A 72089-nucleotide genomic window follows, 5' to 3' on the forward strand; every position below is an offset into this window, starting at 1 on the left:
GATTGTGACCCGCTAGCTATATGGAGCTAGAAACCAACAATATACAAATATGAAATCAAAGTGATAGAGGGTGGAACGTGACCCACTAGCTATAGGTGAGCTAGGAACCAACATTATAAAAAAATGAAATGGAGGAAGGCTTCAAGTCTGACAAGAAACCGATAGAGTTCTAATCCAATAACTAAAATGAAAGCAACCTTTCAAAGAGTATAATATGAAAAAAGTTCTTAGTACAAATGCCATGGAGGTGTCTATTTATAGTGTTGATAGGCACCATATGAAGAGTTTTTACAATTAAAATAAAACAATCACCTAAATGCAATTGAATCCAATTAAATGACTTGTCATTCTTCTTATCCTTTGATAGCTGACCATGTAGATTGAAAATGGATGAATTAAACTTTAATTTGAGATAACACTAGACTTAAATTCGTCCAAAAAGGAGGGGTGACTCTTGGGCTGCCTTGCTTTGCTTGCAAATGGAAGAAAAGAGAATAAATGAAGTCATAGGATGAATGTGGACATCCTACATGTCCAAATCAGCTTGTCTCTTCAAATTCCTTGCTGATTTTATCACTTAATTTGGTGGTTAAATTAAATAAAATCAGCCTTAATTGCTTGTTCCCTTGTAGAATATAATTTTATCACTTAATTTTGAACTCGACATATCAATTTTGTTTTGTTTTATTTTGGTCAGTTAATCTTTAAAATTCTAAAATTTAATTTCCCTTATGTTTTATATATGCAACTTACTTAGTGTTTTATTTTGTTTTAGTCCGTAGTTTACATTTCAGTGGCTATGTTTGTACTTGTTACATCGAGGTCTTTTATAAGTATACCTTATGTATGTATATATACGTGCACATACGTTCCATTATAAATATACGTTATAATATTTAAATAATATATATGTATAATAAGTGTATTTTATTCCTTTTTTATTATGTGCATGTGTTAATATATATATTATGTTTGCTTTGATATTGATATTCTTATATTAAATATAATGTAATACTTTCCTATAATTTATTACGTAAAATTAGCTATGTCATTAGAATTTGGTTTCATATATTTAATATTTTATTATCCATAATTTTCGTTGATTTTTCTTTCATTTGTCCTTTTACTTTTATCTATCTTGATTTTCAACATTGAATTTTCAATTTGTTTTTATTTATTCAATTTTAATATATAATTTTATGCTTGTTAATTTAGTCTTGGAATAAATATCTCAATTTCATATGAAAACCATTAGATTCAATTTTCTATTAGTTTACGTCTTTAATTTTATAATTAAGATAATTCTTAATTTGGTCCTCGCTTTTGCTCGAGGTTCCAATTTAATTATTAGAACGTTAAAATTAGTTTAAATTAAAATTAAAGCCCCCATTTTTTATTAGATTTCAAACTAGTTTTTAATTTAGGGAACAATTTGAGTTGACCCTTGCCTAAATGCTCGAGGGACCATCTTGATTATTCGATTTGATAATTGATTAAAATCAAATATGATTAATATTAGAGCCTACATTTTTAGGTTTATGCCTGTAGGTTCTTTAATTTTCATAATTCGACACTTTAAGCTAGAAAAAGCCTTAATTCACTCTTAACTTAATTAAGATAAATAAAATTTATTTGATTGCATTTTATTTTTAAACCTAAGGAAATGTTCATTTATTATGGAATTAATGGTATATCTCCCGCAATCATGCTCAGGGGGTGAATACAGTTGTTCCCAAAATAAGTCGACATCATTTTCAAAACCGCATCATGATTTTCTAAAACGAGGCAATATTCGGTTATCGAGCACAATATCTTATCTCCCACATTTATTCTAGGGGGCGAATGTTATCGGCTTTAATAAACGAATACCCTTTTCAACTCTTTGCATCCGTAAGGATTTTCAAATTAAATAAAGATCGAACTCAAAATTTATGATTTTAAATATGGGTAACCAACTAGGTACCAATTTTTGGGCGCTTTTGGGGGGTGTTAATCCTTCCACACGCGTAACTAACTTCCTAACCCAATTTCTGGATTCTTGCAGACCTTGAAACTTGGTATTTTTATAAAAATAAAATGTTTTATTAAAATCACCCGATTTTTATGGTGTCTCAATCGCACCTAAAATGATTGATGGTGACTCCTCACATTTCGAAAAATCTTTTCAAAGAGAAAACCCCCGAGTCGGTATCGGTCTTTTCCTGCCCGAGCAAAAAATGGTGTTGACAACTTGGTGACTCCACTGGGGACATTGTTTTAACAAATTGAGAGTCGAGCCAAGAGTTGGTTACCCTATATTTAGGATTTTGAGAAATTACAAGTTCGGTCTTGTTTTAATTTACAGTTCATTATGATTTTTCAAAAGAAAAAAGAGCTTTTCTCTCTGATTAATGCTTACACTTCTGTGAATTTATTTAAGACTGTTGCATATCATAGCTCTAAACCCAAGTTCCAACCCGGTTTACCTACGTAAGGAGAAACGTCACACCTCATGAGAAGCATTGGGCTTCCATGTGTGGGTATGATAAAGTATCTATGGAAAGCACTCTAAGTAGCCTATCCGAATATCAGATCTGATGTACGTTTTTAGTGTTGTGATCCCCTGAGCTGAACCCGATTTGCATGTCTGTAATGGGCCAGAATCAGGTGTCAACCTTAGCAGGTTATAAAAATTGCTCGGGAACCTTTGCTAGAACCCCAGCCTCATAGAGAGAATTTAGTAAACCTACCCCGCTTTATTTTTCAGTCTCAACTTTGAGTCATATTTAATTATTTTTTCTAATATTACATTTCTTTGACTAATTATTTCAACAAACTTGATTCCTTTTGTCTTGTTTCTACTAACATTGATTTCCTTTTGTTTGGTCTTGTTGCATTTTTGCATGAAGATGACATATCATTCAAAGGTATTGATCCCTTAAATAACTGATTATTTAGAAGGTTCTTAAAAAACAATCCCACAACAATATATTTCACTGGGATAAGATGAATTTCGGAGGTGCTCTACGTAGATCGAGTATTGTCAAGAGAGAGTTTACCTACTAAGGGGGCAAGTCAGACATCTACCTGCTGAGGTAACAAGTTGGATTTAAAAAGATTTGACACTGAAGCTAACAGTTGAAGATCACGAACCAACCTGAAAGATTTCTAGAAGTATGAGATGAAGATGATGTAGTACCCAGATGCTCACAAGAGCTGGACAACTTACAGATGGACCTGATATTCACTTCCCCAGTGTATTGAGTCATTGTCGGTTTTTCAAGAATTGTTCAAGGAATAATTACTTTTGGGATCAATTCCTTGTTGCATTTACATCTTGCATTTTGCACTCCCATTTTTGCATCTTTGCATTTCCATGTGCATCTTTGTATTTTTACATTAGTATATATACATTGTATATTACATGGTATACATTGCATCTCAATGTGTGTCAATCATGGATCCCGAGAGTAGCTCATGGATAATCTTGTGATAAAAGTTTTGAGGTAAGGAGAAGTCAGCCATTCGTACCTAAAAAAAGGATTGAGAGCTATGAATGTAATGTTAGCACCGTCTGAAGTTTGAGGCACATCATTGAGATATGTAAGGCACCGAAGAGCCAAGTCCAAAATTTAATTAACCCAAGATTATAAACCTTTAATAATGGGGCATCCTGGCACGAACCAAGAAAAATTCTTTCATCCACTGTGAAACTTTATTGCACTGGCTTTGTCCTGTTTGAACGTGTTTTTGTTATTTCTTTATTTTCTCAATAAATATTGTGTTTATTTAACTTATGGTTTTTTAGGTTATGAGCAATAAATCAAGTTTTAATCTTTTAATTCTTTGAATATCAAATAAATTAAAAGTTCTTTTGCTACTTCATTAATTATAGATCGTTGACAAGGGGCAAGATTAAACCTTTCGTGTTCCCTCCAAAGTAGAACACCCTCACTTGTTTCCTTACACGGCGTGTGCTCATTACCAAAAGACCGAACTTTGACATCACTTTCCTCTGAAACAATAAAGTCATTCCCTTATTCCATATGAGGCACCAACACTTGTACTTTTACCTTCCTAGACAGAAATAACCTTTCCATAACATTACCTTTTTCAGAATTATGACTTTAAAGTCACACATTTCCCTTCCTAGACACAGAACCAACAATCATTTCACAACCTCAATAAATCCTGGGACATAACGAGGACTTTTCCTACAAGAAAGACAAGATGAAGTGATGCAGATCAAGTTTTTGAGAATTCAAATAATTGGGGCATAGTAGGAGAAAATAGAAGATGAAATAAAAGGAATCATTGAAATAATTCTATCATGCATTGTTTTCATGTAAACAAGGTTAATCATGAATACCCGTCCCCCTGGGGATACCTCTTTTACAAAGACATGTATGAGATGATGAACGTCTTTGTTTCATTTATCCTTTCATATATATATATATATATATATCCCTTCTTGTCCCCTTTTGAGCCTATAGTATATTTTTCTACTGATTCAACCCTACTAAGGATCACCCTCCACACTGGGGGGCAAAGGTGAAGGACATTTGCTCGCATGAGTGAAGATCATCAATCCAAATTTTGCTACAAAAGCAAGTCATGATGAAATAAGGTGAGAAATAACAAGATACTGCGAGGTAGACGAAATATGAAGTACTCGAAGATCAAATCGTGTTAACGACATAGAGAGAGAAAAAAGATATAGAAAAAAGACTCAAAAAAGATAGGCAAAACAAAAAAAAAAGAAAAAGGAAAAGAAATAGAAATAGAAAAATATAAAAGAAAAAAAAGAAAAAGAAAAAGAAAAAGAAAAAGAAAAAGAGAAAAAAAATAAAAAATAGAGAAAAGAAAGAGAGAAGAAAGAAAATCAATCAAATACTTCAAGACAAGTTACTCAAATCAATTCACCCGAAGATCATGAAGCACCAAAGGAAAATAAAAAGAGAATAAAAGACACGCAAGCAGATTCAAATCGAGTAAGACAAAATTGAAGACATAAGAACGAATATATCCTTGGTTCAATAGCCCTTAAACACTTGTTTGGGCCTCTTTATCCCTTTTTTTGTAAACATGAGCCCTAGCATACGTTACGTGCCTGAAAAGTCCCTTTTAATCATACATGGGTTTCTAAGTGGAGAGACTATCTCCAGATTTCATTATACCCCTCAAGGTTAATTTTATTTGTAAAATTAGTTTTCTAAAATTTTTAATGCATGATAAGGAAAAATAATAAAATGAGGGTTCAAGACGTAAAATTTTAGATGACGTCTTAAAACCAAAGGAGAATTCAAGTTGAAAACCTGAAAAGGCAACTCGAATATGAAGATTCTCAACCACTTCACAGAAGGAAGATCTTATACATCTTTTGATAAAGCATTGTACAGTCCAAAGGCGCTCATGAGGGCTGAGAACCAGTAAACATTTCCATAGAAGAAACATGACGACAGCTTCATCAGATCAATGAACACCAAAATCAAGAACACAAGAAGCCAACCTGAAACATATTACCTCCCCAAATTAACTTGAAACACATTACCTTACCAAGTCAGCCTAAGCCTTTTATCAGCATTAGTCTTTACACTTTTCAAATGTATATAATTTTTTAAGGATTAAAAGAAAATTTAACTTATTTGATATTTAGTGAACTCTTTTTTTACAATTTGTTTTGATTGTGAGCCAGAAGAAAATGATGACACTTTTGAATTTTATTCAACATTTTTTAATATTTCCAAAAATAAAATAAAAGAGAAACATTTTCAAATAGGACAATCTCAAGTGAAAAAGGTCCGTGAAGCTGGTGAGGCTTATTCTGCCTCTATCGGAGAAAAAGAACAAATGATGCCAGAACAATAAAGCATTTCTTAAAAGAAAATAATCAGATATATCATAAGGAATAGAGGATAGAACTTCTAACACTTTATTGTGTCGTTGTCAGAAGCAGATGATTACCTTAGTTGAAGGTGGCACATATCCCAACTCATAGCAAAGATGAAAGACAATCATGTTAGAGGAATTGATCACTTCTTAAGTGTCTATCTGGTTATGGCATCACGAAGAGAATCCCTCAAGCTATTCGTTAACATTGTTGATTAGCAACACAAGAGTGAGGCTATTCGAAATTAAGATTTTGGCACGAAGAGAGCCATGAGTACCCACATTGGGGCATTACCAAAACCAGATGTCGTTAAGATAACAAGATTCGAATCAAAAAGACATGGTGAATGACCCCCGTCACTTGGAGTGCCAGGGTTGAAAGATGAACACAAAAAGATCTTACCTTGAGTTGAACCATTCATACTATAGTTAGCCAAGGACTCTTGAGAAACAATTTTAATTGAAAATCGAGTCAAAGACGTGTAAGGTGTCCAGTCGTCTACCTGATCAAAACAATAATTCATGAGAGGTTACGTTTCTTCCAGAATTATGTTGAAGAAGCAAGATAAAAGATATAAGATGGGAGAGACATGATTGCTCCAGATGATTAATTTGACCATGCTGATGTTGGTGGTAGACTCCATACAAGAGTGATCAAGTGAAGGAAGACCAAGATCTCCATTTCGAAGTCAAAAGAGGATCATTAATAAATATTTCTACACATAAGAAAGTCATTCATTACATTTAGATACATGTCTCATTCACATTTTATGCATCAAATCATATTTTACAGATTTTTCAAGAAAATAAGATAAGGAAAAAACATAACGTAAGCCTTGAATGAAGGGAGATATATTATGAGTGGTAAAACCTCAAGAATTGAGTAACCCAATCCAAGAAGAATCATTAGTTTGACATGGGGGGCATGTTACCCAAACAACATGATATTTTCAAAGCAATTTAAAAGAAGCTAATCCTAATTTTTAGGTTTCTTGATGTTTTCAAATGAGGTTTTAGAAACTAAGTCTAATTTTTTAGGGTTTCTTGATGATGATTTTCAATGAATTTTTTAAAAGGAAGCTATGCATAATTTAGGGGTTCCTTGACAACTAGGAAACTAAGCTTGATTTTCAAGGGTTTCTTGATGAGTAAGTCATTCGAGCCATTAGTAAGTCTTTCAAGCATGATGCTTAAATCCTTCAGGTTATCTATAAGTCTTTTGAGTAAGATCACAAGTCCTTCGGGCCATCCATAAGACCTTCAGACAGGATGTTTTCAATTAAGTTTTTAGAAACTAAGCATGATTTGCAACGGTTTCTTGATGATTATCTCCAACGAATTTTTAAAGGAATCTAAGCCTAATTTTTAGGGGTTCCTTGATGACAACTGAAAATGAAAGATTTTTAGAAACTAAGCCTGATTTTCAGGGGTTTCTTGATGTTTTAAATGTATTTTTGTAAGAAGCTATGCCTACTTTTAGGGTTTTCTTGATAATTGTAAATGAATATTTTTGAAGAAGCTAAATTTATCAAGGGAAAAATTACTGGGGCAAGTTGCGCCCATTCACATGTCAAGATTCGCAAGAATACACTTAGATGCAACGGATAAAGAAGACAATCAAACCAGGAAAAGAATGAAGATTTTTATAGTAATGAAGACTGCTTTTGCATCCATTTCAAACAGATCAAGAAAACCATCATTCATACATGAATTTGCATCTTTGCATCATACATTTTATCATTTCATACACATGATAAATTTTGATTTCCCTCTCATGTAGATGCCTATAAAGTCTAGTTTGAAAAACTATTTTGTCCTTCTTAGGATCATTTTTCTAGAGAATTGTTTGAGTCCTTCTTAGAACTGTTTTCTGGGATATCGCATGAGTTTTTCTTAAGATTTTTCCCTAGAAGCATTTTCAATAATGTCTTTCTTCAAACTTGACTTTTTTAGGTCACTTCAATGAGAATGAGTAGTGTTGTTTCCAGGATGGACCCAACAACGACAAAAAACTCAGCAAAAATAAAGGAGAAAATATTCATTAGACGATAGAATTTGCAATATTAAGGAATTCAAAGAGTCAACAAAGATTTCATTTCACGACTTCAGCAAAGAATCAATCCATATTTTTCACCATTGAAAGAAATTGATCTCAGAGAAATTCGAGGACCTTTGGGTCAATACCTTAAGGTACTTCAAACATAATTATTACTGACACATGATAATCATTTGCAAGTTTGAAAATATTAAAAGAGAAGATAAACCGATCAACATTTCCAATGGAGATTTCATAATGAGAAGAACTCATCCAACGAGGGAGAAGAAGTTCATAATGAAAAGAACTTGTTCAACCTTGGCTCAACATTTCCAGTGGAGAGTTCATAATGAGAATAACTCATCCAATGAGGGAGAAGAAGTTCATAATGAGAAGAACTTGTTCAACCTTGGCTCAACACTTCCTGTGAAGAGTTCATAATGAGAAGAACTCATCCGATGAGGGAGAAGAAATTCATAATAAGAAGGACGTGTTCAACCTTGCCTCAACATTTCCGATGGAGAGTTCATAATGAGAAGAACCCATCTGACGAGGGAGAAGAAGTTCATAATGAGAAGAACTTGTTCAACCTTAGCTTGATTCATCATATATGGAATTGAATAAGCAACACCTCACTCGAGGGATCAACATTTCCAATGGGAGAGTTCATAATGAGAATAACTCATCCAACGAGGGAGAAGAAGTTCAAAATGAGAATAACTTGTTCAACCTCAGTAGTTGCCTTTGTAGAAGAGCAAAGAGTTCATAATGAGAAGAACTTGAAGCTTGAAGTTTCATGGATGGGTTGAACTGATAAAAATTGGTGATTTATATCTTTGCTCTATTCTTGTTTCACAACAATGAGCAAAGAGGGACAGCTGTAAGGACCAAATTTTTTTACCCAAATTTAAAAAATAAAAAAATAAATAAAGGGACAAAATCCCTTAGTATTTGGGCCACTCAATACCCCGGTTGTTGTTCCTGCCCCACTCATTGTGCCACCAGCCTTGTGTTACACACACCACTACCATATCCTACTGACCCATAAACTTAGTAGCTTTTATTTTATTTTCATATCTATGTAATCCGGGTATATAAACCCAAAAACTATCATGTAAGAGGGGTCTCCCTCCATTTTTTCAAAAGCAATACCAAGTAAACATTTTGTTATTTTTCTAATCATTCCAGTTAACAAAAAACAAGAAAAAATAAAAATAAGAAAGGAAGAGGAGTATACCTTTCGGTCGGACCTTTCACCGGCATTAGAGACCTCCTATGGCTAATCCGAATGGCAGGGAGGAGTGTACCAATGAGGCGAGCAACATATCTTGAAACGGAGGCAGTCCAACGATGGACGACGGCAGTAGAAGCATCGAAAGTCGAAACACTCTTGGCCCTTTTCGTGAAGTTGGGGGTCAAATCTCACAAAACTAAGCCCCGATCCGACCTCACGGTGCCAAGGTGAGTAAACACTAAGACTTTTATGGTCATTGACCGTCAGAGACGGTGACTACCAGTGGCCGACGCGGCTGTCGGCGATGACACTCGTCGCTGATTTCTGGGAAAGTAAAGAGGGAGGAGAGAGTTTAAGTAATGAGAGAGAATTAAGAGAAAAATGAGGAAAATGAAAGAAAAAGGGGTTTATACATAATCCATACGACTTCATTTTGGGGCATCCAATAGTTTTTTTTTGTCCCGAAGGGTCTAATCCCTTTTGTAATCCTCCCAAATTCCTCTATCTTATACTTTGGTCACTGTCATGCGATCTTTTCAAATTTCATGTCCTTATCTTGCTATTTTCCATTTTTATTTATGAGTTAACATGTTTATTTGCTCTTAGGTCCCCAGACTTTGCCCATGTTTTTGCATTCTTGTCACCGTGCTTAAGGACAAATCACGATGGTGGCCCCCAAAGTTTGGCGTGTCTTGCATTATGGCCCTAATTTAAGGGTTAATTCCTTTTTAGTCCCCCTATATTTACCGTTTATTTATAGTTTGGTCACTAATCTTCTTCTTTGTTGTATTTATTTTGAATTTGGCATACTAATTTCATATATATATTTTTTAGTCACTTATCCGTATTTTATTTATCTTAATTGTGATATGTTTCTTCTGTTTGTTTACGCTTTAGTCACATGTTTACATTTTATTATGATGCTTCTGTTTATTTATATTTTAACCCATTTTATTTACATTTTGTTTATTTTAATTTTGATACATTGTTCCACTTATTTACAATATGATCACTTGTAATGTTTCTTTCATTATTTCAAATTAACTACTGATTTTTATTTTATTGCATATTAATCACATTTTATTTAATTTTATTTATTGTTATTATTTACAACCTTGTGGTGACTTGCCCCGGGGTACAATTCACATTATTTATGGTCTGGGTTAAATATTAAATATTAATGCTAACATTTTTATTTGCTCTTTTATTTTTGTTATTTAATTTTATGCACATTTAAATTATTTCCCTTTGCTTTTTATTTAAATTCAGTCATGTAATTTCATTACTTTAATTTACTATTTTTATTATCTATTTTTACCCTTCATTTTTCTAGTACTTTAATTTTAGTCCTTTTATATTTTAATTGTCTTTAATATTCGAATAATTTTAATTTAGTCCTTGATGGATCACCCTTTTTAGATTTAGTCCATAATCTTTTAATTATTCGATTCATATTTAGTCATTAAATTAAGAGAATTATTAATGTGGTCCTCGCTTTTCCTCGAGGTTCTAATTTAATTATTTGAATTGCAATATTGATTAAAATTAATTTAAGTTAATGTTAGAACCTCTACTTTAAGATAAATTTCACTCTAATCTTTTAATTTAGGGAATAATTCGAGTTGGCCCTCGCCTAAATGCTCGAGAGACCATATTGATTATTCGATCTAATAACAAATTAAAATTAAACAGGATTAACATTAGAGCCTACATTTTTAGGTTTATGCCTCTAGTTTCTTTAATTTTTATAATTTGACACTTTAAGCTAGAAAAAACCTTAATTTACCCTTAGTGTAATTAGGACGAATAAAATTGTGTTTGATCGCATTTTATTTTTAACTCTAAGGCACTGTTCACTTATTAAGGAATTAATCGCATATCTCCCGCAATCATGCTCCGGGGGTGACTTTTGGTGATTCCCGAAATAAGTCGACATCCTTTTCAAAGCCGCATCATGATTTTCTAAAAATGAGGAAATATTCGGTTATTAGGCACAATAGTTGATCTCCGGCATTTATGCTTGGGAGCGAATGTTATCGGTCTCAATAAACGAATACCCTTTTCAACTTTGCATCTTTAATGATTTTCAAATTAAATGAAGATCGTACTCAAATGTTTCGATTTTAAATATGGGATAACGAACTAGGTACCAATTTTTGGGCGCTTGTGGGGTGCTAATTCTTCCCCACACGTAATTAACTCCCGAACCCAATTTATGGATATTCGCAGACCTTGAAACTTGATATTTTTATAAAAATAAAATGTTTTATTAAAATCACCTCATTTTTTTGGTGTCCCAATCGCACCTAAAATGAATGGTGGCGACTCCTCACATTTCGAAAAATCTTTTCAAAGAGAAAACCCCCGAGTCGGTATCGGTCTTTTTTCGCCCGGGCGAAAAACGGTGTCGACACACTTGCTATTGTTCAAATAAGAATTTTTTCGGGAAAACATATTCGATAAGTCGAATTTAGGTATCGATATTCAAGGTGTTACAATCTAGGTTGCTAAGGACTAGCTATCCTTAAGGGGTCGTTTGGTTCACGACATAAGGGATTACCGGGGGAATGGAATCCTCATTCCACTGTTTGGTTGGTCAGTAATCCTATTCCTAGTAATCTTTTATTACCAACAGTGAATTTTTTGGGTATATTACCGGGAATGTTATTACCCTCTTCCCTTAGGTATTGTTGGATTACCGACATTTTGGACTAAAATACCCTTAATTTTTTTCAAATTATAGTTTTTTCAAAAATATCCTTAAACTAGTTTAGATTTTCAAAAAAAAATCTATAATTAAATTTTTATATGAAGTTTAGGGGTTAAAATAAAATTTTACCCTTTCATTAAACCTATTTATCTTTTCAATTTTGTAAAAAAAAATTATATAAATTTTATGAATTTAAATTTTTTTCAAGAAAATATATAAATTAATTATAGTAATATTATAGTAGAATTCAAATTGTTAAAAAAACAAATATATAATAAGGACAATTTGATAAAATATACATTCCAGTAATCTTTTATTCCTTTAACCAAACACGATAATCTTACATTCTTGCTAAACCAACCAAACACAAAATACAACATTCTCAGTAATTCTATTCCCCGGTAATCTTTTATTCCCCGGTAATCTTTTATTCTCATTGATAATCTTTTATTCTCACTGATAATCTTACATTCCGTGAACCAATCGCACCGAAAAGGTTTAGTCACCCATCTTTCTTGTTTCGAAGCCACCGTTTAGGTTACTAAAGGGAAACATCCTTACAAGGTTTGACGTTTCATCCGCGCATGCACACGTTCTTACTTGAGACGAGGTTTTGATTGTGGAAGTCGGTAATGATTCATTGCATTTATTAGTTACCAGTAATTCACCTCAACTGTTGATTATTGGTGGTTTACCATAACCACTGATATGGAGTGTAGGGTTGAACTGAGTTATGGGAAACTCGTGTTAATACCAAGTATAATGGATGAATTCGGTAGCTAGGACTTACTAGCCTACATTTGTATTACTATTATAATATTTGTTTAGAGTGGCGTCAATTTCTAGGAAGGTATTTTCATATTCAATGCAATTGAAATCAACAATTTCTGGTTAGGGAATGAAGATGATGACGAAAATGACGACGTGGTTGATCAACAAAATTGTGTGAAGGTTTTGAAATAAAAAGGAAATGGGACATTCACACAATTGGTCCTTAAACTTTTGAAGATTTATTAAATTAGTTTGTATTATAACTAAATTGATAGAATATATAAATTTTGAGGAATAAAAATGCTATTATACCATGTCACATCACCATTTCCTTTAAGTCAATGGTCGAACTTAATGGCAGGTGACCAAAACGGAACTAGAACATAATGTTAAGTATGATTTTCAAAAAAGATAAGTGAGTGACCAAAATGAAACAAAAGTGATAGTTAGGGTACTAAACATATAATTTACCCATTATGTTAGGGAAAAGTACGACATTAGAAGTATGCTTATGTGATTACATGATATAATGATATATAATCAATCCCTAATATGTTTGATTATGAAAGTCAAAATATGTTATATGATACGGTTAATTGTGAATTTCATGATAATTTTATGAGTACGCCATGAATATCCATTTCAACAATGTGAATTTGCCAATTAAGTAGATTCAACCATACATAATATCTATTTTTGTCTTTTCAACTATATAGTTACAAATTCAAAATATTGTATGTGCAAGTAAGACATTTTATGTTATTGAATTTGATATACAATTATAAAGATAATCACTAAAATATATGACCTTGTAAACTCATAGAAACTTCTTAGGTGTAGTAACATGTCATTGAGTCATGTGTACCTTTATTATCTCTCATCCACTCCGCACATATAAAGATACCATGCGTTTTGCATACATATTGTCATTATTTGGCTTTGCGCCTATACTAGCACAATGTTTTTCACTTAGGTATGTATCAGTTGTCCATTTAATTTACAGAGGTCTTACAACATCAATTATATGCTTTAAAAATTGAATTAACTAATTCAATAACTTATTTGTTAAATATAACTATTCATGCTTTACATGATATTTATGATATATATTAAATTTATACTCCTTATGATCTTATATAAGTTTTGATTACGATCCTTGATGCATTATATTGATTTAAATGCATTTCGATTAAATATTATATTGTTTATTTGTATGTTATGATGTAAAATACTATATTACTGTTTGTATTACACGAACCACTAAACTCGAAGCCCAACATGTAATTTGTTTTTGTAATCGTGTAAGAATCTTAGATAGAAGTCATAAAGTTCTTATCCACGTTAGACTAATAAGTCATAAACTTCTTTCGTCTCTTATAATGTGTATGTATATGATATTTTGTATAAATTTTATGCAATTTATTTATAAATTTCTATAAAAGCATGATCAAGTATATTGTATGTTATGATGGTAATTAGTAATGAGACTTTGAAATAGGTCATATCATTGTTTGATTAGTAGTCTCTTGTGATTCTAGTTTGACTAGAATGTGTATGATGTGTTTGAAGAAGTGATATGGAGTGCAATACATTATACATGTTTGAAAGGATATACACATGCTTGTGATAATAAATTTGAATTTAGGTAATGATTTATAAGCATGATGAATGTTTATGTTAAGACAATAGTATAAAAGAATCAAGAAAAAAAAATTATAAAACTTGTAAAAGATATAATTTGTATGAAATTATATTTAAAGGGTCCAATAATGATTTAGATAGTATTTATATCAAGCATATGGATAAGTATGTTGTGTTTAATAATTAAAACTTGTCCATAATAATTAAAATACGTATGTAGTGTGTTTTGGTTACATTTTGGTTTAAGACTGTATAATAGGAAAATATGACATACACTAGTTGCATAAATGCACAAAATTTGTAAGACATTCTTAATTTTCAATTGATGTTGAAGTTGTCGATTGGAGCATGTTTCTATGTTAAATTATATGTTTATGACATCCATGTAGATTGAATTCTATTTAGATATGATTTAGGCACGTTAGGACATAATCAATGCTGATAAAAATGCTTAAAAATTGTATTTTAGATGTAGGGTGTCTGTACCGTAAGGACGGATATTGATACCACGCAACTTAGTTCAATCCAAAATTTTCATTATCTTAAAATAGTATTGATACATGACTAAGATAATAATACCAAAACCAAATTATTGACTCTAAATAAGAGGTGTCAATATTTATTTTAATTTTTGAATATTAAGAAACATCAAAGTTCAAAACTGTATCGATACCTTGAGTTTGTATCGATACCTTTTCCATCAGTATCAATACACTTTCAAAAGTCTGAAATAATTAAAAAAAATGTTTAATGTTTATTATAATTGTACATATAAGCCTACATGTTATAATTATATGGAAATTAGTTCTAAATGATGTTGAAATGATATGTGAGTTTGATTATTAGTTTCAAAAGTGTTTTATTGTTGGAATGTAACCTCTCTTATTCTACTGAACTCCCAAATGAGGTAGGGATGTTATACATACAACACTTGTGTAACCAGGGGAGTATTTAGGGGTGGGCCTTACTAGGGGTGTAAACGAGCCGAGTCGAGCTCGAGTATTGCCGAGCTCGACTCGAACTCGAAAACTTTAAATGTAGGCTCGACTCGACTCGAAAACTCGCGAGCCTAACATTTTCAAGCTCGACTCGAACTCGAAAGATAATATTGAAACTCAACTCGAACTCGAAAAGGCTCGAACTCAAAAAAAATTCAGGAGCTCGATTGAAGCTCGAGACTCGAGCTCGATTGAAGCTCGATTTTGAGCTCGAATCAAGCTCGATTCGAGCTCGAACTCGATTCAAGCTCGAACTCAAACTCGAATTTGAGCTCAATTCAAACTCGAACTAGATTCAAGCTCGAACTCGAACTTGAATTTGAACCTACAAAAATCTTATATTACATTTAAAATATATAAATAATTTTTCCTTTAATCAACCATCACCAATACATTTTTTTATGATAATATAAACTCATTTCAGAAACTTTATAGGATGCATACAAGAGTAGTTATGGTTGTAGAACAGGTTCTAAACACATAAGATCAAACATGCCCCCACAGCAGGCACCCATTTACAATCCTCCCCAAAGCAAAACAACAACTTTTGCCATAAAAGTAACTCAAAATACAAAGGCAAATCTTCTTTAGAAAACACGAAATCCAGCAACAAAATATTCCAATCTACCTGTTCATGTACCACAAAACCCAAATTCCCAAAAAATAATAACAGTAACATGCCTAAGCTTCCATACATAGAACCTATAAAAAAGAGTAAAAGACAATAAATAATAATAAATTATTCTATAAAAAAGCATGAAATCATTACAAATATGAAGTAAAAAATACAAGATTAACAAATTCAAATATTAAACCTTTTAATTTGTCACAAATCCGTATTCAATGAGCCATAGCTTCTCTCATCTTTAACATGTCAATTTTACCATCATGTAAATCACTAACAAATCCAGATTGATTCGTATCGATGCTTGAATTAGACGGTAATAAATTAATTAATTGTTGTTGCTTAAAGAATATTGACTTCTTCAAGCAGTATCCCAATGTCGTTTCAAATGAGTAGTGCTCTTAGATTTCAAGACAGAAAGAGGATGTTTGAGATACTTACACCTTACTTTACTTTGTTCGTTTATGATTTCAGGTTCTAAGAAATCATCCCACACCTTTGATCTTCTTGGAAAGGATTTTCAACCTCAACTTCTTTTGTTGTGCACTTGTGCTGTCAACAGTAGGTTCAGAAGCTTCTATATTGCACTCTTCTTTGTTATGTTCATCATCAACATTCACAAAAAACTCTTCAACTCTTGAAACACCAATGGGTGTTGAAGAACTTTTTGGTTCACTAGACATATATGAAAATACAAGAGACAATATAAATAAAAAATTAAAGGAATATTTATTTAAAGTTAAACAAACTCACTAAAAGGGAAAGGTATTGTTCGGTCGTGGGAGCCGGGACACGAAAGTATAGTCAAAGTTCGCCAACACACAGACACAAGCATTTAGTCAAACAATGGGGACGAAATGCTTCGATTCCTCAGTTTTGAAGCACGGTAGACTGGGGTTTTCTAATGAACATTTGTATCTTCTTCTAGTTGATCTTAGAACGATTAGCATATTAACTATTGAAAATGAAAATTCGAAATTGCGATAAAAAAAACTAGACAGATCTTAATGAAAACAAAGGGAAAGGGGCAAACCTGAGGAACCGAGAAAGGCGGCAATCCAAAAAAAAATCTCTCTTTTGTCAGTTCCCAACACGACCATAAACAATGGCCCTAGCATGTTATTGGACAGCTCACATTTAGGTGAGCATGTGCTTGGACAGTTCCCAACACACTTGATGAAATGAAACTGGCTATATTATCTGAATTCTGGTCGTGAATTCAATAATAATAATAATAATAATAATAATAATAATAATAGAAAAAGACATGGCGTCCCCGACAAAGATTTTGGAAGTACGGGCAAAGACAGAAGCAAGTTCCATTTTGATTTTTTTATTAAAATAAATTCCCCAAAAATAATGTGTTTATGTAGCTTGTTAGAAGTAGCTCGGGATTTAAGGGTTTTTTTGCTTGTTTGCTTCCAAGTTCCAACGTTGGAATGCGGTTCGAGAGAATGTTTGTCATTGGGAATAATTACTTATATTAATCCGACAGAATATTTTGTTTTGTTTTTTTTATTAAATTTTAAATTTTAAAATCTTGTAGTTTTGGTTTAATTGTTATATTTTTTAAATTTGTAATGTGACACGGGAATTTATTTTATGTGATTGCAAATATGAAACTGAATATAGGTAGTAATCAGATTGTTTGAATCAAGTTTGAATAAAGTTATTTTGGATCTAAATTATATCCGATTCAATTGATGTCAAAACGAATTCATTTTTTTATTTAATTCAAGTTTATAGTAAGTATGTTTAGGTCTAATCAAATATTGAGTTACGTTAATATCAAATCGATAAATTTTCAGGTCGTGTCAATAACAAATCGACTAGTTTTTTATTATGGCTAAAATTTAGATCTTCATGTTAATTTGGTTTAAGATATGAGTCCAATCAAATATATATAATTATTAATATATATTATTGTAAAACAAGTCTCTTATTGTTTATTAATTTTATCATTTAGGTTTAATTTAAACTTTCAATTGTTCAATATTTCGAATTCAATCATTATTTAGGGTTTATGATTTAGTATTTAGGGTTTATAGTTTAGAGTTTATGGTTTAGTATTTATGGTTTATAATTTAAGATTTAGGGTTTAGTATTTATAGTTTATATTTTAGGGTTTAGGGTTTTAGGGTGTGATCTAACATGTGTTTAAATAGATTTTTATTTTTCTTTTAGTAATATACAATGTAATAATTGGACTTGAGCTGGTTAATTAAAATTTTTAAAATTTGAGGTTAGTTGTATTATAAATTTTTTAATATATTTTTAAAATGTTATAATTATCAATAATTTTTTTATAATGTAATTTTAAAAAATCTATAATTATAATATAACATTTTTTCGAGCTGCTCACGAGCTTTTTGAGTCGAATATCAGGTAGCTCGTTTCGGCTCGTTAAGAACTCAAGTCGAGCTCGAGCTCGAGTCGAGTCCATTCGATCTGAGTATTTATCGAGTCGATCTCGAGTAGCTCACGATCTGTCTCGTCTCATTTACAGCCCTAGGCCTACCTAGGCCATGACCCACCCCATAACCCAAAAATAAAAAACATATATATTTTTAAATAAAAATATATAAAAAATATGTTAAAAATTATAAGGTAAACTACACATTTAGTATTTAAACTATTATTTCTGTTTTGTTTTAGTAATTAAACTTTATTATTTTCAAAATTATATCTAACGTTTAGTTTAAGTTTCAATTTTGCACCTCGCCTTTAAAAATTTAACAGAACTGCTGATGTGATATTTTTATATTTTTCAATGTTGACGTGACATTAACTTATGGTTAGACATCAACATCACTGTTAAGTTTTTTAACAACAGGGTACCAAAATGAAATTTAAACTAAACATTAGGTATGATTTTAAAATGAAATGAAATTTCATATCAAAACGGAACAAAAGTAATAGTTTAGATATTAAATATACCGTTTATCCAAAATTATATTGCTCTAATTGATTTTTTAGATTCAATTTAAATATATATAGTTGTTATAATATTTTTAAATTAAAAAATTTATATACAAATTATGTTATATAAATTTTTTATTGAATTTATATTGGCTCGCCCAATACATTTTTTCTGTATTCGTCTCTGTGTGTAGCAATTAACTAGAATTATGCCTTCATGTTTCATCCTTATAGTTGAATCCATTGTAGTGTTTGGGCCTCTCGACATTGATTGTTTTACCTTTTATGATTTTAGGATCCATGGGATAAACTATTCTTAAATTATTGTAAATAATTTTTGTTAGATTCAAAAAAGCTTATAAAAATATTAAAATATATAATTTAGAATACTTCAAAAAAAATTAATTAAAAATAGCCTTATATTAGAAATAAGTACCTAGCGTATATCATTTTTTTTATCTAAGTACCTAAAATATCTTTCTTGTCAAAATAAGTACTAAAGTTATATTTTTTTATCAAAATAAGTACTTAAATATTTTTTGGCCAAAAAAAGATACCTAAAGTATTCAATTGTTTGGTCTAAATACCTAAAGTGTTCTTTAATAATATCACTTGTCAACTTTTTTAGAGCTTAGCAGAAAATGATTTAACACTTTAGGTACATATTTTATAAATCGTTTATAAATATAACAAATATTTAGCAACGCATGTCAAATACTTAATTGACAATTTAATTTTAAATTATAATATTATTATAATGATAAACAATAATCAATGATTAATTAATATATTAATTATGAGTTAAGTCCATAATACTGTTTAATTAATGATGTTATAAAATTTAGGGTAAAGTATAGTAATGGTCACTAAATTTTTCTAAAGTTTTTATTTAGGTCCCCCAACTTTTAAAACTTACAATACAGTCTCTCAACATTTAGTTCGTTTGAAATATGGTCCCCCGACGTAAACATTTACGTCGGGGACCATATTGCAAAAGGATTAAATGTTGAGGGATCATATTGTAAATGAACTAAATGTTGGTGGATTATATTACAAGTTTTAAAAGTTGAGGGACCTAAATAAAAGCTTTAGAAAAGTTCAGTGATCATTACTATACTTTACCCTAATTATTATTATAATATTATATCGGATCGGATTGAGTTAGATTTTTTTCACTATAAATCTAAATCCAAATTAGTCCAAATATGAATTTTTTAAATAAAAAAGATTCGACCAAATCGAGTTGAAACTTTCAAATTCAAGTGCATAGTGAACCACATCATTGCATTAAGGGGGTGTTTGTTTAGCCTATATATATGCTTAATGTTAAATAGAGTTTTTATATCAGCTACCCTTTTAATCTTCTCTTTTAGGTTCGTTCCTTGGATATTTCCCTCATCACCTCATAATTCCATGGATTCCAGTTCCATACCATCGCTTTCCGAGGCATGTCCGGAGACGATGGACTTTCTTTCGCGTGCATGGTGTGACTTTGCGGTTCAAGCTTTACGACCCGAGGTATACGATCGATCGATCGTCATCGTAGACAATCCGATCAAGAAGTTTGAGAACGATTCCTCGATGTCATTCACTGTGAGTATCGAACTGCTTCATATAAGATGTTCTACTTGCATATAATGTATTGACGTTCATCAGTCCAAAGGGAATTGAGTAATTGCTTTTGTAAATGACAGAGGATGGAGCACAAAGGTTGATGCTACCGATTTCAAGTCGTCTTTGCCATCGTGGAAATCGAATGATGTGAAGGTAACATCGATGATACTGTTCCATTAATGCTACCAAGTACCGACGTACCGGCCTTATTCGTCGAAGTCATAACTTGTTTTATGTGTTTTCATTTTATGTTCAGTCATGGATATAGATGCAACAAGCTATGCATCCAGAACTGAATTACAGCAGCTGTTTACGAAAGAAATGGGTAGGTTTCATGTGATTCACCTACTATCTTAACTGGTACTCGTAGAGAAATTAACGTTTACGACTTGTCATCGATGTGCTCAGATGCCGTGGAAGATAGTCCCCTTCAAGGGCATTTCAATCAAGAAATGGTTGAAGGAGATTAAAGCTAAGAGGAAGGAAGAAGATAGGCTACAAAGAGCTGAAGTGCACGCAGCGATGTCGGTGGCAGGGCTAGCAGCAGCGTTGGCCGCAATGGCGGCCGAAAATTCGAAAAGGAACGATTGTAACATGACCAAGGAGGCTGCAATAGCCTCTGCAGCTGCTCTGGTTGCTGCACAATGCGCCAAAGTGGCGGAAGCAATGGGGGCTAAGAAGGAGCAGCTCGGCAGTGTTATAGGTTCGGCCATGATTGGTACTGGTGCAAGTGAAATCTTAACACTAACAGCTTCAGCTAATATATGTAAGTATAAACGTAGATATCCGATTTCCGACCATCGTCTTTTCGCAATATAGTTCGAAAACGAGTAACTCTTTGAACATATTCTAATAATTGTTGCAGCATTAAAAGGAGCTGCTACACTTAAAGCAAGAACAGGGTGCAGGAACAGATTCAATGGTAGTGCCCCCATCCTTCCAATCCAGGACACCGATGATTTTCGGTTCAAGTTCGAGAAGTGCAGGAAGATGCTAGCCAAGGGCACAGAGCTAGGAGTAGAAACTCCAGATGGTTAGTAAATTTCACTCTTTTTCTTAAAGAAAGATATAAAAGTACCATCAAAATTCAACATTCGAACTCGATTAAACTCGATAAAGATTTCGAGTTGGAGTCGTAAAAGCAATTTCTCGACAGGGAAATACAGGGTCAGATCAGTGTCCATAGTACTTGATGGTGAATCAAAGGTCAGACATAGTGAAGTCGAAGCTTAAATCAATTAGCAATAATTAAATACACTTAATCAAATAATAAACTTTAGGGTAAAGTATAGTCATGGTCACTAAACTTTTGTAAAGATTTCATTTAGGTCCCCCAACTTTTAAAACTTGCAATATAATCCCCCAATATTTAGTCCGTTTGCAATATGGTCCCTCAACATTTAGTCCTTTTGCAATATGGTCCCCGACGTAACTGTTGGGGGACCATATTGCAAACGGACTAAATGTTGGGGGACTGTATTGCATGTTTTAAAAGTTTAGGGACCTAAATGAAAGCTTTAGAAAAGTTCAGTGACCATTACTATACTTTACCCTAAATTTTAATGAAGTTACGAAGAAAAGCAAATGCAGAATTTAATTTAAATTATTCATGAAAAATTTTACAACGCTTGTCGAGCGTGGATGAGCGATGAGCACCATTAAATTAATTTATAAAATGTTAAATTATATAATTATAAATTAGTTAAAAATATAAATTTAATTTAATTAAAATATAATATTTATAAAACATAAGTTTTTAGGGTAAACTATACCATCGACCACCTAACTATTTACCCATTTACTTTAACCACCAAGTTTTCAATTAGTTAGGTGACCTGATTGACAAAATTAAAAAATCGGCAGTTAAAGTAAAAATGGTAAATAATTAGGTGGTCAATAGTATAATTTACCCTAAAAACTAATGTTTTATAAATAGTGTATTTTAATTAAATTACATTTATATTTTTAACTAAGTAATAATATACATTTAGTAGTTTATAATTTAACATTTTATAAATTAATTTAATGGTATTCGTCATTAAGGATGCTCATCCGTGCTCCTCAAGCGTGAGAGCAACATCCATTATTCATTCACTCGTTTTGAAAAATATTAATATAAAAGGAAAATAGTATAATTTCATTAATGATAATTCAAATATTAATGAAGTTGCAACATAAGATAACTTATATATCTGCTGGAGTTTAACTTAAATAGTTTATCCACTTGTGTTATTAAATTCTTAGATCCCACAAATTTTTATCCAATGACAACATTCTTGTTGTGTGGCATAAGAATTGAAGTTAAATCCCAGACATTAATCTAATTAAAAATAAAATCAATATTTAATAAGGTAAAATTCAATCCATCATCTCAAAAATCCCCTGAACTTATACCTCTTGTACACCGATATATACAACTCTATTTGATCCTCAATTTAAAGCTCAAAGTTTTAGTGACTAACTTATAAACATTTCAAATTAATTTAACATGTGATGCAATAGTTCTAGAAACTTAAAAATGTAATTATAAAATACTTCTTAAGAAAAAAAACTTAAGGGATCATCCTTTTTCGTATATTTCGAGCAAGGATAATGATCCTTTTTATAGTGATAGCCATTGGATCAGCCCTCTCACACAAGGAATCGATCCTTTCACTAGGATCACTCTAATTTTAGTGAACATACAAGGGAATGCTTTAAACATAAAGATTAACATGTTAAACATACAATTCATGTTTTACAACAACCAAAACAAGACATTAACATGCTTGAATTCAATGAATTATATTATTGGACATTTTAAGCATTTAGGTGCACATTATGACATATTTGGTCATTTTTACCTAAACTAAAAATCTTAGCATGCAATTGAAATTTCCATACTTTAGTTAACTCTTCAAGGTACAGCATCAAAGCATAGCATCGTCCAAATCAACATGAAAATTCACAAATTAACATGGTAACATTTAATTCAACATGCTAGCAATCATACCAACAAAGGCTAATCATCATCCTAAACATCCATCATGTAACTACTACAAAATTAAACCACGTGCAATCATCATTATGATTCATTTAATACTCAATGGAAATAAAATTTCAAAAATTAAACCAAAATCAAACAATTAAAGTCTAAATCCCTAATTATAGTTCATCATTGTTTGATATAGCGAAAATTGATCTCCTTATGATTCCCTTCTATTCCTCATAGAGGACAAACCCTTCTCATAATTGATCGACCTCAAGATGACTCAAATAGTCCAAACATGTAGATCATTTGTATAAAGCAAAGTGATTGCCTTATAACGCCTCTCGTGTATATCAAAGAGGTTGCCCATAAACTGGTAGAGTATACTCGAAATTCTAATGACATGACATTATATTCAAATGTTATAACAGAATTCTAGTGTGATCACCAATTTTCAACCAAAGCCCAAAATATAAAAACCGAACCTCAAGCCCAAACCCCAAAATATAAATCAAACCCCCATTAAAAAAACCCAAACCCAACCGAAGCCCAATCAGACCCAAAATCAAACCCAAAACTCAAAAACCCAAAATCTAGACTCGGGGCCCAAGACTAGACCCGACCCGGGTCTAACCTAGCCCTAGGGTAGCCGCCCAAACTCCCCAACCAGATGCCACCCTTCCTCTGCCCCAACCCGTGGCCACCATTTTCTCCCCCAATCATTGTCGAAGCCACCCGTGCACGCCACCATCTCCCAACACTCCATGCTCCTACAGAAGACACAAGCAAACAACAAAATAGCATCATTATTTTCTTTGTAAAAATGGGTATAAGACCCAGACGAAAAACAATGTAAAACTCTCTGAATGTTTTTAAAATTCCAGAAGCAATAAATTAAGCCATTCAAGGTTTTCATTTTTTTTTCAATTTCAAGCAGTTTTTTGTTTTCTCTTTTTCTTAATAAACAAAAAGGCTCCCTCCAATTTCGAAAAGACAATAAAATATCAGCATTTTACATATTTTGTTTTATTTTTTCCACTAAAACGTACAAATTAAAACAAAGGGGAAAAGAGAGTGCTTACATTCAGCCAGACCCTTGCCGGCGGCCGGGGTCTTCTTCGCCAATCTGAACGATGAAGAGGGGCACCTTGAGGAGGGGAGAAAAATATCTCGATTTGGGCCCGATCCAACAACGGACAGCGAAGATCCGGGTGATGGAAGTCGAGAAGGTCTTGGTCATTTTCATGGCATTGGAGGCCGTTTCGTGCGACGAGGAGCCCGAGATGAGTCTTCCAGTGAAATTTGGTGGCCAACAATATACGTTTTTTGTAGTCCCAGCAGCCCACCATTACAAGCCAACCCAGCACCACCAAGGACCCAGATTTCAGACCCAAACCGACCTAGTACCAGGCCCAGCAGCCCAGGATCCGACCCAACCCAGCACCAAGCCCAAGATCTAAACCCGTTTGCTACCCAAAAAAGAATTAGAGTTTCTAATCCTTAACTAATCCAGCTGCCGTCGTCGTTCACAGAAGTTGTACCATCCATCACCGGCGCGTGTGATGCACGCGCCGACTCTTAAACTCCCAGATCGGCTCGTGAGCCACCACCGAAAACATCCCTAGCCGCCATCATCATCATCCTACCGAACAGTGAACAAATCAATCAATAACAAACCAAATCAAAACCTTAAAAATAAAAAATACCCTAAATCCCTAAAAAAATTAGAATTTTACCAACCCCAAATCAAAAACTCATTCCTTATATCCTATATCTCACGATATCTATCCAGAGAGCACCATAAATCGAAAAGGACAGAGAAAAGGGAAGCATTTGGGGGTACACGAAAAAAAATAGAAAAGAGTAAATTCAAACAAAAAGAAAAAGAGATAGAGGAACTGAAAGGTTGCCTTTCGAGCCATCACCGTTGGGATCATCATCGAGCCAAGGCCATCAAGGTTCGAAGGTAACCATTATACCATTCAGATCTAGGGTGAAAGGTTTTATTAGGAAAAAAGAGGGAGAATCGGGGTTTTATGGTTGGTTGTTTTAAGCGTCGACCGCCTCTCGGCCGTTCGAAACGTCGTGGATCAATGGCTATTTGAAGGGTTTGGGGAGACACTTCATAACTCTATCCTTTCTTTTTTTCGGGCAGAGGATGAAATGTGAGAAGTGAGGGTTTCTAAACCCTTAAAGTGGCATATAACCACTAAATAAAATGGCGCCGTTTTGGGCCTTAGGGTTTCATGTTATCGGCTCATGGGTAAATCACGTAGGGAGGGTCTCTATTTTGTACAAGTTTTATTCTGGTCACTTAATGAAAATGTTATATTACTATTTCGAGCCTATTATTTGATTTATGTTCCTTTTAGTACCCATTTTAAGTGCCTTAGTACTTGTGGTTTATTGCTCATTAGGTCATGTTTATTCTGTCTCGGTTATCTTTTAGTCCCTGAAATTATTGTATGAAATATTTGTGTTTCATTTTCACTGGCAATGTATATGTAGTTATATTTGTACTTATGTATGTAATAGGTGTATTTATTCGAAACATGTGATTCAAAGATTTTTTTCTCGAGATAAATGTATTTATTGTATAAGCTTCGTTATTTCAATTAATGTATATATGTATATTAAGTTACCTTTTTTACTTTATATATTAATGTGTATATGTTGGTTATCATAATATGTTTATTTATTAATTAAATTTTATGTGATATGAGATATACATATATTTTTCATGAACATGTATTTGTGGAACGGGCGTGGAAAGTATCACTAGATTAAAGTGGTACAATCCGATACGACTTTCGAATGAAATAGGACTTGAAATAAATCTAGTTTATTTTATTAATTAAATCTTTTATGATTCAATGCATTTTTATGTAGCAATTTATTTGGCTGTTTGCGAATTTCAATATTCCATTTATATTCGATTCGAGATTTTATGGAGGAAGGAATATTCTTTACAGATAAGAAATACACGAGATAGCTTTCTCGATGGAGGATTGCTAATTTCAAGATTTCTTTTCAAGTTAAAGGATTTTCCCTAACAAATAAGTCAAAATAAATTAATTAACTTTAATAAATGAATCATACTTTAATTATCGATGCAAATTCACAATTTCTGCCATTACGACAACATGTAAGTGATTAAATACCAATTTTTTGGGCACTGTGGTGGTATTTATCCTTTCCCATGCTAACTGACTCTCAGACCCGTTAAATTAGAGTTTTGGTATATGCAGATCAATTTTTATCTTAAAAAGTGTTTTTCTTAAAATTATTTTAAAAGACGTTTTTAAGTATTCAACCTACCTAACCCAAAGGTCAATGGCGACTCCTATTCTTGAAAATCTATCCCCATAGGGATACCTCTTCTGCAATGACTTTTGTGTATGAAATGATGAATGGATTTCTTTCATTATCCCTTCACAAAAGGAGAAAATATATATATCTTGTTTCCCAATTTTAGCTTGAATTATATTTTATTCTGATTCAAACCTAACCAAAGATCACCCTCCACACTGGGGGGCAAGGTGGAGGAAATCTGCTCGCATGAGTGAAAATCATTAATCCATATAAGATCTCGAAAGGTAAACCAAATGCAAAGTCTGAAGATAAAATGAAAGCATAGAAAAAAAGAAAGAAAAAAATAAGAAGCAAAGAAAAAACAAAGAAAAAAAAAAGACAATAAGCACATGTAAAAAAAGTTCCTCGAGTCAAATGACGCATCAAGCTTCAAACCCTAAGATTGATCAAGCACAATCATTCCAAAATCAGTTCACAAGAAGTTCATTAAACATCAAGAGAAAATATAAGACACATATGAGCAGATTCAAATCGAGCAAGACAAGATTGAAGGCATCAGAATGAAATGATCATTGGTTCAATAACCCTTAAACACTTGTTTGGGCATTTTATTCCTTTTTTTCATAACTGTGAACCATAATCTACATTACGTGCCTAAAAAGTCCATTCTAATCATACATGGATTTCTAAATAGAATAGACTATCTTTAGATTTCATCCCACCCATCAGGATTAATATTTTATTTACAAAAGGTTTTCTAAAATCTTTAATGCATAATAGATGAAAATAATAATAACAAAAGGGGGTTCAAGACGTAAATTTTGAATAACATCTTGAAACTAAAGGAGGATTCAAGTTGAAAACCTGAAAAGGTGGCTCGAATATAAAAACTATACAGCTGTTGTATAGAAGGCGATATCACAAATCCCTTGATAAGGCACTTCCCAACCCGAGTGTGCTCATGAGAGCTAAGAACCGGAGAACACTTCCAATAAATGAGCATAGAAACTACTCCATCAAATCAGTGAATATCAAAGAAACGAGAATGCCAAACCTTTGACAAATACAACAACTTGAGACATTTTATCCTCTCCTTACTTAACCATACCTCAAAGATAACATTAATCTTGACACTTGTCAAATAGCTGTAATTTATTTTGAAGGATTAAAAGCGTAATTAATTCTTTGATATCTAATGAACTCTTGTTTTATGTTTTGTGCCAATTGTGAAACCTAGAAAGGGGCAATATTTTTCAAAATCTTTGATTAAACATTTTTTCAAAATTCTTTTAAGTGATATTTTTCAAAATTTTGAAAGTAAAAGTAGAAGAAAAACGTTTTTCAAACAAGACAATCTCTCTAGAATGGATCTTGGTAGTTGACATGTTGCTCTCATGCACAAAGCTCATGCTTAGAATCAGAGCTGAAGCAAGAAATGATGAATGTTGGGGCATCTTTGGAGATTCAACATCTTGAAGTGAACGGTCAGATCTTCTGAAGGCATTTCCTCAAGATGCATGAACAAGCACTGTCTACCACCTTTAAGATTGTTTCTCTCGAAACAAAGTGTTGTCTCACTAGAGATAGTTTTTCTTAAAAACAAATTTTGTCTCACAACAAGAAGATTGTATGTCACCTTTGAGATTGTTTCTCTCGAAACAAAGTGTCGTCTCGCTAGAGACGATTTTTCTTAAAACCAAATTTTGTCTCGCTTGAGACAATTTCTCTCAAAACAAATTTCGTCTCACTGGAGACAGCTTTTCTTTAAAATACAAATTATGAAGTTGTTTCACTGGAAACAAAATTGATAAAATCTTTGAGTATGTTTCCCTTGAAACAAAGTTTTGTCTCTTTTGAGACTGTTTCTCTTGAAGCATCATCTTTGAGATCGTTTCCCTTGAAACAAATTTTTTTTTTTCTCTCTTAAAACAGTTTCTCTTGAAACAATCATATTTGAGCTTGTTTCCCTTGAAATGAATTTTGTCTCTCTTGAAACATCATCTTTGAGTCTGTTTCCCTTGAAACAAAAATTTTGTCTCTTTTGAGACAGTTTCTCTTGAAATAAATCCCTAAAGATGGCCAGCTGTCCTAATCACCTAGGAACCGTGTTATCCCCCAACCAGACCTCATCATCATGTAGAAGTTGTGTCAACCTCAGATAACCAATCATCCTCATCACGTAGGAACCATATTATCGTCCTCATCACGTAGGAACCGTGTCATCCACTGACCATATCTCCTCATCACATAGGAGTCGTGTCACCCTTAGATAACCAACCTCCTCATCACGTAGGAACTGTGTTATCATCATCCCTAAAGATGACCAAGACATCCTCATCACATAGGAACAGTGTCATCCACCGACCAGATCTCCTCATCACGTAGGAGCCGTGTCACCCTTAGACGACCAGAACTCTTCAGCACCTATGAGCAGTGTCGTCCTCATCAACAAACATATCAAGTTTCCAAAAAAAACTAGACAAAAACTTGTTGCCTTTTTCGTCTTTGCCCTATTCTTGTTAACACGAGAATGTGCAAAGAGGGGCAGTTGTAGACACCCGTTTTTTTCCTGAGTCTTAAAAAATATTATTAATTATTATTTTATTATTATTTTTATTAATACAATATATACATTTTTTGGAAGCCCAACAACCCACCATTACAAGCCAACCCAATAGCACTAGGGACCCAGATTTCATACCCGAACCAACCTAGTACTAGGCCCAACAGCCCAGGATCCGACCCAACCCAACCCAATACCAAGCCCAAGATCCAAGCCCATTTTTAACCCAAAAAAGAAGCATGGTTTCTAAACCTTAATTCATCCAGTCGCCGCTGTCGTTCACAGAAGCTCGACCGTCCATCACCGGTGCGTGTACTCTTCAACTCCTAGACATGTGCGTGAGCCACCACCGATAACATCTCGAACCGTAATCGTCATTAACCTGTCGAACAGAAAACAAATCAGCCAATAACAAACCAAATCAAAACCCTAAAATTAAAAAATGCCCTAAATACCTAAAAATTTAGGATTTTACCAACCCTAAATCAGAAACCCATTCCCTATATCCTATATCTCATGATATCTATCCAGAGAGCACCATAAATCGAAAAAGACAGAGAAAAGGGAAGCATTCGAGTGTACACGAAAAAAAAAGATAGAAAAGAGAAAAAAATCAAACAAAAAGAAAAAGAGAGAGAGGAACTGAAAGGTTACCTTTCGAGCCATCACCGCTGGGATTTTCACCGAGCCAAGGCCACAAAGGTTCGAAGGTAACCATTATACCATTCAGATCTAGGGTGAAAGGTTTTTTTTTTAGAAAAATGAGGGAGAATCGGGGTTCTATGGGTGGTTATTTCAAGCGCCGACCGCCTCTCAGTAGTTGGAAACTCCGTGGATCGGCTATTTGGAGGATTTGGGGGGAGAGTTCAAAACTCTCTCCTTTCTTTTTTTTGGGGAAGAGGATGAAAGGTGAGAAGAGAGGGTTTTTAAACCCTTAAAGTGGCATATAACCACCAAATGAAACGACGCCGTTTTGGGCCTTAAGGTTTCATGTTATCGGCGTACGGGTAAATCACGCAAGGAGGGTCTCTATTTTGTACAAGTTTAATTCTGGTCACTTAATGAAAATGTTATATTACTATTTCGAGCCTGTTATTTGATTTATGTTCCTTTTAGTCTCCATTTTTAGTGCCTTAGTACTTGTGGTTTATTCTCATTAGGTCATGTTTATTCTGTTTCTGTTATCTTTTAGTCCCTGAAATTATTGTATGACATATATGTGTTTCATTTTCACTGGCAATGTATATGTAGTTATATTTTTACTTATGTATGTATTAGATGTATTTGTTTGAAACGTGTGTTGTGATTAAAGATTTTTTCTCGAGAAAAATGTATTTATTGTATAAGCTTCTTTATTTCAATTAGTGTATATATGTATGCTTATATGTATATTATGTTAATTTTTTTACTTTATATATTTATGTATGTATATGTTGGTTATCATAATATGTTTATTTATTAATTAAATTTTATGCGATATGAGATATCTGAATATTTTCAAGAACACATATTTGTAAAATGGGCGTGGAAAGTATCACTTGATCGAAGTAGTACAATCCGATATGACGTTTGAACGAAATGAAATAAATCTAGTTTATTTTATTAATTAAATCTTTTATGATTCAATGCGTTTCTATGTAGCAATTTATTTGGTTGTTTGCAAATTGTCGATATTCCATTCATATTCGATTCAAGTTTTTATGGAGGAAGGAATATTATTTACAAATAAGAAATAGACGAGATAGTTTTCCCGATGGAGGACTGCTAATCTCAAGATTTCTTTTCAAGTTAAAGTATTTTACCTAACAAATAAGTCAAAATAAATTAATTAACTTTAATAAATGAATCATACTTTAATTATCGATGCAAATTCACAATTTTCACCATTACGACAACGTGTAAGCAATTAAGTACCGGTTTTTGGGCACTGTGGGGGTGTTTATCCTTCCCTACGCGTAACCGACTCTCGAACCTGTTAAATTAGATTTTTGGTATACGCAGACCAATTTTTGTCTTAAAAAACGATTTTTCTTAAAATAGTTTTAAAAGACATTTTTAGGTATTCGACCTACTTAACTCAAAGGTCGATGACGACTCCTATTCAATTTAATTCAAATTAATCCAAAATCGTCAATTTCCAAATAAAAAGTCATAGTTGTTTTTTAAAAAAATAATTAATTGTTTTTCAAAAGAATGATTCTGACATTAGGGTTATATGCGTCAAGCATTATTCTAGATTGGGTTTTCGTATGACCCTTCAAATATATGAAAAACTTATAAAGAATGAGTATACAGTACACATACATACAGAGTAACAGCTTGCAACATGTAGCTGTCATAATTTTCATGTGTGTATGTGTGTGTTTTACTGATAGAAAAAAAGCTTCAGTTATTTTATCTGGTACGTTGGTTCCTAATCGATTTTCTTTCCCTTAAACTAGATGATCAAACTGATTACTTTCACGATTGGTGGCCATGGGTATCTGAACTTCATGGGGGAACGAATTCGGGCATCCAAAAGTGAGGATGATTTTCCTTTTACTTATCCTGGAAGACTTTGTTTCTTGTTATAAATGTTTTTCGACTTTTTCAGAGGGTGCCAAGCAACAACTTCTCATTTTCACTGGCTAACAGATGCTGGGATCTTTTAGAGAAGTAAGGAGTATACCGGGATTTATTTCGCTTCGACAAGGTTGCAAAATCCAATTAGAATACAGTAGTGCACTTTATATTGACATGTACATGTGCTAAGGTCGATTTCTTTATGTTTCTTGCAACTTAAGAACCGGAATATGTGCCAGAGCTATTAATGCATATGCATTATTCGATTACCATTTCCCTTTCCCGTGTTCATCATAGCAAATATGTTATCAATTACCGTCATCACTTTTCTAGCTTTGGCTGCAAATTTTCAAGCAAAATCGGCATTTGTTGCAAAATCTTACTATTTTTTCTTCTCAACTTTTAGGACATGATGAAGTTGGACAAAAATGAAAAGGTACTTGCAAGAGGATTGCCTAGTATCCACCATGTGAACGACACTAATATGGTATGTCTGATGTCTCCTTCTATCTGTTTCTTATAGTTAGCTCAGCTATTTGCCGGATTAATATGGTATGGAATTATCTGCGTTTTAATTTTGTTACTTATATATCCACAGGTTATATCCTACATAAGAGGTCCTCTTCTCTTCGTATTTAACTTTCACCCCATGGATTCATATGAAAGATACTGCGTTGGTGTGGACGATGCCGGAGAGTATCAGGTAACGACAATGTTTAGTTCGGGTTGTTACGGAATTTTCTTCCTCGTAACTTCTTTTATGTGTTTGCTGCCGTATAAGTTTTGTGTCTGTTCATTTTGAGGAACACTGGCGCTCATGCATCAGGCATAATTTACGGTTTAGTAGCTTCCCTACTCAATTAAAATACTGAAGAAATATGATATGGTGTTACAGGTCATACTGAACACCGATGAAATACGATACGGAGGCCAGGGGCTCATAAAGGAGGAACAGTATCTGCATCGAACCGTTAGCATAAGGCAGTAATTAACTTACCTGAATATATTTGTTGAATTTTATGGTAACAATCCATCACCATAATTTTCACAGGGTGATGGTCAACGGAATTGCATTGAGGTCCCACTACATATTAGGATTGCACAGGTTTGTTAGGCTCTGATGAAATTATGTTGTTCTCTTTTTACGAGTTCCAATCGACCTGTTACACTCGGCATTATGTACTTGCTGATGTTAAAGTTGGTGCAAGCAAAGATTGAGATTCTTTCAACGTAAATCTTCGTTCAACCTAATGTTCTTGCAACAAATCCAGTATTTCAGTCGAGCTCTCGAGATCTTTTTTTATCTTAATTTTCTGGTTCTTGCAGATGTACAAGTTGAGCCGGATTTTTAGAATATGAGAAGTTTCACTCTCAAAAGATTATCGATCTTGATCAACTTAAATTCGATGAACCAAAGCAAGTTGCAGGGGGATACGGCAACAATGTCAAAAGCCGAGTTCAGATGCGAGGTGAGTGATTAGTTCAGGTAGAGGATTGAGGGTTTTCACGTGGTATATTTATAAATTATAAGACAAACTGATGAAAATATCAAACCTTACTTTTAACTGTAAAGTTGGCAGTTTTGTGGCAAGTTTCAATTCAATCCGGAATGAATGGATTTGTATGTATTTAATGTATTTAGATTTTAGACATGCATCTAATATATTTTTTTTAATTAATATGGGTAAGTAAATGTAGTATATCTTTAAAAATAACTCCATCTTTTGGACATTGAACATTTACATCTCTAACATCTATGGTGTTCTAACTCGAATTCTTAATGAATATAATAATAGTCCCTTTATCACGAAAATCACTTGATACGTGTTCGTCTAATATAGATCGATATTTATATATTATAAAATCTTTTATATAATATTTCAAAATTGTTTATTTCTAAAACGAAAATAATCAATCAGTAATCATTCTTCTTTCATTTATCTTTTTTGTCTTTGTAAATATAATTAACTGACCTGTGATATTCTTAAGGTTTAATAATCTATTATTTGATTGCATACCGTGATTTCGAAAATTCTTAAGGCAATATTATTTATTAATTTATTAAGGATTGATGATATAATATCTGCTTTTTTAATGGTGACTATTATTATTTCTTGAAATAATTTTTTATCTCTTTTTAAATTTACATACCATAATTTTAAAAATTACTAAGTCAATAATCGTATATTAAGGATTTATAATATAATCTTCGTTTTTGTCTAGAGGTGATCATTGTTAATTCTCGAAATAAATCAATACCTATTTCAAAATTTGCATATGTAACGAATCATAAATTAAAAAATAAATAAACTCGTTGATTCCAAATTAAAATAGTAGATAATCGACTATGTATGAATTTTGGGCGTTGTGAGAGTGTTAATTCTTTCTCAAACCTAAATGACTTCTTAAATTGTTTTTTGATTTTGCATATCAAAATTGTTGTTTTAGTAAAATTTAAAATTTTATTAAAATAACCCAATTTTTTAGGTGGTTTAATCTCACCTAAAAATTGATTAGCTAAAAACTTAAACAATCTTTTGCTAAAGATTATCATTTTTATTTTGTTTTTAATCCGTTTTGATAACCTAAATATTTTTTATTTTAAAATCATATCTAATGTTATATTTTGATTTCATTTTAAATACTCACAATTAATTTTTAACGATGATGTTGACATGTCATCATAAAATAATGTCATATCATCATTGAAAATTTTTAAAAATGTCATGTCAACAGTTCTTTTACTTCTTTTAACGGTGGGTGTTCACAATGAAATAAAAACATAATATTAGATAAAATTTTAAAAAAATAATTAAGTGGCCAAAACAAAAAAAAATGATAATTGGGGCATTAAACGTGATTTTACTCAAAACATTTGTATTGTAAGCCAGAGGACATCGAGCGTCTTAGATTTGTTTCAAAATCTTTTTTCCCCCCTCAATTAAACAGAGAAAACCCAAATTTCGAACAAGTAATTAGATTTTTCATCCCCTTTTTCGAGTTAATGGTTCTCACAGAGAAACCGCCTCATTGAACGATTCACCAGGGCCACTTACTTTCTCCTTAAGTTTTCTCGCCTTGTCACAGCAATAATACCCACAATCCCTCCCAAATACAAACGCCACACCAACTCTCTTATCTATATATCTTTTCCTCATTTCTTCCTTTCACCCCACACCACCAGAAAAAGAAGCTTGAAGCTGAGGAGGTTGGGTATTTGGTTAAATTGGTTTTCAATTGTTTTGTTTTGTTGGGGGGGGGGGTAATATCAAGGGTTAGACAAATTGTGGACATCACGGCTATACACGGAGTTTCTCGGCCTGTTAATCATGTCCATACTGTACGACGTAAGGGTTGTGTGATCGAGAGCAACCCTTCGCCGCACGGTGGTCGCGGAGCTTTGCCTTCTGAAGGCGGTAGTCCTTCTGATCTCCTCTTCCTTGCTGGTGGGGGTATTGTCTCTTAGATTTTCAGTAATATATAAAGATAACTTCTAGTATATTGAAGCATTTTTTTTATCTCTCGTAAGTAGAAAAAAGAGGCTATTGTATTCCTTTATTTGATATTTATTGGATAAAGAAAGACGGTAAATTGTAGCCAAGATGATGCTCAGGATTAAGAGGATTCCCACTGTTGTTTCGAATTACCAAAAGGATGAGGCAAAGGATGCTGCTCGTCGTAGCGTCGGATGTGGAAAGAATTGCCTTAGAAGCTGTTGCATTCCAGGTATTTGTTCATTTTCCTTTGAAAACCTTGCTTGATTTGATTAGTTGTAATAGAAATGAGCTGTAACTGAATCTGGGTTTTGGTTTTTAGGAGCAAAGGTTCCTTTATATGCTTTTAAGAAGGTGAACAACATGGAGCTTGAAGAAAACGTCCTTAAAACTGAGAACAAAGAGCCTCCAGTTTCTTTTCTCGACATACTCGTTCTTGGAGAGGTAAATTTTGATTTTAAGCTCGTGGTGAAGGAGATGAAAGATCATTGTTACGGATAGTAATTTTCGTATTTACAAATTGTGAGCTTGAAAGGAAATTTTGGTTTTATGTTAGTGGGAGGATCGGATGCAAAGAGGGCTCTTTCGCTATCATGTCACGGCATGCGAAACCAAGGTCTTATTTTGGACTTCATTTTACATTTCCTTGCTTTATTTGTTTATCTGCTAATTGTTAAAGCTATAAATTTTCTGCTTAACTGAGTTGTGGTGGTGTTGCCATGAAAATTTCCCATTATTTTCTTTGTTTAGGTGATTCCTGATGAATATGGCTTTTTTGCCCAACTGAACGAGGGTCGTCACCTTAAGAAGAGGCCAACTGAGTTCCGTGTTGATAAGGTGCTTCAGCCCTTTGATGGCAACAAATTCAACTTCACCAAAGTTGGGCAAGAAGAGGTGCTTTTCCAGTTTAAAGCAAGTTATGATGGTGAAGCTCAGTACTTTCCAAATTCTCCTATTGATGTCGAGAATTCTCCAAGTGTCGTTGCCATTAATGTATGTTAGTTTTACTTGTTCTATATGCACATAACGATTTGATGAAGAATGCTAGACTCATAAGATTAACATCTTTCATTTACATTTCTACAGGTTAGTCCCATTGAATATGGACATGTGTTGTTGATCCCTCAGATTTTTGAATGCTTACCCCAGAGGATTAATCGGGAGAGCTTCTTGCTTGCACTTTACATGGCAGCTGAAGCCGGGAATCCATACTTCAGATTGGGTTACAACAGCTTGGGTGCATTTGCTACCATCAATCACCTTCACTTCCAGTTATTCTATCTCCTTATCTGGTATTTTGAGATATAATTATACACAGAAAAAAGGTTTTTAACTATTTGAATTGGTCCAGGCTTACTATTTAGCTGTGTCCTTCCCCATCGAGAAAGCTCCAACCAAGAAGTTAACTACTTTTATCGGTGGAGTTGTTGTCTCGGAGCTCTTAGAGTATCCAGTGAGAGGTCTTGTTTTCGTGGGTGGTAACACTGTCGAGAACTTGTCCGACACTGTATCTGATGCCTGCATTTGCCTCCAAGAAAACAACATACCATACAATGTCCTCATCTGTGATTGTGGAAAGCGGATCTTTCTCCTTCCACAGGTAACAAACTAGAACCTTATTGTCTTATCAACACAATTTTACCAATCTACATGAAATTGGTAGTACTTACAATAGACTTGGAACAGTGTTATGCTGAGAAACAAGCTCTGGGTGAAGTGAGTCCAGAGCTTTTGGACACCCAGGTGAACCCTGCTGTGTGGGAAATAAGCGGTCATATGGTGTTAAAAAGGTGGAAGGACTATGATGACGCATCTGAAGAAAATGCTTGGAGGCTCCTTGCCGAGGTTTCTCTCTCAGACGAGAGGTTTCTTGAAGTCACTGAACTTATTTTTGAAGCTGTTGCAGGCAGTGAAGGTGTTATTTTTGAAGCTGTTGCAGGCAGTGAAGGTGTTATTGAAAATGGCATCGAGACATTGCTTGAGAAGCCTTCACTTGAAGAAGACGATGCCATCACTGAAAGCTTCCACCACAGTATGGTAGCTGGCACACAAGAATTCCTTGTTCTGCAGTAACAAGCAGATCTTTAACTAGAGCCGTGGCCCATCGTGTGGGTTCGGTATCTGCTGTCAGTTTGGTGTCTAGGACTAGGATTGTGATTAGAACGTATGTTACTCAGATTTGATTCAGCATGAACTAAACAATTTCAGTGGTTAAAAAATAATTATTATTTCTAGAGGTTTTGAATTCTTATACATCATTTACAAATATGTTTGAGTATTCATTGTTAAGAACAAATATTATTTTGTAATTATTGCAAGTAATAGAAAATAGTATTTTTAAAAATGTTACTGGGATTCAATGGGAGTGTACGGTTGAAGTTGTATTTCAAACGCGTATGGTTAGATTTTTCTAAGTTTCATGTTTTTGAGGATTACTGGAGCTCCAATGCTAAAAAAATACACTTGTGCTTATCATTTCTGTTTATTTGGGTACCCAACAAACCCTACAAATAATATAATAAATTGTTTAATATAGGGCTTATAATATTGAAGATAAATACGTACATACTTGACTGTTACGATTTATATTTTAATGATTTGTATTATGCATTTTTGTTATTTTCTAGTATTATATTTATGTGGTGTTTATTTGTTGGAATAAAAATATCATTGTACTCGTTAAAGTGTTCTTCGCATGAAATTATCTTCATGCCTTATAATCACATGAGGATCTCAGAGTACCTCTGATATACTAGAATTTCATAAAATATAGAGTACATCTTTGGAAATGGGACCTCGACTGCCTAACGTCATTCGGAAAGTCGTAATTAACTAATATGATTTCTAATAGGTCCGCATGGCCTATCAGAGTCAAATTCATCATCACTTTATTGTATTCACTTATCTGTTAGCCTACGATTAGTCATTATAACTCTATGGATGACACACGTACTAATGAGTTCATATATAACCTCTCGAGCAACATTGAGAGACGAGTGGGACCTCTATAAAATCACCTCACCTATATTTTTTTGGTCTCTCTTTATGGAGATAGACATCTTGAGACCGACCAAATATTGATCTCCCATCGACTGCGACTCTTCATTCAAAGCAGAAGAGATGAACCACCAGTAGCCACCATCATCCATTTGATCCCATCAATAAAGGATGCGGTGAACATGGAATACCTCCTATCATAAAATAATCAATCGAAATGCAATCCTAAAAAGCAAAATAATCAACATTCTCTGATGTACTTTGTTACATAAGGGCAACACCTACAAATTTTCCCTACGGGGTTTGTATGCAAGGGCGAATGTTTCTCGAAAAACGAAGAGAATGAACACATGCGCCTCACTTACCTATGTTGCCCCTTATTAAAGGATGTGCCTGGACAAAAAGAGAGGGACTAGGTAACGAAGGTGAATCAATTAAGCAAAAGAATGTTGGCCAAAAGATAATTGTGGCCTCCCCAAAAATAGGGTTAATATAGCATAGCACAACTTAGCAGATCAACACTATAGGTTTGATCTAACAAAAAGTTAGGTCGGCCCAAGAGCCTGAATAGAAACGGTTACAAGAACAACCGTAAAACAGAACCAACCATCAGTAAAAACCAACAACCAGCCAAGACCAACATTCCAATATTCACCACATTTTCCTTTTTCTCCACGAAAAAACCCCTAAGAACCTGCATCCTGCAACACACTCAGAAACTGCACTCGCAGACCGCTAATCAACAATTGAAACTGAGCAGTTGTAAAGGCTTAGTAAGGATATCTGCAACCTGAAATTGTGTTGGAACATAGTTGACCTCCAACATCTTATGAAGATCCTTCTCACGGACAAAATGAACATCTAAGTCCACATACTTAACTTTAACATGCAGAACAGGGTTAGCTGCCATGGCCACTGTGCTCGTACTATCACACCAAACAACCGGAATTTGAGAGACATCAACACCCATATCGGCTAACACTCCACCTATCCACAAGACCTCAGAAGTAGCATCAGCCCAACTGTGATATTCGGCCTCAGCAGTAGACCTGGAAATAGATATTTGTTTCCTTGAGTTCCATGGCAACACATGTCCGAGCAAGACGCAATATCCTAACACCTAGCGAAGATCATCCGCATTTCTATCCCCGTCAACATTAGAGAAGGCTTTTACCAAGACATGAGCATGTTGAGTAGCCATCTATAAACCAAAGTCCAAGGTACCATTTAAGTTGCGCATAATACGCTTAACAAAGGATCAATGCATCTCACGTGGCTCCTTCATAAACTGAGCAATCTTATGAACATCAAACAAAATGTCAGGTCTCGTATGACATATATACAGTAAAGCGCCTACACCACTACGATAAACAGTGGCATCAACTAAGGCACTGCCACCTAACTTTGTCAATTTTAGAGTAACAGTAATCGGGGTATCTACAGGCTTAGATGTATGCATACCAAATTTAACCATTAGTTCTTCCACAAACTTCCGTTGATGTAAAAAGAGACCAATTGTCGACCGAACTATCTCTATTCCCAAAAAATAGTGAATCAATCCAAGATCCTTCAAGGAGAACTTAGTATTGAGTTCCTGAATAACTAAACAAACATGACTTTCAGACGAGCTTGTGATTAAAATATCATCAACATAAATCGCGATGTAAGTGACAACATCATGAACCTTATATATAAAAAAGAGAAATGTCTGCACATGAAGACCTAAATCCCAACGAACACAAAAACTCAGGCAGCTCAAAAAACCAGTTTCTAGGAGCCTGCCAGAGTCCATAAAGAGCCTTTTTCAAATTACAAACTAAAGGACCACCTTGACAGTTAGTTTGCACAAACCCTTCGGGTTGACTCATGTAAACATCCTCTTGTAGATCACCCTTAAGGAACGCGTTATTGACATCAACTTAATGCACCTGCCAACCACTAGTGACAGCAACAGACAACAAAACGTTTAAAGTAAAGAATTAAACAACTGGGCTAAACGTTTCAGAGAAATCACACCCTAAAACTTGAGAGTAACCTTCAGCCACCAACCTGTGCAAATTGACAGTCCCATCAGGATTGTATTTGATTCGAAAGAGCCACTTACAACAAATTACTTTATGTTCAACAGGCAAGGGCACCTAAGTCCCAAGTTCCATTATCGATGAGAGCTTTGTACTCAACCTCAACAACCGCCCTTCATTACTCATGATTAAGAGCAGTATGTCATTAAGAAAGGTATTGTAATCAAAGATGTCACATAACATTTACAGACATTTTAAAGCTGAAAAATAGGTACAAATTTGCTTGTTTAAAATTATCCAATTTAATCATTTCTATATAATAAATTAGTCACGTAATATCATAATATAATATTTAGATCACCCAAATCAATAACAGTTTTAGGCATCAACTAGATAGTACTATATTGTTTCCTATCATAAAATAAACTGTCGATAATCGTCTAATTTAAAATGTTTTTTATTCTGATAAAAATATAATTTTTTTACTCACATATCTTAGATTCATATTTATATTTATAACTATATATCGTAAGAATATCTTATTCGCATAAATGCAAATAATAGGATGTCATTACTGATACCTGTAATTATTCTTGATTAATTGTTGCCAAGCTCAACTCCTTACTTCGTTTCCTCTTCCTTATCTACGTGTGAAAATCATCACACACCAAGTATACACTTAGTGAAACATTATAAATAAACTAAAGTGATATCATATATAATACAACTTAATAATATTATAATAATTTAAAACTTTAAACTTGAATTTAAATAAAATCATTAAATATTCAAATCGACTTATTCAAGTCGTTATTCCTCATCAGAAACCTGAAAAATCATCATCTCATGATTTTGACAAAACCATGATAATCAATATCAAACATAATAATCATGTCATATTCTTTTCATTCAGATATATTTTAGAACTTTTATTTTCAGATTCATAACTTTCCAAATTCATAATTTATTTCAGATTCATAGTTTTACTTTCAGATTCATAACTTTACTTTCAGATTTATAGCCCAATGTATATTTATGAGAATGCAAGGCACGTGAGTCAGACGAGGAATGTGAGTCAGACGAGTGTGCGCAATAAGCAATTCAGTGTTTTCATCAAACTCATACTATGCACTCCAAGTGCAATCATATCATTTACACCAATGGTGCGATATAGAATGTACCAAATGTACCATATCAGAATCAGAATCACTCCACCTCATGACATGCCAATTGTACCTACGACTCTCAATGTAACATACAATGGGCTTTACTTTAAATTCATATCATTTATAATTCAACATTTCCAATAAGTAGCATTTTTCAATATCATTTATCAAAACCAGTGCATTGGGCAATTCATACCCGAAACCATTCATAATAAAAAATACAGATATCACATAACATACTTTGAGCCGTTCTTGCTTAAAATTCATTTTTTAAATTTCATTCAAATATATTTTCGTAAAATATCATGTAAAATATAATGGATATTTCATATCCAAATATATCATAAGTCATTTCGTTAATCAGCATGGAAATATCCAATAATTTAATTCAAACTTTTCTTTTAAATCATCCGAGGTTGATTTATCACAAGTCTTACTCAGTTAGATATAACTTAAATAAATAATGCACTCGCTTTGACACTTTATTTATAATCCAAAATATAAGTCTCACTAAGCTTTAGGTTTATTCCTCCGCTTTCGATTACTTCGGTTACAAAATTTATCGTAAATTACTACTCTGGCAGTTTGCACTAACTTTAAAGAAATATTATTTTTTATTAATCTACACACTTAAAAATTATTCCGTTTATACCAATGAAAATTAGACTCGAATAAAAATATAACCATAGAAGGCACTTTTTCTAGTTCAATTTGTATAATTTATAATGAATTTTCAAAGCTGACTTACATAAGCTATTTTGAGCAGAATCTGCTACCCTGTTTTCTGACCTATCCTCGATTAAAATTCATATCTTTTTGTATACTCATCAGAATTAGTATCCGTTTTTTAAACAAAACTAGACTGATATATCTATCCAACGGTGTAAGATTCATCCTCTAATTATTTTTTTTATAATTTCCAATGATTTTCTAAACTTATTATTCTGATCACAAATCATGACAAATTTCACCAATTTGCATTTCCAGCTTATTCATTAATTCTATTAGCTCAACAAATGAACAAAAATGCATGAACCACAAAACACATAACAATTAGGAGTCACTTCTTACTATAGTAACTCCATCACTGGCTCATCGCAAGCCAATGTTTGTTTGATAACATACGTATAAATTAAATTTGCACTCACCTTGTGTCCTTGGCTTGTAAACCTTCCTTAAAAATTCACATTTCATCCTTAAGCTTTCCCTCGACTTTAATATTTCTTGATCTTTATTTCAAGCACACAATATAAATGAGCATAATTACAAACATGTACAAATTCAAACCATATGTTAGAATCTTACTAACATAAGCACACAATAGAAAATAATTTCCTAAAAATTCTTTCGATGCTATTCAATACTAATTCTATGTCACAACATAATTGTTGACCATTACACTTAAAATTGACCGTTCAAATCCCTTTTTACCTAAATTCATCAAACTTCACATAACATTTTCAACTTTTTAACCACAAATTATGAGTTCTTTATGAATTCATCTCAACTTTTCCGTTTCATTGGAAATGGTCTTTTACTCTTTGCTAAATTCAAATTCAATACTGAAAATTCCAGCATCGAATCAACATAATCAATCTAGTACATTTACAATTACATAATTATCTTTAAACCCTCCAAACTTCCCAAACTACACACCAAACTACACACCAAACTTACCAAGTTTCCAAAGTGATCCAATTTCACATTCTAACATCAATTTCAACACTCTAACATTAATTTCCAGCATAGTACATCAACTATTGAACCATTACACATAGATCCCATAATTTTCCATAATTGTTGAATATATCCCCAACTTTCATAAAATTACAAAATGGTCCCCAAATTTTTTTAAGACTTATAGAATACTTCCTACATCATTTCTAGCCCCTAAATAATTTTTCTCATCCTCAAAAGCCAAGGCCAAATAGTACAAGTCTAGGGTTCCAAGATTTCACTTGGTTTTGATTCGATTCGAGCATAAAATCAAACTCTATTAAACCTTATAAAATCTCTACAATCAAAGTCCTAATCAAATTTCATCAAATCACAACTTCTGCTAATTTTTAGAGTTAGGCCGAAACTACCAAATGCATTTCTAGGAGGTTTGATCATGATTTAATCATCAAATAAGCTTGGAAATGATTCTACAACCTTAAAAACCTCAAAATCTATCATCAATTCAATAAACCCTAATATGAACATAAACCCTAGAATTTGGGATCTTTGAACTCAAACAAGATTAACATGCAATAATGCTACCAAACGATAAACCTCATCAAATAAAAAAATCTATTTCACGTCTTAATCCAAAAACCTAATAAATTTGGCTTAAAATGAAAAAATAAAAATTCTCTTACTTAGGGTATAAAGTCCACAAAATGAAGGAGAAATGTGACCAAGTTTTCATGAAATTTTAGTTAATTTCATTGTAATTTATCAAGTATTTAAGCTTAAATGAATATAAAATATATTTAATGAGAAATGACAATTTTACCATTAATGAAACTTAATAATTACATCCATACCAAGTCACATAACCCTTATCATATTTTTAAAGTCAAATATAAACAAATTAATTTACCCTTTAAAACTTTTCCCAAGCAATTTTTCCAAAATTTCAATCTTGTCATTTTTCATTCAACGATCCAAATTGAACATGGAAATTATTTCTCAAATCCAATACTCCATATTATTTTCCATCATTTTAAAATGAGGAAATAATATTTCTAAGCTTAATTTATCATCCTTCAAATTTTATAAAAATTTCTATTCGATCCAATTTACCAAATTTTTACCAGACTTTAACACTTTCTAGTTTTTAACACCAATTCCGAATCAAGAATATGATTTCAATAAAACCCCAATCTCAAGAGTAAGCTATCCATTTATGGAATAAAAATTATTTTTGGTAAAATTACCACTTAGGTCCTTAAAATTTTCCATTTTATACTTTGCCACTAAACTTTCAAAATTTACATTTTGGTCACTAACCAAAATTTTGAGGTATTACAAGTATTATAATTAGGTTTCATAAACCCTTCTTTACTACGAGTGACCATAGGATGAAAGTAGACAATTAGATTCCATGAAGGTTGCTTGTCAGCAAGAGGACCATGAGACAGACTCATGCCACCACTAGCACCATCACACTCCTCAGGAACACTATAGTCCCCACCAAAATCATTAGTCTCAGCATTTGGCACCAACTTATGACTCACAGAAATAATGGGAGGCATCGAGGTAGACACAATAAGACTTATATAATTTTGTCCATCAATATGAAGCAATGAAACAGAAGCAAAAGGTAAGGTAACAAGAGGTACCATCATTGAATCATCACCATGAGGTAACGAGATAGAGCCAATAGATCGAGTAGAGCCAGATTCGCATATCAATGGACCACCACCAAAAACACATCGGCCAATTTCAAGAAATGGCACATACCACTCAGCTACACCAATATCACACTTAGACATAGATCTATCTGCGAAATTTTGGAAAAAAAGAATATAATTCATTAAAACGAACATTACGAGATACATAGATTTGCCCTACCTCATCCAAGCATAGTTGTAAAAAGCGCGCCTGAGGCACAAAAGCGCAGAGGCTCACTGGACAGGGCTTTTTCAACACTGAAGCGAGGCACGGCGCGAGGCTCAGTCGAGGCGCAATTGAGACGCGATGTGGGCTTAAAACCTTGTAATTATTACTGCAGGGCCTTCTCTTCTATGCATACATGGTCTGCAAAAATGAACGACCATTTTTGTTATGTTGTTTCAAACAAATAAGATTTGTAATCGTTTTTGGACCTTTCTTCACCTAAGTTTATTTATCTATCAGTATTTGATATTTTCTTTTCCGCTCATCAAAATTTGTGACAGTCTAAAAATTAAGCAAACCTATAATAGGAATGCATTGCGATTAACTGATGAAACTCGGAAAGAAAGGGTACTTCTATGTATTAGCATAGATTAAAAAGAATGTTTAATTAACTTACTGATTAATAACCAAGTGAAGGATATAAATCTATGATTTAAAAGTTTTGTGAGTATGTATACTTAAATTATTCGAATTTTACTAAAATAATTAAATTTATTTATTTTGAAATCTAATTTAATTATTATGAAATTTACATTATACTAATTTAAATAATAATATTTCACAGAACACAAATTTTAATATTAAATTTCAAAATAAACTTATCCTATCTTATCTTCATTTTAATTTTTTTTAAAGAAAATATTTTATTATTATTTGATTTGTCTTTTAAGGCTCTAACTACATGTAAGAGTCTCATTTTCTTATTTTTCCTTCTCCTTTCTTATTTAAAACCATCAATCTACTGTTAATCGGCCTTCTAATCCATACATACTAATCTATCGATCGTTCGCTTCCTCCTTTTATTCGACTGGATACTGCGACGTTGAACAAGAAAGTAGCAACAATTCGATTAATCGATGTGCTGCTCATTGTCTTGATTTGATGCTTGAAGACATAGGAAAGATTTCGAAAGTTCGTGTCACGTTGAAGAGAGCAATAGCCTTAAATGGGTTTATATATAGCCGTACAGGTGTTGTAAACATGATGAGGAAGTTTACCGGGAAAAGAGAGTTGGTGAGACCCCCGATAACCAGATTTGCCACCGCTTACATCACTCTTCGTTCAATACAAGTTCAAAAGGCAAACCTTAGAAAGATGTTTACTTCTGATGAATGGAGGAAGAGTAAATACTCAAAAGAGCATGGCGGTAAAAGAGTCGCATCCATTGTTTTGATGCCTACCTTTTGGAGTACAATTGTGTATATCCTTAAGATGACGGGTCCTCTCGTAAAAGTGCTTAGGTTAGTTGATGGTGAAAAAAGGCCGGCCATGGGCTATGTATATGAGGCCATGGATAGGGCAAAAGAAGCAATTGCAAACTCCTTTAATAATGTGGAGGACAAGTACAAAGATGTGTTTGCAATTATTGACAAAAGGTGGGAATGTCAACTCCATCAACCATTACACGCGGCCGGGTGTTATTTGAATCCTCAGTTATTCTACTCAAATCCCCAAATTCAAGAGGATAAGGAGGTGATGATCGGGTTTCTTAAATGCATTGAGAGATTAGTGCTGAGTGTTGTTGATCAAGGTAAAATAGAGGACCAATTGTCACTTTATAGGAACGCCGAAGGTATATTTGGGATGGCAATATGCATACGTCAAAGAGAAGCAAAGTCACCAGGTTACTTTCTTTATACATATATAAATAATATAAATCAAATTTAATTTTTGCTTGTTCTAAAATATATATTTACAGCTGAGTGGTGGGCTTCTTTTGGCAATGATGCACCGGAATTAAAAAAGTTTGCCATCAAAGTCCTCAGCCTTACGTGTAATGCAAGTGGTTGTGAGCGAAATTGGAGTATTTTTAGCCTCGTAAGTAACTCAGATATCATTTAAGAAACATCATAAGTAATGTTTTTGACTCTTGATTATTCTGTTATAATTTGGCAGCTTCATAACAAAAGAAGAAACCGACTTGCGCAAACTCAGCTCAATAATTTAGTCTATGTGAAATATAATCGAGCGTTAAAGCGGCGTTATAATCATCGTGATGTCATTGATCCAATCTCTTTGGATGACATTGATGAAAGTAACGAATGGTTGCTTGGTAGAATGGATGAGGATGAAGAAGAAAATGAAGATTATGTGTTTGATGATGACGATTTGAAATGGAAGGATGTTGGTATAGCTTCCGGAGCTTATGAGCGTGACCATAATACTAGAAGAAAGAACATTGCTAGTTCAAGCTCGAAAGGAAAGGAAAAAGCTAGACCACACCTTGTAGATGAAGATTATGAAGATTATGAAGTTGTTATGCTAGAGGAGAGTGACACTGAAGAAAAAGACATTAGGGATTGTGAGACGGATGAGGAGGAAGATGATGACATACCACTTGACGATGATGATGAGGATTAGTTTGATGTTTGATGATGATTATCAGTGACTTTATTTGATGTTTTGTTTTTGCATGTTGAATGTTTTTTTTAAACTTAGTACTTGATTATGCTTGTTGATAACTTTTATGACATTAGGTTGGTATTTTGAATTTGAGAATAAACTCTATTGAAGCCTAATATTGGATATCTATGATATTTGAGTTTGATTGCATTAATATATACATGTGTTACAATTTTTTTGATATCATGCGCCTCGCCTTCGTGAATCCCGCGCCTTTCATGCGCCTCGCGCCTCAAGGCTCCAGGACACTTTGCGCCTCGATGCGCCTTGAGCCTTTGATAACTTTGCATCCAAGCACTGGTACCCTCAGTGTTGAGGAGAGTATCTTAGGAAAACACACGCTTTAGAGCGAAAATCAAATTTATGTTTGTTATAGGGTCGTAGACATGGAAAACATTGGCAACCAAAAACCCTCAGAGCTGATAATCTGGCGCTTTACCATAAAGCTTCTGAAAAGGGAGATGTGTCCAAGCACCTTTGATGCTAACCTGTTAATCAAATACACTACCGTAAGAACAACGAAGGGCCAATACTTAAATAGAACATTAGACTGAGCAAACAAGGTTAGAGTCATGTCTATTATGTGACGATGCTTGCGTTCCACAATGTCATTCTATTGTGATGTGTGTGGACATAAGACCCTATGTTGAATACCAGCCGCAACTAGATGCCCTAACAAGGCACGAAACTCGCCACCACTATTCGTTTAGAGAGCTAACACATTAGAGCCAAATCAGTTATTAACAAGAGCACAAAACAGAGAAAAAACTTTCGAAACCTCTGATTTATTCTTTAAGAGATACACCCAACAGTTCCTACTGTACATGTTAACAAAAGAGACATAATACTGAAAACCACCAAACTTAACTGGTGCAGGCCCCATATATCTTCTTCAACAAGCTCAAAAGGATGAATATAGACAATATTAGAAACCGAAAAATGGAAGACAATGGCTCTTACCTAAATGACAAGCAACACAAGAATAATAAATTTCAGAATTACTAATGTTTTTAAATAAAGAATGAACAACACTAGGTGCAGGATGACCCAAGCGCTTGTGCCACAGCCAATAAGCGCTAACAGCCTTATCAAACTTTATTCTATATGATGTAGTAACATGATGCAACTTACCATTCAATTTTTTGCAACCATCAAACTAATATAACCCATCGTCCAGCTTACCTTCAAGTTGCACCAACCCAACATCCTCATCCATCACAAATCATTTATCACGGTGAAATTCAAAGAACACATTGTTATCCTTAGCAAATCTAGACACATATAACAAGTTCTTAGTAATGTTGAGAACACAGAGAACGTGATTAAGTTTCAAGTACCTAGATAAAGCAGGTAGCGAAGTACACCCAATACTAGATATGTTTAAGGTCGAACCATCACCCAAATATACTTTTCCCGTACCTGCATAAGTATGAGAGGATGTGAAAGGCTTAGCATGCGAGACATGATGCGTGGCTCCTGAATCAGGATACCACTTACCTGTCATATTAAGAACACCCTTTGCAACAAGCGAGTTAACATGAGTCGTGTTCGTAGTAGCAGGTTCATCAATAACTTCACACCCTGCAGAGAAACTCACAAAAGGGTTATAGCACAACTCAGCAGACTGAGAAGTATATTTTTAAACATTGGCTTGCCCATCATTGCTGGAGTTGGAGCGTTGAGGAGAAACTCTTTTAAAGTCTTGATCAAACCTATGGCAGCACCAGTAAACTAAGTGGCCAAGCTTCTCACATAGCTGATATTGATGTTGCAACCGCCCTTTGTAATGATTACTGGAAGAGTTTTTACCACGAGTATCATCAGTCTGATCACCAGAGTAAGGCCTATCCCCATTATTTCTCTCACGCCCACGATCATGTCTCACCATATTAATCGACACCAGAAATATCATAGGATAATCGATGTGAGACTCTGCATCAATAAGCACAGAGGTTACAGATTCAAAAGTACATGGATCACGACTTACCATAATCGCAGCCACAAACAATTCAAATTCCATAGGAAAACCATTAAGGAGCATCACAATTTACTCAACTTCAGACACAGGGCTTCCACTCGAAGTAAGCAGATCACATATTCCTTTAATCTATGTGGAAAAATCACGAATCGGCAAATCCCCCTTCTTAAGGTTCTTTAGCCGACTATGGAGACTCATAACCCTAGTTGTGGTCAACTTAGAATAAAGTTGCATAATAGTATTCCAAATACCCATAAATGTCTCAACACCAACTAACTGTCCAACTTCCAGGAGGCAAGAGAGTTGTCCAGCTTCTTATGAACACAAAACACCAAATTCATCATAAGTTCTCCATCAGCACCAATCATCGTCTCAGGTGGCACCGAAACAAACCCATCTAAAAGGTGTTCCAACTCATGACCACAGACCATCAACGTGACTTGCTGTTTCTAGAGAAGGAAATTATGGTTATCCAATCTGACACTCACCTATTTATTGGAGAAAACAAATTAAAGTTGCTGATTGATTTGTGAGGCATTGTTAGCCTCCCCCGATGAAGTGACTACAGGAATAGAAACAGACATATATCCCAAACAAAGGAAAAGAAAACTCAAGGAAAAGAAACAAGGAGAGCCAATAACCCACTGACACTTGAATCGGCCCCATTTGATACCATATTGAAGGATGCACTTGGACAAAAAAGAGAGACGAGGAAAAAATGGTGAATCGATTAAGAAAAAGAAAGAATGTTGGCCAAAATATAATTGTGGCCTCCCCAAAACTAGGGTTAATGTAGCCTAACACAAGTTAGCAGATCAACACTATAAGTTTGATCTGACAAAAATTTGGGTCTGCCCAAGAGCCTCAACAGAAACGATTACTAGAACAACTGTAAAACAGAACGAGCAACCATTAGCTAAAGCTAACAACCAGTCAAGACCAATAAATTGAGCAGCTCGAACTTGACTCGGTTAAAGTTTAATAAAAATTCGACTTAGGTTGACCTAACTCAAACTTGTGCTCAACTCGAGACCTTGATGAGTTGAGTCGAGTAAAGTCTAACCTGACTCGATAAATTCGTGAGTAATTCGTTAATTTTTATATAATATTTTAATAATTATCTTAAAAAATTATTTCATTCAAGTACTAATTTAATAATTGATAATAAAAGAGATGATAAATTACTAATATGTTAATTTTTTAATAAACAATAAAAAAAATATTAAATTATTAGTTAATGTTTTATTATACCCAAAAATCAAACCCTATTAATTTTTTTATATATTTGTTGATTGTTACTTTAAAGTTTAAACTTTGAAATTGTTTTGTACACTTTTTTGATATTTTTTTGTTTAATTTATTAATTTATGTCTATATTAAACTATATATAGTATTAGTAAATTTCACCTATAGTTAAGAAAATAAGATAAAAATTTCAATGAATTTAACGAGCAATGAGACGTGCAATGAGCATGAAGCTTAACGAGCAACGAGCAACGAGCATCTAACTTAACGAGTAATTAGCTTAACGAGCAATGAGTCGAGTAACAAGTTTTTTTAATAAGCATAAGTCGAGCAAAAATTTAACCAGCTTAATAAGCAATGAGTTGAGTCGAGCAACAAATTTTTTTAACGAGCATGAGTCGAGCACTAACCAACTCGCGATCGACTTTCTCGATAAACACTCCTAATTGCCCCTTCAAGTGTTGAAAAATTGGCGTCCGCTGATCACAAAGCCTATTGAATTAATTTCGATGGAATACTAACAAGACGAACGACATCGTACAACTAATGGAAGAGGAATGGCTCCAAGACGTCACTCTTCTAGCTACCATTTCGACAGACAATCCTAATGAACTATCCTAATAATTTTATCACTAACAATTGTAGGAGGTGCATCTTCAACAACTTCAAATGCAGATTTAAAAGAAATGGAACGTTATCTTGGAAAACACCACGACAAAAAAACACTCTTTGACTGCTTCTCTAGAATCAATAAGCCACATAGGTAAACGAAAGTAGCTTTCCGAATAGTTTTATGAACTAGGAGCTAGTTTAGATAAAATCAATTAATTAAATCTTTGTTTCTGGTTTAGACAAGACTAAAAGATCAAAATATTTCTCTAATTTTGCCAAGGATAAGTAGAAAAGAAACAATTGGGCCATGGTCCTCAAGCTTTTAATATGAACCATTATTTTTAGAATAAATTATCCACATAGGGCATGGGCTTTATGATACAATTAAATGGTAATTATTGAGCCTGCCCAAATACATTTGTTCTGTTTTTTCCTTTGGGGCAAATTCCCGTTTTACCACGAAAAATAGGCTTTGCTTTCTACTTTGCTGACCGCCGTCACTCCCTCTTTGCTCCGCCGCCGTCTTTCTGGTTCTCAGGCGCTGCTATTGTATACTTTCACTCATTTGCAGCTGATTCCACCGCCAGGTTCGGTTCTTTCTCTTTTTTTATAATAATTTTTTTCTTTTGCTTCTGTTTTTCTTGAAACTTGTTTAAAATGCTTATATTTTTCCTTTTATTTTTATGAACCCAGATTCCCGAACTTGGGTAAAAAAGGTGAGTTCTGGGTTTTACGTTAAATTAAACTTTGTTTAGAGAAGTAATTTGTTTCTTTTAAACCTTAGAACTGAACAATTATATCTTAATCAAAGTAAACACGATTTCTATACTTCAATCATAATTGAGTGCTCTTAACCTTTGATTTTGAGTTTGAATCTAATTGTTTTTAATTGGACATTGACATCTCTCTGTTTCTGTCTTTATTACTTTGTTGATTTTCATAGTTATTCTATAATAAGCTTGTGTCTGGATTGTAGTTTTATTAAAGATGAAGAAAGGATTGCACCCTCAGATGCAATGGATATCTTATGTGACCCCAAGTGGTCGTTTGATTAACTTCATGATGAAAAAAATACACAGTGTGGGTAAAGTTTATCACTTGAGGGCTAAACGTCAATTAGCTGCAACCGAAGGACAGATTGCTAAGCTCAATCGTCGCTACGGGCTGGAGAAGCCGGATGACACTGACCACTCAGAAAAATGAAAAATGAATTATGGTTGTTGCTAATGCAATGTTGGGTATTTGCAGTTCAATTTAAGCACCTATGTTGTTGAATAACATGAGTGTCGATAGTTAATCGAATGTCATTTGATCTTCTTGATAAGATAGTGTTTCAATTGTGGTTTGGCGATCTTTCATTCAGTGTGTTGCTGCTTTAATATAGCTTATAAGAGTTCTTCACTTCTCGGAGTTTCATTCCTTCTTTCCCATGAATTTTTAAATGATCATATCTTGTTCGGGCTTGATGTCAGTTGGGATAACTATTAATACATTGCAACTGAGACCCGAGATTGATTAACTTGTTCTTCATCTTATTTCATGCTTTTGATGAGACAATACATAGATTTGGACGTCAGGTTCTTGGATCTTTGTATTGTGTAGTGTACTTTGGAGCTTTGCTTGATTAGAAGTTAGTAATTGTTCCTTTAATCTGCATTTTTTTGGTCATCTGTTAGATGTATGCGTTCTTATATGCACCAATATATCTTTTTGAGCTTCATCGAATCAGTGGATCTATCATGTCCTGTTTCGAAAAAACCATTATCTAAAACCAAAGAGAGGTAAACCCTTCCTTTCGATGAGTGCTAGATAGTTATAGTAAGACCCCCAATGATTGGTGAACGAGAATGGCCTTTTTACTCATATATGTCTGTTCGTATTGATTTTGTGCATCCTGAAATGAGCTGTTTACCCAATGGATTGCTACTATATATGTTGATGCTGATGATAGTGAACCCTCGATGAACCAGATATAGTGGTTAGGCCATGGATATGCTTGAATGTAATGTTGTAGGAACAAGCGAACTGTTTAATGTTGTCTCCTCCACACGAACTACCCTACCTTTTGATGTTGTTTCTATGATAACCGTCATTGGCACAGCCGTTGCTACGATGGCCTTGTCCACCAATCCCTTGCCGTTTCTGCCATCGTCTTGGACCTTTAAATCGACTAGACACCCTCCTCAGCCACTTCTTTAAATGTGATAATCTAAATATGTTTATCATGTCACCAACTTTTGACGATAATATGGTCAATCAAATTCTCTATACATTTCAGTATCGAAATGAAATACACTGTCAAAGATTTTAAATTTCCTTATAAATTTTTCCCTACAAAACAATGAAGATATTATAATGCATTTTTGTATCAGAAAAGAAGATGAAGATGAATTTAGCACAACCATTAGATCCTATGACCTTATATTTTGCAAACCTTTTTATCTACAGCCGAAAGCAGATGACAAAATCCAAAAGGAAAAGAAAAGAAACTAGAAAAATGAAGTTAATAGTGATACATATTTTTCGCCAAAAATTTCATGAATTTTCTCTTTCCAAAGAATCCCTACTTTCTTTCTTTTACTTTCTCCATTTCCTATTTATAATATATTCGAAACACAGAAAGAAAGAAAAAGAGACTGAAAAACCCTATCTTTATAGGAAAAAAGAGAGAGTGAAAAACCCTATCTTTATTTCCCTTCACTCTATTTACCTTTTTTTCCCAGCATCCAAACACAGCTTTTCAGTTTTCTCTCTTCCCTGGAAAATTTTCCCAGGTCTCCTTTCTTGGTTTTATTTCTCTCTCTCTTTCTTCATCAGCTTATACTCGTTTCATATTATTGGGTACCTTCTGTTTGTTTGGTTGAAGGTATAAAAATGATGGAAATATTTAACTGAACATCATACTGAGAGTACTACAGTAACTTAATTCTCTTTTTTTATGTTTGGTTTACATGTTATGTTATGTTTTGTTGAATTTGAAAGACTGGGATATTTCTTTTGATGCGGTGATAGATGACTGCTTGAGAAAAATTGTGATTCTAATAAGCTTACAATTCCAAAGTTATGGTTTATATTACCAAGCTTATAAATAGTGGATTTTAACGTTATATATATATTGCAAAGGTGTTTGGCTTGATTCAGCTTAATGCAAATTGTGGGTACTTTTAGTGCATATCAGGGAACCTTCATTGGCATGATTCATTCATTTTGAATCATCTCATAAAGTTCTCTTTTTTTTCATAGAAATTCATGTGTACGTTATATGATCGATAGTAAGTGTAACCTTCGGTTTAGATTTTTGTTGCAGACTTTGAAGCTGTTTTTATTCAATTACAATGGCTTCTTCAACATTATTTTCCAATTGCTCCTTGAAAAGGGAGTCCTTCAATTCGAATAAAGAGTTCAAGTTTAATGCTTTGAATCCCATGAATCGATTACCTGTTAAAGCCATGTTATCATTTGACTTTATGAATTCAAGATTGCTAACTGATGAGAAGTGGCTGAAATGGGGACAAAGTGAAAGGTTTTTGAGGAATCGGATGCAATGTCATGCGGTGGAAGTTGAGAAAGTGCTTGTGTATCCAATGAGGAAGAAGTTTCAACTTGATGATGTGATTGAAGCTCAACAGTTTGATAGAGAAACTCTAAATGCTATATTTGAAGTGGCAAAAAAGATGGAGAAAATAGAAAAGAAATCACCTGGGAGTCAAATTCTCAAAGGTTACCTAATGGCCACCCTTTTCTACGAGCCCTCAACCAGAACTAGGCTTTCATTTGAGTCGGCCATGAAACGGCTAGGTGGTGAAGTTCTAACAACTGAAAATGCTAGGGAGTTTTCTTCGGCAGCTAAAGGAGAGACTCTTGAAGGCAAATTCTATTAACCTTTTTGGTTAACGTTCTTTGAAGTTGTTCAATTATGGTGTTTTTCGTAACCAAGTAACTTGTTTTGTAGATACTATAAGAACTGTTGAAGGGTACTCTGATATAATTGTGATGCGGCACTTTGAAAGCGGTGCTGCTAAACGAGCAGCAGCTACAGCAGGCATTCCTATTATCAATGCTGGCGATGGTCCGGGTCAACATCCAACCCAGGTAACTTATAATCGAATATCTCACTAATTTCCATTGAACCCTGTAGGCAATTGCAAACTACATTATCGTTATGAAAGAATTGTAAAATGAAAAACATGTGTGATGAAGAAAAACCAACAACCCTTCTTGTGTAATTTCTGTAATATGGGATATGGCCTGTCTTCACCATGATCTATTTTGTCGCTTCTAAGGTTTTTATCTATCTGGTACATCCAAGTTTGGTTTCTTAGTATAAATAATTGGCATCCTATGTTACATGAACTCAAGGATGAAGGTCAGGTACAAATAAGTATTTATTATTAGTATATTTAATATTTTCCAAGTATTTTTTCCCATATATTTGAACTGTTTCAGTTCAAAAGATCGTTTCATTGTTGTTGTTGTTTAGGCCCTTTTAGATGTCTACACCATAGAAAGAGAGATAGGAAAATTGGAAGGGATCAAAGTTGGGCTTGTCGGAGATCTTGCCAACGGGAGAACGGTTCGTTCTCTTTCATACTTGCTTGCAAAGTACCAAGATGTGAAGATCTACTTCGTCTCCCCCGATGTTGTTAAAATGAAGGTTTGTTTTTAACAAACTAGACTTACTTGGCCCGTATTTATGCTCAACCTTACTACACTCACACAGACAGACTTCCAATAGATTGCCAAATTAACTTATGTGTTTGTTTTGCTTCTTTTTCTTCTTTTTCAGGATGACATTAAAGAGTATTTGACATCACTGGACGTCAAGTGGGAAGAAAGCCATGATTTAATGGAAGTGGCCTCTAAGTGCGATGTGGTGTATCAAACTCGCATCCAGCGAGAACGATTTGGAGAAAGAATTGATCTTTACGAAGAAGCTCGAGGCAAATATATAGTTGACAAGAATGTGTTAAAGGTGATGCAGAAGCATGCTGTGGTCATGCACCCGCTCCCAAGGCTTGACGAGATCACTGTCGAGGTGGACGGGGACCCGAGGGCTGCCTATTTTAGACAAGCAAAGAATGGGCTTTATATAAGGATGGCTCTTCTAAAACTGTTGCTTGTTGGATGGTAGGGGATGGGCGGTTCTCTGTTTCAGGCCATTTATTTGCATCTAAGAACATTTGAACTATAAGCTGAAAGAACCATTTTTCGTATTTCCTATATGTTCTGTTGATTTGGAAGTCAAGTTTATATCATCTTTTCTGAGGACATGATATTTAATAAGCATGGAGTTGAAGTTTTTATGTCTACAATATGAACATGTTTATATCATTTCTGGTTTTATGTTTCCATGCTCTTTTATACTATTATAAACGCTGTAAACGACCTTAATAGACATAAGATTTTAGTGAACTTTTTTTTTTTTATGACCATAACGTTGATGAACCAATAAGCATGGAGTTTAGTAAACGACCTTAATAGACATAAGCATGGAGTCAAATGTTCTACGAACTAGTAATTATGGTGATGAACCAATGTTGCGATCATATGGTGTTTCCATTTGTTGACCCAAGATCAAGGTTGTATTCCAAAACCTCAATGTTAGAAGTTAGAAATGATGAAGATTTCTTTCCACGGAAGGGGCGCTGAAATTTTAACAAGAAACTAGTAAAGCCAACTAAGGTTAAACGATAGGTTGTTGTTAAACATCTCAACATGATACGGTCTGAATGGCTTCGTTCGAGATCCAATTAGATGTGGAGAAATGAAAGGAATTAGGATAAATCCTCCTTGTGATGTTTTTCAAGAGTCGAATTAGAATAGATTCTCCTCTCCTAAATAACCTATGTTGAGTTTGACATATCTACATCTATATTCTCCAAAGATGATAGATTCTCCTTTCAAAGATAAAAGCTTTATAGGATTTTTGCACAAGTTCAGGTGAAGAAAGTCAATTTTATCAAAGATAAAATGGGGGCACCAAGGTCATAATTCTGATTGTGTCAAGAGTTCTATAAATAAAACATTTCTTCTGAGACTTTAATGCAAATGAAGAAGACACAAATATACAAGTTGATCAGATGGTTCTTCAGAAATGAAAGCTTGTTAGCATAATTTGCTACACTGATATTTGAAGTAAAACCCTGGAAAGGAATCATCAAGTGGAAGAAAATCAAATTCGCCACTTTGAAGTCAAATGAAGATTGCATCAACATTTTTGCATTCATAATAACAACATTTTTGCATTCATAAAAACATCATTTGCATAATAGAAAATGCATTACATTGATACATTTAATTGCATTCGAACATGAGGTTTTTACAGATCTTCGTATGAAAAAAGAAGATTCATGATGAAAAAATACCTTACAAGTATAAGGTAGAATTCAAATCATAAATACAGGAATCACGCAAACGTTTGAAGTATAGATAGATGCAATCCACATAAGAAGCATTATTTTGAAGAGAGGGCATGTTACCCAAATAACAAGTTTTTTCAGGAAAAAAAAATGAGAAAACGATTTCCAAAGTTTCTCATTTAATCTTTTTTGAAAATGAAATTTTTGAAAAGTAAGAAAACAATTTCCAAAGTTTCTTACTTAGTAAACTATTTCCCGAATTTGTAAATCTTTTGGGTCATCAGTAAATCTTTCGAGCACGATGCTTAAATCATTCGGATCATCTGTAAGCCTTTCGATCCAGTGGATAAGTCCTTAGGGCCATCCATAAGACCTTCAGGCATGATGCTTTCAAAAGAGTTTTTAGAACCTAAGCCTGATTTTCAGGGGTTTCTTGATGATTATATCCAAAGAGTTTTTAAAGGAAGCTAAGCCTAATTTTTAGGGGTTTCTTGATAACTAAGAAACTAAGATTGATTTGCAAATCCTTCGGGGCATTAGTAAGTCTTTCGAGCATGATGCTTAAATCCTTCAGGTCATCTGTAAGCCTTTCGAGCAAGATGATAAGTCCTTCGGGCCATCCATAAGACCTTCGGGTAGGATGCTTTCAGATGATTTTTTTTAAGAAACTAAGCCTGATTTACAGGGTTTTCTTGATGATTATCTCCAAAGAGTTTTTAAAGGAAGCTAAGCCTAATTTTTAAGGGGTTCCTTGACAACTAAGAAACTAAGCTAGATTTTCAAGGGTTTTTTAATGAGTAAGTCCTTCGGGCCATCAGTAAATCTTTCGAGCATGATGCTTAAATCCTTCGGGTCATCTATAAGCCATTCTAGCAAGATGATAAGTCATTCGGGCCATCCGTAAGACCTTCGGGCATAATGTTTTCAACATTTCCGTTGCTTGATTCACGATATTTTGAATCAACGACGTCTCGCTTGAGACAATTTCACTCAAAACAACAATTTATCTCACTTGAGATTATTTTTCTTAAAACAAGATTCGTCTCACTTGAGGCAATTTCACTTGAAACGAATTTTATCTCACCTGAGATAGTTCCCCTTCAAACCAATTTCTTTGCATTCATTTAATTTCGTTTCACATTTTTATCAATTTCGTTTCACATTTTTATCCAGATACTCAATATTTGACAGGAATTCCAAAGTTAGAAAAGATTTCAGTAAAGAATCAGTCTACTTTTGAAGCTTTGAAAATATGGATTTCAGCAAAGATTCGAATCCATAACTTGATGGATCAACATTTAATAGAAGAGTTCATAATGAGAAGAACTCGTCCGAAGAGGAAGAAGAAGTTCATAATGAGAAGAATTTGTTCAACCTTTTACTTGACTTTATCACAGAAAGAGATAGACCAGCATCAACATTTCCAGAAGAAGTTCATAATGAGAAGAACTTATCTGAAGAGGAAGAAGAAGTTCATAATGACAAGAACTTGTTCAACCTTGCCTTGATTTATCGCATATGGAGTTGAATTAACGACACCTCACTTGAGACATCAACATTCAATGGAAGAGTTCATAATGAGAATAACTCGTCCGAAGAGGAAGAAGAAGTTCATAATGAGAAGAGCATGTTCAACCTTTTGATAGATTCTATCAATTAAGGAGATGGATTGTCATTCCCAGTAGAAGAGTTCATAATGAGAAGAACTCGTCCAAAGAGGAAGAAGAAATTCGTAATGAGGAGAACTTGTTCAACCTTTTGCTTGACTCTATCACAGAAGGAGATAGATCAACATCAACATTCAATGGAAGAGTTCATAATGAGAAGAACTCGTCCCAAGAGGAAGAAGAAGTTCATAATGAGAATAACTTGTTCAACCTTTTGCTACATTCCATCACAGAAGGAGGTGGATCGACATTCTCAATGGAGAAGTTTATAATGAGAAGAACTTGTTCAACATTGTCGTCTTAATAAGGAGAAGTCAACGGGACAAAAACTTATTGTCTTTTTAATTTTGTTCTATTCTTGTTAACACAAAAATGAGCAAAGAGAGGCAGCTGTAGACACTAAGGTTTTATCTCGTTATTATTATTATTATCATCATCATCATTATTATTATTATCATCATTATTATTATTAAATAATAATAATTACAAATAAACATTACATGCCCAAACCCGAAGTGAAGACCCATTTACAAATCAATATTGAAGGCCCATTTATAGTAGATTTAGGCCCAAACAGAACTCAATCTAGGCCCAGACTCGGTCCAAACCTGAGAAGGCCCAAAACTTGGTTAGGTTTTCTATATTTTATACTAGGGTTTCTAAACCATAACTCCAACTATCACGACGCCACCGCCTCAACCGAGGCCTCCAAAAGACGTAAGGAGAGCCACACACCTCACTGCCCTATGGTGAGTCACCACAATAGTTATGGTGAGTCACCGAGGGCAACTCTTTAACTGGTCCGAAGGGAGCTCCATGGTGGCCTATAAAAGGCCATCGAACATGCAAAAGAAAAAAGGACACACAACAAAGAGACGAACAGAAACAAAAAAATAGCAAGCAACCCACAGCAACAAACTGAAAGTAAAGAGAGAAGAAACCAAGAAGAAACTTACCCTCGAAGAAGCCTATCGTCGCCGAAAACAGTCGGATTTCGAAGGTAAAAACCTTGATCTACGAAGTTTGGTAGGGTTGTAGGCTAAAAAAAGCTCGGATTTAGGTTTAAAAAACAAGGGCTTCGATTTGGGGCTTTTTTGTAAAATTCGACCACTGTGGGTGGTGGTCGACGGTGCTTATTGGTGCCAGAGCACGGCAGCCGGCGATGGCCGAATTCCCTCCAACGAGGGAATTGTAGAGAGAATGGTGAGCTTCTCTCTCCAAAATGAAAAATGAGAGAAATTTGGCCCTTAGGGTCGGTTTTTTGGTTTAAATATCCCTCCCCGAACGGTATCATTTTGGGGAGGGGTCTATGCGTAATTTTAGATATGGAAAATTATTTTCGTGGTCCCTGTATGTTATACCCTTTACATTTTAGTCACTGAAATCAATTTATGTGCATTTCGATTTGGTTATTTAATTTTATTTAATTTATATTTTAGTTATTACCCGTATTTATATATATTTAGGGTAAAATACCAGATTTAGTCCCTTAGGTTTTTATAATTTTTATTTTGATCCCAAATTAATTATTTATGGTTAAATTACACTAATAGTACCTATATTTCATAATATTTCGAATTAGGGCTATTAATTTATATATTTTATAATTTAATCTCTAATATATTAATAATTTTCATTTTTGACCATAAGTTTTATTGCTTTTTAATATAAGCCTATAGTTTTAATTTTTTTATTATTAGTCACATTTACATGAAAGACTCATAGGTATAATTTGACCGATTTTATAATATGAAAGGATAATATTTATTTATTTTTAAATATTAAGATATGACTATCTTAAAGTAACTAGATGTCCTATTCTGATATTTTAAATAAATAAATACCCTATTTGTAAAACCTAAAAAAATCAAATATGCCTATTTAGTCGAATCAAGTTATTTCAATCTAAAATTATCGGGGAGGAATTATCATATTCTTATTATTTCAGTCGAAAAGAGAAACATTCGTCCTAAAGTATTTTAGGGATTATTTTCTCTTTGATTGGAAATATTAGAATATTTCCTATTTTTTCTCAGAATTTACTGTTAAAATTTTGCGATTGAATTAAGAATAATAGGATCGTAAATTAAATTTATATTCGAATTCTTAAATTTCTATCACCAGAGACAATTTATAATTGACTGGTACCAATTTTTGGCGTTGTGGGGGTGCTAATCATTCCCCAAATGTAATCGACCACGAATCCCTTTTTATTACTAAAAAGAATGAATTTTTTGTTATACGCATACTAGTTTATCTTTTAAATGATGTTTTTTAAAAAACTCTTTTAAAATATGATTTTTAGGTATTCGACTTACCTAACCCAAAAAGTCGATGATGACTCCAAAACATTTCATTAAAAACCATTTATTTATTCAGATGATTTTCCCGCCAAGAAATATTATTGCCCGAGCGAAAATCGGTTACGACAGTTATCTTTCGAGTTTAAGAAGAATTATTTTGCCTTAGTAGGAGAATGTTGGTAATGCGTTAGACAATATCCCACATTGAGTGACAAATAGCACTTCCAAGGGTATTTATAGTGTTCATTCTTCCCTCATTTGTTGAGTGGTAAATAAAATGGACAGTCTCGCGCATTGTCGTTGTCGCCCGTCTGTCTCGACTTTGCTCGTGGCATGATAATAAGTGTTTTTGACACGTTCACACGCGTATTATCCTTTTAGAGAAAATTCATAAGAAATTCTCTGAGTAAATAACAGTGAACTGTTATTCAATTTAAAATTTACAAAGGTGTAGCAGTCGTTTTGAATTCTATAAATTAAATCAGTAACGATCAACTATAATTGAGAGACATGATTTCCGGAATTCTGTCTTGTTTGAATATAAGTTGTATCTATGTACAGAGTAAATTGAATACCTGTTATACTGCATTAATTATGGGGGGCTTAATTGCAGGTTAATTAGGTGTTATAACAACTATTTTCGAATCATGAATCTGGATAGCTTTGAGACAGGTTCATTCATTTATGATAGACATAAAATCCAAAAATATTAAAATCAGAATTATATATGATTTTTGCTTGGACGTTTTTGTCTCTGGATATAGCCTATAAATAAAGAAACATTTTTTAGCTTTTCAAATCATCCAACAACTCGAAAATCCTTTAAAATCCTCTCTAAATCTTCCCAAGTTTTCTACAATTTTTTCCGGTGCTATAGAAGAGCGGTACCACTGCAGTCCACTTAGATTTAATGTGTACGAATTCTGGAAGCGACCGTGTTAATCTTGGGGGATAATCCGCCTAACGCAACGATTACACACACCGAGACGAATTTGTTTCTAAGATAGTGATTTCACCACAACACGGTTTTGGTTTTCATTTGCTAATTATATTTTTAAATCTGTCATGTCAGTGCTCACAGTGTGCTTTTGCAGTATTTATTTCCAACAATGGTTGAGAGAGAGACCTCGTTTGGAGTCTGCTCGGCCCGCAGACGGCGGCCGTCAAAAAGGAAGGCAATGGAATTGAACTCCCCCGATTGCCGATCACAATAGGCATTCATAAGCTTCTTCAATTGAGTGCTTCTTTTAATCCTGAAGAACACTTCATTCGCATCCTACAAAACATATAAATGCATGAATTAAGACTTTGTAACTTCACGTAATTCTAATCCATAAATGTTCCATAACATCACTAATTATACTATACGATATTATTCTATTAGGGGTTTTTTCCTTCTAAAATACCCAAACCAGACACTTATCTCGAAATATAGTCTATTATGAACTCGAAAATATGATCATTCAAATATATTAATGTGCGCATCAAATCAAACTATGGTTTTATATGTATATGAAAAAAAAAACCTTTGAAAATAGTGTCTAACGAAGCAATCATCGAGGGTGCATACCAATTCAGTTAAAATAGCATACTAAAGGAATAAAATTTATCAAAATATTATGCTAGTAAAAGTCAATTGTTAGATAAAAAATTAAATTAAGTAAAACAGAATTTAGATCAGCGGGCTTTGACTTTGAGATTGATATGAGCCGTTTGATCAGCAGGCTTCTTGTCTTCCTCTTGATTGGTTACTCCCGACATCTTCTTCTACTACTTCTGAGATATTTGGGTGGTCCGATTAGGGTTTGGAATTCGGATTTTCGAGGGTCCGATTGATTTTGTTAAATATTTTTCGTGTTGGCTGCAAAATAACGCGATCGGGGATTTTGCTTTTACTGTGATTTTTGGAGAAATAAATTAACGGCTAGGATTTATTTAGTTGAGATAGATCGGACTGACCGCAAATTCTGGTCAATCAATTAGCATATTACCATGTCGTTTCATATGGTGTCGGTTTTTTTGGGTAAATTACATAAATAGTCTTATGATGATGTTCTATTATTTTAGTATAAAAGGTTATCAGATGATTAATTGATTTAGAAATTAATAAACTATTTTTTTTTTTGAAATTTTAACTGACGGATGTCCGAAATTTAAGGAGTAAACACTCAACCTAGCAGCTCTCCCTTTCTTTTTATTTTTTTTTAGGTTATATCGTTTTTTATAGATCAAATAACTTTTTTAATTTTTATTTAATCGAATGTGACAGTAATTTTGATACTGGTTACTAACCGTATGTTCTATTTTCATTTTATTTTTTAGTTTTTAATAAGAATAATTATGTCTTTGTGGCACATTTATCTCTGTCTTTGTGGCACATTTATCTCTGTCTTTGTGGCACGTTTTTCATTTTTTCTCGGTCGTTTGACCGTTCTGTTATTTATTTATTTTTCTTAGGATTAGATTTTACGACACCACGACTGATCAAGATGACACTTAGTTGAAATCTTATTAGTCTTCCCTGCTATGGACTTTGAGAATTGAACATGGATGCATGATTTTATGTTTGTGAATAGTTTTTTATATTGTTCATCTCTGATTTGCGGTTCTCGGTAGTATTTCAATAGTTTAATTCTTTTTTGTGGTTCGTTTGTTGATGCAATCAGATTTTTTTCGTACTTATTTCTTTTCGAATCTTTTAGTTTGATTTTTAACTGAAATGTCCAAATCATGCATTAAAAAAATGTCCAAATCACGTTTTTTTAATAGAAGTCGCTAGTATTATTTTAAAGTGAAAATATCCAAAATTACAATAAGAGTTTACAACTATCATCATATACTAAATACATGATTTGGACATTTTTTTATAACATTGAAACTAGTCACACTTTAATGTTTTAGTTGGGTTTTTAATAGAAATGTCCAAATCATGCATTAAAAAAATGTCCAAATCATGTATTTTTTTAATAGAAGTCGCTAGTATTATTTAAAAGTGAAAATATTCAAAATTACAATAAGAGTTTACAACTATTATCATAAACTAAATACATGATTTGAACATTTTTTATAACATTGAAACTAGTCACTTTAATATTTTAGTTGAGTTTTTAACAGAAATGTCCAAATCATGCATTAAAAAATGTCCAAATCACGTATTTTTTTAATAGAAGTCGCTAGTATTATTTAAAAGTGAAAATATTCAAAATTACAATAAGAATTTACAACTATTATCATAAACTAAATACATGATTTAGACATTTTCTTATAACATTGAAACTAACTACTTTTAAATAATACTAGTGGCTTATATTAAAAAAATAACGACGGGCATAATAAAAATTTACTCTTCAATATTTACACATTATTACAATTTGATCATAATTCTAAAAAGATCTTTAATATTTTAAAATTACACCAATTTATTCTCCACTATTGTGTCTATCATCGTTCTTTTATCATCATTGTTAATTATCATAGTTAGGGATGATACTTTAATACAAAATCAACGAATTTTGATTCAATCCAACTAGATAGTGTCATTTTTTTTCTTTTAAAAGATTCGATTTTGTGGTGGATTAAGTCGAATTTTATAGAGGATAAGTCAAGTCAAGTTCGAGTTTAAGGTGAAAAATCTTTGATCCGATCTGACCATATTATTTTCTTCTAAAAATTTAAATATAATTGCTATATTATCCATTCTCTATAGCTTTTTAATTAGGTTCTTATTTTACCAAATAAAAATGTTTTTATATATATTTAAGTATGGTTCGAGTCAAACCGAGATGATAAAAACCCAACCAATCTATTACCATCTCGAATCATCATTGTTTCATCGTCAATCCTTAAAAACGTCTTCTAATGGTTGTGATAGAAGATTCATGCTCTATTTCCACTGTGAATTTACAACTATTATCATAAACTAATTACATGATGTTTTAATTAGGTTTTTAAGGATTGACGATGAAACAATGATGATTCGAGTCGAACCGAGATGATAAAAACCTAACCAATCTATTGTATTAAAAAATGTCCAAATCACGTTTTTTTAATAGAAATCGCTAGTATTATTTTAAAGTGAAAATATCCAAAATTACAATAAGAGTTTACAACTATCATCATATACTAAATACATGATTTGGATATTTTTCTATAACATTGAAACTAGTCACACTTTAATGTTTTAGTTGGGTTTTTAATAGAAATGTCCAAATCATACATTAAAAAAAATGTCCAAATCATTCATTAAAAAAATGTCCAAATCATGCATTAAAAAAATGTCCAAATCATGTATTTTTTTTAATAGAAGTCGCTAGTATTATTTAAAAATGAAAATATTCAAAATTACAATAAGAGTTTACAACTATTATCATAAACTAAATACATAATTTGAACATTTTTTATAACATTGAAACTAGTCACTTTAATATTTTAGTTGGGTTTTTAACATAAATGTCCAAATCATGCATTAAAAAAATGTCCAAATCAGGTATTTTTTAATAGAAGTCGCTAGTATTATTTAAAAGTGAAAATATTCAAAATTACAATAAGAATTTACAACTATCATCATAAACTAAATACATGATTTGGACATTTTCTTATAACATTAAAACTAACTACTTTTAAATAATACTTAAAAACCGAGATGATAAAAACCCAACCAATCTATTGCCATCTCGAATCATCATTGTTTCATCGTCAATCCTTAAAAACCTCTTCTAATGGTTGTGACAGAAGATTCATACTCTATTTCCACTGTTTAAACTAATACCGCCATTATTGATGTTAAGATTAGCGTTGCTTGAGTGGAGGGCAATAATCAAAAATAAGAATTAGAAGATTTTCGTGGAGTATGATGGTGAAGAAATGAGGTAAAATTATCGCAGAAACGATGGTGCTAAAAATATTTTGAAATATATCGTTGGTAAAAATTTATTTTAGGATTTATGATATTTATTATAGTGTTTTGGAATTCGTCATGCGAGAGTGACGAATTCTAATAAAAATATATTTTTTTTATTGAAATTCGTCACGTGAGTATGACAAATTTTAATAAAAAATATTTTTTATTAAAACTTATTATATCTCATGAAAAAATCTAATAAAAATATATTTTATTAAAATTCTTCATGCTCCATTTCGTACATCTATTTACGCAATTTACCTTATAATTGTTAATAAACTTACTTATTATTATTATTAACCTAATTACACAATTTATCTTATAATTGTTAATAAACTTACTAGCAATAAATTAAAATCGTATTTAGTAACCAACTAGGCTTTTTAGTACCCTTCAATTCTCTAGCGTTTTCTGGTGCATCTTCTGTCTTCTTTGGATTCATTTTCCATAGTTTCTCATAGCTTCGACTATAGATGATTACTTGAGGTCATGTCCTTCTTTTAGAGCCCATGGGACGTATAGGGGGAGGGCTCAACATAGTGGTGACAAGGAGACTAGACTTAGAGTTTGCTGGTTGAATGTAGGCACATTAAATGCTAGGCTGCTGGAGCTGACCGACGTACTTAATAATAGGAAAATAGATTTTGCATGTATTCAGGAGACTAGGTGGAAAGGGGCTCGCTTGTGGTATTCAGGCGTAGATAAAGCTAGAAATGGGGTGGGTATCTTGGTAACATCTAGGCTCAAGGAAAATGTAGTTGAGGTTTGTAGATACCGGGATAGGATCATGATGATTAAGGTTATTATAGAAGAGGAAGTGGTGAATGTCCTTTCAGTGTACGCCCCACACGTTGGCCTAGGGGAGGGGGAGAAACGTTGCTTCTGGGATCAGTTAGATGATGTACTTAGGAACATTTCGGAGGACCAAAGAGTTTTCATAGGGGGAGACTTTAATGGCCATATAGGTAGTGTAACCGACGGGTTTGACGGTGTTCATGGGGGTTTCGGTTATGGTAGCAGGAACGATGAGGGATGTACGTTGCTTGAATTTGCTACTGCACACGATTTAGTGGTCATTAACTCCTTATTTAATAAGAGAGATGCGAAATTGATTACGTTTCATAGCGGGGGGCATTGTACCCAAATCGACTACATCCTGGCTCGAAATCTGGATCGATGGGCTTGCATTGACTGTAAGGTGTACCCTGAAGTGGCATGTGCATCACAACACAAATTATTGGTTTTGGTGTTCTGCGTACCGCACGGGCGGAGCACTCATAGGAGAGCTAAAATGGGTAAACCTAGGATCCTTTGGAAGAAGTTACATGGAGCGACAGCTGATGACTTTAAGAGTAAGGTTTTGTCTAATACAGGTTTTGGAACTACAATCTCAAATAATGCAGATTTGTTATGGAAAAATATGGCAAATTCCATCAGAGAGATGGGCAAAAACACCCTGGGGTTGTCGACGGGGAAGGCCAAGGAACATAAAGAACCGTGGTGGTGGAACGACGAAGTCCAAACTAAGGTGAAGAAAAAGCAAACTTGCTTCAAGGAGTTTCTACAATGCAATGACGACGAAGAAAGGTCGAGAGCTAAACAAAGATACAAGGAGGCAAAGCGGGAAGCCAAGAAAACGGTGGCTAAAGCAAAGGATAAGGCATACGAGGAAATGTACAAGAGATTAGACACCAAGGAAGGACAAAATGGCATCTTCAGGCTTGTAAAATCTAGGAGAATAGGAAAAAGGATCTAGGTAGCATTAGGTTTATTAAGGACAATAATGGTGTTCTTCTAGCGAAAGATCATGATATTAAGAGGGTTTGGGGTAGTTACTTCTTTGGCTTATTTAATGAGGGTGCCTCTCCCTGTAGAGATAGTACCGTTGATGGGTCAGCCGACCATCATACTACGGCCAATGACTGCCCTACAAGTAGGATTGGGTTTGAGGAAGTCAAAATGGCTTTTAGAAAGATGGGAAGGGACAAAGCTGTCGGTCCTGATCAAATTCCTATCACTGTGTGGTTGGCCCTAGGAGAAGAGGGAGTTAAGTGGTTGACCAACATCTTTAATATTATTTTAGAGACTGCCAAGATGCCAGATGAGTGGAGAGAGTCCACGGTGATACCAATCTATAAGAATAAAGGAGATCCCGAACGTTGTGGTAACTACAGAGGTATTAAACTACTTTTTATATAATTCGGTACTATCGTAACAAAATATAACTTATTATATTCTTTGTTGGTAATGCTCAATCCTACGTTGAGTGGAAAATATATTGGGATTGGGTATTTAAGATTTACATTCTCCACTCTCTTATTGAGTGATAGTGAACAAGGGGGCTTCTCGCGCACCATCGCCTTCCATCTGTCTCGGCTCGGCTCGACTCGGCTCGTGGCTCGTGGTTATACGTGTTTGACACATCCTTGCGGATTCTATCTTTTCAGAGAAAATCCGTAAGGAATTTTTCTCCCGAAAGATCAAATGAAAAAATGTGAAAGAATATGTCTGATATTTATAGGCTCAAATGGTCTATTCAAAATTTAAATTTGCAGAGAGTAACAACTATTTTATTAGTCGTATTGATTTTTGAAATCAAAATTCAAACAGTAAGTTTTTGAAATTCAAGTATGTAAAATGTTGGATGAACCTAGACAATATTCAGGCTATGTTCATGATGTTTTATTGATCTGTTATAGGTTTAATGCAAGAGTTACAAAGGTTTAATACAAGAGTTACAGAGTTTTATTACATGAGTTACAAACTGCTGGATTTATATCCACAAACCTGGATAGAATTGAGGCCAAGTTCATTTGCTTGTATAACAACTTCAGACAATGAAATAATGCAGAAATAAAATCAGATTATATATATGATATATGTGGGATGAAAATACCCTTGCATGCAACCTATAAATAGAGAGTTCATTTTCACTTTCAACTCACTAATTCACCCTCCAACAATTCTCTCAAAAGCTCTCACAACTACTAAGAGAGTTTTGGTGATCTAAGGAGCAATAACACCGGAAGTCCACTCTTTTCTGAGTGTACAAAATTTGGAGCGACCATGTTAATCTCGGGGGACGATTCGTCTATTGGAGAAATTACACACATGGGGGCAAATTCATTTCTAAGGTAGTGGATCAACCACAACATGGTTAAGGGTTTCAAAATTTTCCTTTCAATTTATTATTCCAGTTAGTGCTAACGATGTGATTTTGCAGTTCATATTTCTAATAATTTAGAAATAAATTCCTCTCGATATACTACAAAATGTCGACACCACTTAGCAAGTTGATTCCAGATTTATCAAAGCTCAATGTGCTCGATGGAAACAATTATCGAAGGTGGTACCAACCCATCCTTATATTCTTCGAGTAACTTGATCTTGATTACGCACTGCTCAAGCCTCCACTAACCACGTTGGTGATCCCGACTGCAACTGATGTCGCAACTACCGGAGATGTCATGTTGCCTTATGTCGACCCCATTTCTGTTAGAAAGTATGAGAAATATAATAAGATGGTTTGGGGTCATCTCCTAAGTCACATGTTAAACAAACTCTTCGACATGTTTTTTAAGGAGTAAAGTGCAAAGGTGAATTGGGACATGTTCGAGAAGAAGTATGCAATAATGATGTGAGCATCAAGAAGTATGTCATCACAGAGTGGCTCAAATTCCATATGATGGATGCCAAGCCGATCATAGATCAACTCCATGGCTATGAGAACCTCGTCTCTGATATTCTGGTAAAAAGGATGCATATGTGCGAGGTGTTCCAAGCAAATAATCTAATCGAGAAACTCCCTAAGTCATGGTCCGACTACCATAACTTGCTCAAATACAAGAAGAGGGACATTTCGCTTTAGGAATTGGTGGGACATATAAAGATTGAGGAGGCTAACCGCTTGAAAGATAATGTGACGAATAATTTTATTCAGATGTATTTAAGTCTAACTTGGTTGAATCTGATGGTGTCTCAGGGTCTAAGTTCAAAAGGACCAGAAAAAAGGGGTTTCAGAATAAAAATATGAAACCATATAAAGTCACCAACTTCAAGAAGCCAGCCAATACCAAATATGACGGAAGGACCCTGAAGTGTTATATCTGCGATCAAGCCGAACCAATGTTAACACCGTTCAGATCGCCAGAGCGAGAACAAACCACATCTGAACATGGCAGAGGATAATACTGGAGATTTCATATCAATGATGGTTTCCAAATTCAATATGGTGGATAACATTTCTGAATGGATCATGGACACTGGCGTATCCCAACATTTTTGTGCAAGGAATGAGTTCTTAACTGAGTTAGAGGATGATAAAGACGGTGAACGTATGTACACGGGGAACTCTAGAACCTCTGAAGGGCTAGGCAAAGGCAAGGTTTTACTCAAGCTGACATCCTATAAAACTTTAGCGCTTTCCAATGTCCTGTATGTACTTGCCATGCACATAAATTTAATAAGTGGAAGACTTTTGAATAAGGCAGGCATTAAGATAGTTTTTGAAGCAGATAAATATGTACTCTCTCATAATGGTGATTATGTTGGAAAAGGTTTTTTTTAACGGGGGTTTATTTGTCATAGAAACTCAACTTAATAAAAATAAAGCTACCACTTCTACTTATATGATTGAATTTGTTGATATGTGGCATGTTAGATTTGGATACGTTAACATTCATGCTTTAAAGAAATTAATGAAAATGAATGTTATGCCTAAACTAGACTTAACTAGCTTTAACAAATGTGAAATTTGTGTAGAAGCCAAGAATGCTAAACCTCACTTTAACACTGTTTCTAAGAGAAAGACTGTATTGTTAGAACTTATTCATATTGATCTAGCAGACTTTAAAATCATTGAAAGTAAAGGGGGAAAACACTATTAGATGACCTTTGTAGATGATTACTCAAGATACATAAAGGTTATCTCTTTAAAACTAAATACGAGGCTAATTTTTTTTCTTATTTATAAGAAAAAAGTTCAAAATCAATTATATAGGAGAATTAAACGACTTAGATCTGATAGAGGTGGTGAATACATATCAAATTTCCTAAAAGAGGTGTGTGAGAAGAATGACATAATTCACAAAACTTCCGCTCCTTAATTTTCTCAACAGAACGATGTAGCCGAAAGGAAAAATAAAACTTTGAAAGAGATGATGAACTCATTGCTGATATGTTCTGGGTTGTTTGACATATGGAGGGAAGTCATTCTATCGACAAATCATATTTTGAATGGAGTACCTCATAAGAAATTAGATTCCACCCCATACGAACTATGGAAATGATATGCATCAAATTTGCAATACCTTAAAGTATGGGGGTGTCTGGTTAAAGTAGGATTTCCAGAATTCAAGAAATCCACCATTGGACCTAATACCATTGATGTTGTGTTTATTGGATATGAAACAAACAGTGCCACATATAGGTTCATGTTCCTGTATGACCATTTTATTTGTGAGTCAAGAGATGGCATTTTCTTCGAAGATTATTTTCCTTTAAAGAAACTTAAACTGAATGA

The 72089-nt window shown here is 33.6% G+C and overlaps 4 protein-coding genes and 5 long non-coding RNA genes across 10 annotated transcripts; 7 read left to right on the plus strand and 2 right to left on the minus strand.

The window, feature by feature from the left end:
- Window positions 1-20506: 20506 nt before the first annotated feature.
- On the plus strand, window positions 20507-21591 carry LOC120200450 (VAN3-binding protein-like). Its single transcript, XM_039201298.1, has 4 exons — window positions 20507-20568; window positions 20672-20740; window positions 20824-21181; window positions 21281-21591. The coding sequence occupies exons 2-4, from the start codon at window positions 20684-20686 to the stop codon at window positions 21451-21453; spliced, it is 588 nt and encodes a 195-aa protein (XP_039057229.1). The 5' UTR covers window positions 20507-20568; window positions 20672-20683; the 3' UTR covers window positions 21454-21591.
- Window positions 21592-31641: 10050 nt separating this feature from the next.
- LOC120200493 lies at window positions 31642-39398 on the plus strand. Its single transcript, XR_005523551.1, has 3 exons — window positions 31642-31778; window positions 33311-33320; window positions 39388-39398. It is a non-coding gene; the product is annotated as an uncharacterized LOC120200493 (long non-coding RNA).
- On the plus strand, window positions 31854-32502 carry LOC120200492. Its single transcript, XR_005523550.1, has 3 exons — window positions 31854-31950; window positions 32227-32307; window positions 32419-32502. It is a non-coding gene; the product is annotated as an uncharacterized LOC120200492 (long non-coding RNA).
- On the plus strand, window positions 35408-37440 carry LOC120200491 (GDP-L-galactose phosphorylase 1-like). 2 transcript variants are annotated; one of them, XM_039201327.1, is made up of 8 exons: window positions 35408-35546; window positions 35637-35758; window positions 35871-35930; window positions 36065-36307; window positions 36401-36586; window positions 36666-36914; window positions 37001-37229; window positions 37263-37435. In XM_039201327.1, the coding sequence occupies exons 1-8, from the start codon at window positions 35423-35425 to the stop codon at window positions 37385-37387; spliced, it is 1338 nt and encodes a 445-aa protein (XP_039057258.1). In that variant the 5' UTR covers window positions 35408-35422; the 3' UTR covers window positions 37388-37435. The 2 variants fall into 2 exon arrangements, with proteins under 2 accessions (XP_039057258.1, XP_039057257.1); XM_039201326.1 differs by having other exon boundaries at window positions 37001-37440.
- A 681-nt stretch (window positions 39399-40079) lies between the features above and the next one.
- Window positions 40080-45234, minus strand: LOC120200457. The gene is made up of 5 exons (XR_005523542.1): window positions 44825-45234; window positions 42647-42727; window positions 40914-40976; window positions 40361-40505; window positions 40080-40249 (listed from the first exon to the last, which is right to left on the minus strand). It is a non-coding gene; the product is annotated as an uncharacterized LOC120200457 (long non-coding RNA).
- Window positions 45235-45983: 749 nt separating this feature from the next.
- Window positions 45984-47560, plus strand: LOC120200426. The gene is made up of 4 exons (XM_039201285.1): window positions 45984-46674; window positions 46801-46919; window positions 46998-47403; window positions 47541-47560. Exons 1-4 carry the CDS (start codon window positions 45984-45986, stop codon window positions 47558-47560), a joined length of 1236 nt encoding a protein of 411 aa, XP_039057216.1.
- A 45-nt stretch (window positions 47561-47605) lies between these two features.
- On the minus strand, window positions 47606-50204 carry LOC120200446. Its single transcript, XR_005523535.1, has 3 exons — window positions 49002-50204; window positions 48842-48923; window positions 47606-47992 (listed from the first exon to the last, which is right to left on the minus strand). It is a non-coding gene; the product is annotated as an uncharacterized LOC120200446 (long non-coding RNA).
- A 1571-nt stretch (window positions 50205-51775) lies between these two features.
- On the plus strand, window positions 51776-52772 carry LOC120200447. The gene is made up of 2 exons (XR_005523536.1): window positions 51776-51926; window positions 52316-52772. It is a non-coding gene; the product is annotated as an uncharacterized LOC120200447 (long non-coding RNA).
- A 1211-nt stretch (window positions 52773-53983) lies between these two features.
- Window positions 53984-56533, plus strand: LOC120200494 (aspartate carbamoyltransferase, chloroplastic-like). The gene is made up of 5 exons (XM_039201329.1): window positions 53984-54113; window positions 54645-55206; window positions 55292-55431; window positions 55820-55993; window positions 56126-56533. The coding sequence occupies exons 2-5, from the start codon at window positions 54675-54677 to the stop codon at window positions 56468-56470; spliced, it is 1191 nt and encodes a 396-aa protein (XP_039057260.1). The 5' UTR covers window positions 53984-54113; window positions 54645-54674; the 3' UTR covers window positions 56471-56533.
- The last annotated feature ends 15556 nt before the right edge of the window (window positions 56534-72089 follow it).

Source organism: Hibiscus syriacus, unplaced genomic scaffold (assembly GCF_006381635.1).
Source record: "Hibiscus syriacus cultivar Baekdansim isolate YM2019G1 unplaced genomic scaffold, ASM638163v2 tig00005974_pilon, whole genome shotgun sequence".
In the NCBI taxonomy this organism is placed as follows: domain Eukaryota; kingdom Viridiplantae; phylum Streptophyta; class Magnoliopsida; order Malvales; family Malvaceae; genus Hibiscus; species Hibiscus syriacus.

Coding starts and splice junctions, on each gene's coding strand:
- LOC120200426 (XM_039201285.1), top strand. CDS start 45,984: ATGCTTGAAGACATAGGAAAGATTTCGAAAGTTCGTGTCACGTTGAAG. Junction 46,675..46,800: donor ACTTTATAGGAACGCCGAAG/GTATATTTGGGA, acceptor ATATATTTACAG/CTGAGTGGTGGGCTTCTTTT. Junction 46,920..46,997: donor ATTGGAGTATTTTTAGCCTC/GTAAGTAACTCA, acceptor ATAATTTGGCAG/CTTCATAACAAAAGAAGAAA.
- LOC120200494 (XM_039201329.1), top strand. CDS start 54,675: ATGGCTTCTTCAACATTATTTTCCAATTGCTCCTTGAAAAGGGAGTCC. Junction 55,207..55,291: donor TAAAGGAGAGACTCTTGAAG/GCAAATTCTATT, acceptor CTTGTTTTGTAG/ATACTATAAGAACTGTTGAA. Junction 55,994..56,125: donor CCGATGTTGTTAAAATGAAG/GTTTGTTTTTAA, acceptor CTTCTTTTTCAG/GATGACATTAAAGAGTATTT.
- LOC120200491 (XM_039201326.1), top strand. CDS start 35,423: ATGATGCTCAGGATTAAGAGGATTCCCACTGTTGTTTCGAATTACCAA. Junction 35,759..35,870: donor ACATACTCGTTCTTGGAGAG/GTAAATTTTGAT, acceptor GTTTTATGTTAG/TGGGAGGATCGGATGCAAAG. Junction 36,587..36,665: donor TCAATCACCTTCACTTCCAG/TTATTCTATCTC, acceptor GAATTGGTCCAG/GCTTACTATTTAGCTGTGTC.
- LOC120200450 (XM_039201298.1), top strand. CDS start 20,684: ATGCAACAAGCTATGCATCCAGAACTGAATTACAGCAGCTGTTTACGA. Junction 20,741..20,823: donor GCTGTTTACGAAAGAAATGG/GTAGGTTTCATG, acceptor CGATGTGCTCAG/ATGCCGTGGAAGATAGTCCC. Junction 21,182..21,280: donor AACAGCTTCAGCTAATATAT/GTAAGTATAAAC, acceptor TAATTGTTGCAG/CATTAAAAGGAGCTGCTACA.